This window comes from Impatiens glandulifera, chromosome 5 (assembly GCF_907164915.1).
Source record: "Impatiens glandulifera chromosome 5, dImpGla2.1, whole genome shotgun sequence".
Classification (NCBI taxonomy): Eukaryota; Viridiplantae; Streptophyta; class Magnoliopsida; order Ericales; family Balsaminaceae; genus Impatiens; species Impatiens glandulifera.
In genome coordinates, this window is record NC_061866.1 from 25,028,670 (window position 1) to 25,100,758 (window position 72,089).

General features: G+C 35.8%; 1 protein-coding gene across 3 annotated transcripts; it reads right to left on the reverse strand.

The window, feature by feature from the left end:
* Positions 1 to 9,861: 9,861 nt before the first annotated feature.
* On the reverse strand, positions 9,862 to 18,981 carry LOC124940642 (putative threonine aspartase). Of its 3 annotated transcripts, none has more exons than XM_047481166.1 (11): positions 18,810 to 18,981; positions 18,509 to 18,559; positions 17,352 to 17,472; positions 17,148 to 17,235; positions 15,717 to 15,798; positions 15,434 to 15,557; positions 12,827 to 12,987; positions 11,733 to 11,896; positions 10,525 to 10,648; positions 10,334 to 10,438; positions 9,862 to 10,133 (listed from the first exon to the last, which is right to left on the reverse strand). In XM_047481166.1, the coding sequence occupies exons 1-11, from the start codon at positions 18,945 to 18,947 to the stop codon at positions 10,068 to 10,070; spliced, it is 1,224 nt and encodes a 407-aa protein (XP_047337122.1). In that variant the 5' UTR covers positions 18,948 to 18,981; the 3' UTR covers positions 9,862 to 10,067. The 3 variants fall into 3 exon arrangements, with proteins under 3 accessions (XP_047337122.1, XP_047337123.1, XP_047337121.1); XM_047481167.1 differs by having other exon boundaries at positions 12,827 to 12,984; positions 17,148 to 17,238; XM_047481165.1 differs by having other exon boundaries at positions 17,148 to 17,238.
* Between the last annotated feature and the right edge of the window lie 53,108 nt (positions 18,982 to 72,089).

Sequence of the window (72,089 nt, forward strand, 5' to 3'; positions counted from 1 at the left end):
TTATGCGATCAATGACCCTACCATGTCCAAACCCCCCATGTGCAGACTCATACCCAACCCTGTCGTACATCTTCTAGTCATCCCAGCATCCCAAAATTGGGAAATTTCTTTAGATCTTACTGTTTACCTTGTACTTAACGACCCGGTCCAAGTAGTGCAACTGATACATTTACATTAATCAATATATTACGTTAAAGAAATAAAAATTATTAAACTACAACATGCTGCAAATAAATTTGTACACTCAGCAAAAGAAACGTAAGTGGTCCATGGAAATATGATGACTTATTTTTTTCCCAATTATAAGTACTTTCAACAAGTCCGTCTAAAGTAACTTCCACCAGTTGTAATCTTTAAGTTTAAATACATCCTGTAGAGATTTCAAGATTTTGAATCTGGATAAAAAAAAAGAAGTTCAAATCATTTTACATGACAGTCGAGTTTGCTTTATACCGAGATAAAATAATTTTACAAGAATGTCGAAATCAAATTACATAGAATTTTGCTAGGTAGTTTGGGTATACTTGCACTGTGGATTTTGCAAAGTCCACAAAAAACTGGATACAATAAACACAACAAAGTCTATCTTGAAGTTACTATCTCCGGCTGTATTATGTAGAATCTTCTTCGGCATGATATGGGTCGAAGGACCTCCACTGTTCTCAAATCACCATCTCCTTCTCCATGCTCTAAGATTTTCCTTGTACTCCTAGTCGTCCGTGCGGATTCCAACACACTCTATAATTTCTAATTCCCCTATAGGAATGTTCAATACACATTGAACATCCTCTTCATCAATCTGAATCTCCTCTCCAGTATTTAGGACAATGCTCCTCCTTTTGGGTTTGAAGAGACTCAAAATGCACCGGGTGAATTCCATTGGGCATTTCGATATGTCCAATAAAATAAGGGAACCAAATCCTATGTCCATTACATCATCCTTTTGTTCTTCGGATAATCTCTTCACCAGGTAGTGAAGGCCCAATGGAGAGGTTCGACTCTTAAAATCAACATCAGGTTCATGAGTCTTTCTTCTTTTCTTAACATGTTTCTCATTAAGTTCTTCATTAGCAATTGTTGCCAGTATGTCCAAGGGTGTCGATGGCGTACTTGATGCCTTGACTTTTCTTTTCTTTAGTTTAACCCTACATTAATATATGTGTAGCGTATATAAAACAATCAATGAACTACATTAATAGAAAGCAAGCAAATATGTACATTTTCTAACATTAGAATAATTACCTACTAGTTTTAAATTCCATTTCCGTCGTCGATTCAATATATGTAACTATTTGCTTCTCCGAATTCTAATCCTCAAATGATAGATTAACTTTTAGCTTCAAACAAATATAAATAAGCAAACGAGAAAGACCAGCACCGAAAAAAGAAACCCTTTTTACCATTATCGCAACAGTAGAAGATCGATACCGAAAGAGAACTAGCTTCAGGGGGGAACGAACGGAGAGAATCCGGAAAGCGGACGTCTAGAGAAGAGTAACCTTAGGGTCGAACGGCCAGAGTCGGGATTGATAAATTATATTTTAAAAATACTTTCTCATAGCTTCACTTGTAACTTCACTCGTTAACCGTGAATGGGTTTTCATGACGCCGTTAACATTTTTACATGAATGCCTTAGTGGTTTCACATGAACTTTGAAATGTTATATATAATTAGTTATTGCTAAAATATAATAATCTCGACTAAGTGAAGCAAGCTTCACTCGTTACCGCTTCACCAGTAGCTTTGCTCATGAAATATTATACATGACGTAGGGTATACATGAAGCCACGAATGGATTTTCATGACGCCGTTAACGTTTTTACATGAATGCCTTAGTGGTTTCACATGAACTTTGAAATTTTATATATAATTATTTATTGCTAAAATTTAAGAACCTCGATTAAGTGAAGTAGGCTTCACTCGTTACCGCTTCACCAGTAGCTTCGCTCATGAAATGTTATACATGAAGTAGGGTATACATAAAGTCGCGAATGAGTTTTCATGACGCCGTTAACGTTTTTAGATGAATGCCTTAGTGGTTTCACATGAAATTTGAAATGTTATATATAATTAGTTATTGCTAAAATATACGAACCTCGATTAAGTGAAGCACGCTTCACTCGTTATCGCTTCACCAGTAGCTTCGCTCATGAAATGTTATATATAATTAGTTATTGCTAAAATATAAGAACCTCGATTAAGTGAAGCAATTTTCACTCGTTACCGCTTCACCAGTAGCTTCGCTGATGAAATGTTATATATAATTGGTTATTGAATGTTATATATAATTAGTTATTGCTAAAATATAAGAACCTCGATTAAGTGAAGCAAGCTTAACTAGCTTGCGCTTGTTTAAAGTGTGAATAAAAAGTAATTGAAATATATAATAAATGAATTATTACGGATTGACCATTGATTGGATGGTAGGAGTTGGAAATAAGGTCGTATAAAGACTACGACCGTCCTACGAATTGAAATACATGACATGTGAATTGACATGACAAAAAATTTGGCGCTTCAAATAAATAGTGAAGAAAACTTCATTAGCTAGCGTTTGTTCCCTGTAACCTAAGTAGGGTTTACATGAAGCCTGGAATTGGTTTTCATGAACCCTTTAATGTTTTTACATGAATGCCTTAGTGGTTTTACATGAATATTTTTATGAATAAAAATTAAATTATACATATAATTAATTCATTAATGCAGATTGACCATTGATGGGATGGTAGCCATTGGAAAATAGATGAGTCTACAACAGACTCGTCCTCCGATGTGATATTTCATCACGATAGTGGTGGGAGTGACTAGTGAAGCAATCTCGACTCGCTATAAACTCTTTTCTATAAAGGAGGGGCTTAAATGAGATATTTTTCCCAACCTAAATGAAATTTTTTCAACATTAGCATTGTGAGTGTGTTGTTTAAGATCTTTTGTTTGGATATACTCTTTGGGAGATTCTATGTGGTAGAAAACATTTTCAATGAAGATGAAGAGTGTCCAGTTGTTGTGAAAAACATCTTCAATGACTACGAATTCTTCATACCTGAAATTGAAGTTACCGACCAAATGAAGATGATGCATGTCCACCACTGGTGGGAAGAGACAATTGTAGGAGATTCCCTGGGGTGGAAAACATCTGAAATAAGAGATATCTCACCAGGTGGGAATCATCAGTTGTGGGAATCTCCTTAAATGATTTGGAATGTCCGTCGGTTGGGATATCCGTTGTGGTTACTTCAATGCAGATGCAGATGAATATTGTTATAATGTAGAACTGTTTATCAAACGTTGTAATGTTGTAGATGCAGATGAATAATATAGAATTGTTTATAAAACTTTGTAATGGAATGGAATGTAGTTCATCCAATCCGATTGATAATAATAATAATAATGATTTTACAATAATATAAGAAGGATTGTGTTAATTTGAAAATATTAATTTGTCTTTTACGTTAACGTTATATCGAATCCTCATATAAATAAATTAATTGTTATATATATTTTAATTTCATATATAATTATGTCAATTATAAAATAATGAATTGAAATATATAATAAATTGATGGGATGGTAGCAGTTGGAAAAGAGATAATGCCGTACACTGTATTAGGGGTTTTACATGAAGCGGTGAGACGCTTTTCATGAACCCTTTTTTTTACATGAATGCCTTAGTGGTTTTACATTAACGTTTTAATGAATAAAAATTAACTTAAATATATAATAATTAACAAGTGAAGCAAGTTTCGTTCTCTATAAGCATTGTAAACTATAATTAACAAATGAAACAAGCTTCGTTTTCTAGTGCTTGTTTACCATTTTTTACATTGTAAGATGATTTCCATGAATGCATAATTGATTTTACATTATAGTTGTACATGAAAATGACAAACATATAGAAAGCATTCATAATGATAATGATTCATACTATTACAAATTTTGATTTGCATTTGGGTACACAAAACAGTTCAAATGAAGCAACCAAACAACACAATAGTTCACAAGCTCTAGTAATCAGATGTAAATAAATAAATTAAACAACCAAATTCGTATCATCCCTAATCTGTATCAGAGCTCGTCATACGGTCATGTCATAGCTACGACTTTTTGTTCGACGACAGGTGGAATGTATAGCTTAACTGCTACATTCACAACATTGATCCATCAATTGGGGAATTGAACTGTAAGAGCAAGCTCCAATCTTGATGGGTAAATGAGGTAAAGATCAGGAGAAATAGGCCTCGTGTCCGGAGAATGAATGATTGCATTCCAAGGAAGGGGGTTTCGCAGACAAATTTTCAAAATATGATTGCAGTACAGTAGGAGGTAGATCCCTCCAATCCCAATACAATGATGAATGGAGAACCCCCCATCTCGTACATCATATTATTAAAGAGATACCACGTAACAATGAATCAAATTGGGTGATCATCATAATTGAAATTGCCAGCCATGACTCCTACCATCCTTTGCAACTGAAGATTTGTAAAGGAAGAATAAGGAATTGACGGACGGGGCAACATATGTAATTTGTCCAACAACCAGAGGTATAGAACCAAAGGTGATCCTTTATGGGAATAGTTAGTTGGGTTTGGAACAAAGGCGTTGAGACCAATGAGTGTCCCGACGAGTACAAGTCCATCCAAACCTCGGACATTTCCCATCAGTGCAGGAACTACCTCCAGGAGCCTATCTGAAGGTTGTCATCCTTCAGTCGGAGACAAAAAAAATGAGAAAGAACCACAAGCATGATTAGTTTGCTTTGTGTGTGGTTGATGTTCATGTCCGCTCCCTGTACACGTCAAATATAATCGTCTAGGTGTGTCATATTGATAAATAAATGTTGAATGGTAAACAATGCAGCGTCAAACATTGTACAACCATAGAAGTTATAGAGAATTTCGAATGCAAATTGAGATTAATGATCGATAGACAGAACCATGATTACATTAGACCCACACATGAGAATTGAATTAAAGTCTTCAATCATCGGGCAGATGTGCATGTCCCCAATGATAAAAGAACGACTATTCGGACTCCATCTGCTCTGCATGTGGGCCATCAGCACTCTATCAATATTTATTCAGATAAGCGGTAGAATTTTATCTACATCATAGACACCAAAAGGGTTAGGGTCTTCGGTGATCAAACTTACGTATCGCTCCAACTGTTGCTGCGATAAAACAAGCATTTTTGACTCCTAAGTAATCTATGAGTGAATCACTAAATGAAGAGAATGAGGTAGTCAATGAACTTGTTTTGTTTGTTTTCCGGTAGAGACTTAGGAGGGAGAGAGTTAAAATAGAGAGAGAGAGACTAAATAGATGACAGATAGTGAGAGCTCTGAAGTTGAAGAGTCGAAAGAATTTCTTGTAGTGCCTGTTGATGAAGGAAGAAATGATTTTTCATTCATGGATTAATATTTTTATATTACTCCAGCAGTGGTGTTACATGAAAGGAATAAATGTTTTAACATTAATGTAGTGATGTTTTTACATTATTCCGGTAGTGGTGTTACATGAAAGGAATAAATGTTTTAAGATTAATGTAGTGATGTTTTTATATTATTCCGGTAATGGTGTTATATGAAATGTACACTCTTATATTATTATCATATAAGTGAATCATAAGAAAACAAATAACAACAATATGAAAAACTATTATAACCATTGTACAATAAGTGCATAATGCGAAATATAATCATTTAAAACTATTATTATCATTAAAGTTTATAAGTGCATAATGTGAAATTAAACTAATTAAAATTCATTTATACATACAACTATTTTCTTAATTTAAGTGAATTCTTTAAGTTAATCTTATTGTCATTAAGGTCTGATATAAGAATTATGTATAAATATGTAATCCTCGGTGTACTCAAAGCTTCTTCGACTTTCAAAACAACAAGAGAAAGTATAAGCAAATATAAAAAAAATGTCAATGAAGAACATATGTTTAACACTTACATTGTCGATAGTGATGTCAATGTCCCAGTTCGTTCGATCTCCTCTATATGTTTCCATATGCCTCATACAATATAAAGCACAACAGGTTTTGTTTTTTTTATCTTGCCACTTCAGTTTTACAGGTGTCCTCTTCATTTTTTCAATTTTTTCAGCTAATTCTAATAGGCCTAGTTCTTTCAAAAAAGAAACAAAATTTTGGTTGTGGTTTGTAAAATTGGTATACTTATTTAGAAATTTAACAGCACGCGGAATTCCGTTGTTATCTAGTATTTCGATTTTAGAAAGAGACATATTGGCACATACAACAAAGTAATGCCCTCTTTGGATGACCGGTAAGAATATCTGTAAAAAGAATACAAACAAGAATTATTGGATATCATTGCATATAAGCATAAACGAAATTCCTTACTTGTAATGATTATGTACATACCAGGTCAGCATTTTTTATGTGTTCTTCTGTTATTTTCTAGTTCTTCATCAGGTAGAGGCAAATAATGTGTGCATATTAACCTACAAATAAACTCTAAATTATCAATGTTATGAACATTGAGCAATACATAGCACAAAACCAAGTGAAGCACTTACATATGATGATGTTGAAAAACAAATTATTCAATTTTCATGTCTTGCAAACCTACTAAATTTGAAGTGCAAATTTAGGGCCCAAGCGTCCACCACTTCGTTCGCAACTTTTTCTTTCATTGATTGAAATTGGGCACGGGTTATATTATTGGGAAACCCTTCGTACAGTACCTCCATGCAAAGTAGATTAATTTAGAAGATAACTACTTTAATATTTTAAATTGAGAAAAACTTGTTTCACTTACGTTTTATCAAGGTCTTCAGTAAACACAAAATCGGCCAATCTCTTGGCAACGATTTTTATGTAGGGGGATTGAAGGTGCCCATGAATTTTGGTTTGGTTTTCTCGCCTGAATCATTCCTTTGAACAGAGTGTGCTAGACTATCTTCATTGTCTGCATTTGAATCCTCACAGGGGTCTTCAACTAGGGGACTATTCATTTTCAAGTCCGCACTATCTAAATTGTCCCCAACTGTCTCCTTTGGAGAATCTTCCCTATTTACACAACCCTATGCATTATACACTTTCAAGTGTTTCATGAAAACTTCTGACTCTGTTAGGTTCAGGAAACCGGTCTCAAAAATAGGCTTAGGATCAATGTTGCATTTCTCCACTCGGCTGATGGGTATAACAGATGTTGAGCCGTATCTTTAAAAGTTTGCGAGACTTTAGATGTTAACATCTGTATATTATAAAAAAACATATTTTATTAGTCTCAAAAACATGAAAGAAAAGACAAATGTGAGTCAATTTGTTCATTGAATATACATCTTCGTCGTCTTCAGGTAATTCCAATAAATTAACTTGAATCTCATGTTCTTTTTCTGGTAGGCGTGCCCTTGCCCTACCAAGTCCAAAATCACCTGCTCGAGATTCTAACATGGTAATCTCTGACAATGTGGTGTCATCCCAACAAGAGATGATTGGAAAAGACCTTTCATAAGGATGACGTACACCATTGACAAAAACATCATCTAGGTAGCATATCTGAAAAAAGGGAAACATGTTAGTGAATATTTTATATCTATAAATCATATACAAGAGAGTAATTATTAGTGAATAGAATATTTACCAATAAAAAGGTTAGAGGTCCATCAAAATTTGGATTTTTTTTCTTTATCTTTTTTGTCATCTTTCGACACTTTCAACCAATCATTTTAGTGTGAATATGCACCAGTTAAGGTTCTTTATGTTATCAGCATCCATTAAGAATTTGAGAATTTTGAACCTGAATTAATAATACATGTATAAGTATTCACAAATACAAACACATATATAATAGAATTTAAAAAAAAATGTTTACCTGGCTCGTGAATTTTTAACTGGACATAAAAAACTTGAGACAACAAAGTCGATTTTGAAATCATTGTCTACACTTGTGTTACTTAATATCTTGGGTATCATAAAACTTGTTTCAGGAGCTGAAGTTGATTCATTTACGCTCCATCTGACCTTCCAAGCCCTCAAGAAATTAAAATAGTCAGGTTCATTATTCTTGTCCGCCCTAGTGGACTCAACTATGTTGATTGGCCCTCTTGGGAGGTTCAGCACGGATTGGACAAGGTCTTCATCGATAAGGATCTCATCACCGTTTCCCAATACTAGAGAACTCTTCTTGAGGTCAAAACTTCTGACTACGTGTTTCAAAAAATGAACAGGGCAATTGGAGACACTCAATGTAAGAAAAGAATCAAACCCGATTTCCTTCACAACTTCCTTCTATTCTACACTAAATTTAGGAATCATGTTAAAAAGCCATGAGGGGATGATCTTGTTAGAAATACTACTTTCCTTTTATTGATGGTTTTGGTTTTGGGGAGGTGATAATTCATCATCGACATGCAGTATTAGTAGCTCCTACAACAACAATGGAAGCTGATTCATCAGTCGATGACTTCGTCTTCGTATTCCTCTTCCTTTTCCTTTCATATTGATTCGTAATAACCCTACAACACATAATTTTCAGTGAGAGAACAAAAATTAGTATTTTACAAAAGAAATGGAATAAACGGGTGTAATAGTAATAAAAAACTAAAAATACAATATGAATCAAAATAACATACCTCTCTGATTTATCGTCAGCTTTGTCGTTGAATACATGATTGGGGACGGTTTCGTTTATGCTGTTATAAACCGCCAATACGATCTCATGGGAGTTGGAAGTATCTACTAGCATGTTGTTGCCTTCGTTTTGTGACATTTTCACAAGAAATATTTATAGAATAAAAGAATACTTTAGGGTTTCAAAGTTCAAAGAAAGATGATCGCTGAGAGAGAGAGAATGTGAACAGTTTCCTCAAAAAATGAAAATCTATAATAGTGGGATTGCAGCGGAAAATTTTTGTTTTAATCCTTCATTAAGTGAATTTAACTTCACAAAAATTAAAACATAAATGAAGCTAGCTTCGCTAGGTTGCGTTTGTAAATTCATAATCGAAGACAGCTTCACAAGGTTGCGTTTGCAAAATCAGAAACGAAGACAGCTTCACTAACTAGGGACTTGCTTTAATTCTCCAAAGGGTTTACATACATGAATGAATAAATGTTTTTACATGACCGCTAAAATATCTTTACATGGATGTGTTGGAGGTTTTACATTAACCTCTAGGCATATAAAATAATTTAAACGAAGTAAGTTTCACGGAAAAACGTCTTTTTGATCAATTTCACATGGCACACGGAGCGAAGGAAGTTTCGCTCAATATTGTATCTCTACATTCGGTTTTACATGGCGCCTGGAGCGAAGTAAGCTTCACTGAAAATCGTATATCTTCCAATATTTCGTTTTGCATGGCCCCTAGAGCGAAGTAAGCTTTACTGAAAAGCGCATCTCATAAGTCATTTTGTAACCTTCACTGAATAGCGCATCTCTTCCAATATTCTGTTTTACATGGACCCTGGAGGGAAGTAAGTTTCATTGAAAAGCGCATTTCTTCAGTCATTTCGTTTTACATGGCGCCTGAAGCGAAGGAAACTCCGCTCAATAATAGAGTATCCTTACATTCTGTTAACGATGTTTGAGGTGAACCCGAAATGAAATCCGGGTTTCGAGTTCTCTCTTCCTTTCAACCGAATTTTGATTTATTAATATAATAATGCTTCTGAATTTTGATTGGTCCGCAACATATGAACACTCCATTCGATAGCAGAGGAACTGGATTGTTAAATAGAGATAATCTTTCCTCTTCTTCTTTTTGGCTTAAAACATAGAAATAATACAAAAGCTAATTGACATGAATTAAACCTATAAGAAGACATTGGCTAATAAATAGCAATTTTATTTGGCACTAAAAAGCCATAAGATTTATCTGAAAAAGGTCTAAAGTTAAGATAAATAAGGAATTAGTACTTTAAAAATGGCAAGTTCATTATAACAATAATAATATAGTCTACTAAAAAAAAGTGTGAATATATTTTAAGAAGAGAAAGTGCAATTATATGGTCAAAATACTTGTTTCCATTTGCAAACTGATAGAGAAGCCTCTTTCTTTCTTAGATCTCTAGAAACTATCATAATTCATCAGAGATTAATTCGGGCTGCAAACTGCTTTTGTTGTTCAGAACTACTCTTCCGAAGAATTGAAACCTGTAAAATCATTTCAAATAACTTGTCTCAGCGGTAAATCTTTCAATGTCAGCAGGTCAGGAAAACTGATGCTACAAAGCTATAGAAGAAAACAAATATGATGTTTTGATAATCACTATAATGGTTTCCAGGCAGACTTTATTTCTTAAATTGATTTTTAGACTGAATTCTCACTTCAAACAAAGCATTTTTTACATTACCTTGGGCCGATCCATTGAACTTCCAAAATAACCAAAACCAAAGGACAAGGAAGTGAAGGTGGCTGCGATTTCTGCAGCTTTCAGTCTTGGAAAACCGTCAGGTGCCTGAAATTTAAAATAAAATGAGAAGATAAATTTAATTTACTAATTTATAAACTACAAACTAGTAAAAGAAAATGAGAAAATCTCACATTTATAGGAGCATCAGCTTGAACAAGCAGAATTCCTGCACTTTGATCATTACTGGTCTGGCTGGAGTGACAGATAAGCGATTTTAGAACTTTTGTGCAGGCAGAGGCTGGACCTTCTTGTGACCTATATCATAATGTTAAATTGTTATTTTATACTACTACGCATATGGGCATGAATAAATTAATGAAAATAGTTCCAGTTTTAGGATATTAGTGGCAATTGTAGACTAATCATCAACTAGAATACCAAAATACCCTTATTTTATTTTTTTTATAACATTGTAAAATATAAAATAATACTAAGGATGTTTTGATAATTTTTCCAAATAATCCACAGATCATTCACATAACCCAAGATCAAACAAGGCCTAAAAGAGCAATTCTGGGATATAGGTTTTTCCCAAAGTAATTTTATTGTTGTTTTGAGAATGAACCTATATAAGGTTAACAATTTAACATTCATTGTACTACAATTTTGGACCTCAAGTAGTGTTCCTTTCAATATTGAATATTAACGTACGCCTTACCCTATTTATTTATTTCCATACAGTGTGTTTTGCTCCAATACCAACAACAGATCTATGATTTTTAAGATGTAATATGTACTGAATTTATGCTTGTTGAATTTCAGTTGTATCTAGGGTTCGACATGGAGATGGATCAATCAAGGGCCAGGATTGTTCCTAATTATGGGAATTCTGACCCTTGATTAATTGCAATCTTCACCATTGAACCCTAATTGGGTAACATATTCCACAAGCAAGTTAGAACGCATAGAGAGCTAGGATTTAATTGGTTGAGTTTAAAATTGATGGACAGATTAGACTTAGGTTGAATAGAATTTAAAATTGATGGGCGGACTAGATCTAAAGGTAGCTTTCAGAGGCCAGAGATAATTCAGGTCCAACTTTAAGAAAATACGACAAGCCAATCAAAGAAAAAATTTAATTCTGATTTGAGCAAATATTATTTTGCTTATTTCACTTCCTTGAGAATGTGTAAATCTTTATGTTAGGTGAAATGATACAATAGTATTGGAATGTATTCATTGACTGATAATATTTTGTAATGATGAACTTACTTCTCTAAATGAAATTTCTTCTCTTCTCAGCCTAGATTCTAGTTCATTTGTATCAGAACACACAAAAATACATTGAATATCTTATTCTTAATCAAATGAAAAAAGCATTAGAAAATTTCAAACCTACAATGACGAAGAGATGCAGCATTCTCTAGCTGTAAAACCTTTCATAAGATATTCACCCGCACCAGTAACACAGCCACCAACTATGAATGGAGCTCCAAAAGGATCTTTTGAAGAGGCCCAACAACCTGAACCGTATGTTGCTGCCAATCCCACACGCCCACTTACCTGTTCAAGATTCAGATCAAATATTTACATTAACTATGGAACATACAAAAATATGAAAAAAAAAACAAGTCTTTTTTGATAAACAAGAAAAACATCAATTCTTAGTAATAGGAATACCCACGTAAGCATTCATAATTTATTTTTTTGATTGTAAATGAAATGAAATGTAATGTAATGAAGGAAAATAATGATCTTCTTCACATCATAGAGTACTGTAAATCAAATTGTTCAACTACCACAGCCGTCTTAAGTTCTTAAACTTGGTGCTCCAAATAATTCATTTGATGTAAAATTCATAAGTTCCATGAAGAACCACTAAACCCGGTTAGTTAACAGACAATAGATCATTAATAATTGATATGCATGTGAAAGAAAATCATCCTCACAGAATTTGAACATAAAGGATATATGAAAGAGCAGAAGCAAATTACTTGAGAAGTAAATGATCATAAATGAGTAGTTAATAAACGATTCCTGTCTCCATTCAATAGCTGATCAACATTCATACATCATTATATTTCTTGTTTTATGCTAGAGGAAAACTTTCTTAGATATCCAACATGGTCAAACGAGGTTTGAACTAAGGGGCTTATTTCCGTTAGTTCTGAGGTTCGAAATATACATATTGAATTATGGAGTATCTTTTTCCAAATCACTTCAATTGATAGAACTGGACCCATTAGAAGAAACAATTTGGTGCTCAAGATGGATATTTTGGAGGTAAAAGAAATCTGTGTCATGTGTCATTTCTATAAATAAGTAACCAAAAAAATTTCTAAACTGTGATAATAAGTCACATTCCTATGAAAACATTCGAATTAGTAGTAAGTAGTAAGCAGTGAGAATAATAGATCATAAGAAAACGGCACAGATGATTACATACTCGATCACCATCCAATTTCACAAAAAGACTATGGTGTTGGTCATCACCTTCAATGCAATTCCACCGCTGGATGCTCCAGATGCAATATTTCCTTCATTATCAACACAAATAACTCCAACCGTATCCATCACCGTGTCATCTTTTGTTGCACTTGACCACATTTGACATTGATCCTTCTCTCCCACTGAATTATGACATGGTTGAACTTCTACACGGAAAATAAAAAGCTCATAACATGAAGGTTCTAATTTATGAGGGTGGAGGGAACACAAGGGTAACAAAAACCGATTTCTATCCTCAGGGGGAGTGTTAGTGTTTTTAAAGAATGCACTATCTACAATTCCAATTATTATGTCTTCACTCAAAGCTCTTATTTGTGTGTGGATAAGTTGTAAGCAATTCAAATAAAGTTCTTTTTGGTAAACAATGGCACATTTATAGACACTTCTTTATTTATTTTTTTAGTATCTAGATCCGCGTACATATACATTTGGAAACTAAACTTAGTCAAAAGACAATTTCATAAACTCATTGGTTGTTTCTCCTTTGCAACTAAATCTGGATACAAAAAACAAAAATTATAAGTGATTCCAAATAAGCACATGTGAATAAAGGAATTGGGTGCCTCGTTGCTCAGGATAAGGTTAAAAGGCCAATTGCAAGTGAAAGCCATAATGAGAAAGTGGCTTTGGGGATTTGGGGGAGACATCTTTTTGGAAGATAGACTAAAGAAAATTTTGGGTTGGATAGGGTAGATGGATTACAATTTACAAAGAAGATCCTGATCTATCAATCAGTGGATAAAAATTATCTGAGGATGGAAGGAATTTTCAAATTTCTATCAACTCAAACTTGGAGATAGGTTGTGAATTAGCTTTTAGATGGATAAATGGATTGGTCACGAGACACTTGGAATTCTATTTCAGGATCTGTTATTGGTGTAACAAGAGGGAAAAAGTAAGGGACGACTAGGAGGATGGCATCGGGAGGAATCTCTTTATAGGAGACAGCCTAGAGCACATTAATCTTGCTTAATTCTCTTCTTGAGCCCCGGGACGACGAAAAGAGTTTTTTGAAGTCGAGGAAATGTTGGAATGGAAGGGGTTAAGGGATTGAGCAGGAAAAGCTTTTATAATTGTTAATAAATGCACAATCAGATGAGTTTAAATGAGAAAGGCTTTGGAATCCACTCATTTCGTTCATGTTATCCCTTCATTCTTGGCTTGTTTTTTCATAAAGCTATTAATTTGGATAAGATGTTCCCAAAGACAAGTCTTTAGTTTGCAAGTCGATATCCTCTATGTCATAAGCAAGAACACGAATTGCATGTGTGTTTGTGGTGCCCGTTTTTGTTGGATGTGAGAAAGATGACAGCAACAAAGATGTGAGTTGGAAGTTTGCCTCCATCAACATCGGAAGACTTCTTCAAATGCAAAGAGGGAGAGAAGAATTCTGGGGGGATGGCGGGGGCACATTTTTGTGTGTAAATTTACAAAGAAGATCATGATCTATCAGCCAATGGATCAAAATTATTCGAGGATGGAAGGAATTTTCAAATGTCTATCAAGTCAAACTTGGAGATATGTTGTGAATTAGCTTTTAGTTGGATAAATGGATTGGTCATGTGACACTTGGAATTCTATTTCAGGATCTGTTGTTGGTGTTAACAAAAGGGAAAAAGTAAGGGACGACTAGGAGGATGGCATCGGGAGGAATCACTTTTTGGGAGACAGCCTAGAGAACATAAATCTTTCTTAATTCTCTTCTTGAGCTCCTAGGGACGAAAAGAGTTGTTTTGGTGTCGAGGAAATGTTGGCAATGGAAGGGGTTAAGGGATTGAGCATGAAAAGCTTTTATAATTGTTACAAATGCACAATCAGATGAGTTTAAATGAGGAAGGCTTTGGAATCTACTCATTTTGTTCAAGTTATCCCTTCCTTCTTGGCTTGTTTTTCATAAATCTATCAATTTGGATAAGATGTTCCAAAAGACAAGTCTTTAGTTAGAAAGTCGATGTCCTCTATGTCATAACACGAATTACATGTGTTTGTGGTGCCCATTTTTGTTGGATGTGAGGAAGATGACAGCATCAAAGATGTGAGTTGGAAGTTTGCCTCCATCAACATCGGAAGACTTCTTCAATATATGGTTTCCTTTTTCAAATGCGAAGAGGGAATTAAGAATTCTGGGGGACGGCGGGGGCACATTTTTATGTGTAAATTGTGGCACATTTTTATGTGTAAATTGTGGCACATTTGGTTTGAAAGAAACGAGAGTCTTCAACTGTATGGAAAAAGAGGCAGCTTGTGAAGAAAAAAGAAAAGGAAATTTTACGCCTCCTTGCAACTTAAGATCAAGTTTGTTGCTTTGAGTCAATGTAATGAGTCCCCTGTTTTCCCTTTTTATTTTTTGTTCCGGTTAGTCAATCTTGTATTTTATTTAAATCGCATTTCGAGATATTTCAATTTAAATAAGCATTAACTTATAAAATAAACATTATAAAAAATGACAAAAGATAAGAAAAGTTGGTTAGCTAGAATCATTCATACTACATATGCCCTTCCTTTTGAGGCATCAACTCCATAATTTACAAACCATTAACCTATTATATTAAAAAATGTTGGTATGAAACCGGTTCACAAGCTAGTTATTACCTGGCAAGGCCACACAAGGATTAGATGTATCTTCACTAGAATGATCTACAGTAATTGTTTTGGCTTCATGAAGCATTGCTCGGTACTTTCTCCACTGTCTTTTCGACTTTTCTGTAATGAGCCACTGAATTGACAAAACATAAAGGTCTTGTTGATCATTTCAAACCTAGGAAAACCAAAGTCTTGTCTCATATGGAGTCCATTATGTTGATGCACAAATTTAGCATCATGCATAAAAAACAGACCCACAGTAGAAAATACTTTTGAATTTTAGATGACTTACCTCATCGGCTTCTTGTATGCATGCTGGCAAGGAAATACCCTTTGACTGTGCCCATTTGCGTGCACCTTCGCCAACCAAGAACCTAGGAAAGAGTAGAAAAAATAATTTGAAAATCAAAACTTAAACCCAAAAAAAAAGACCTTCCCTAGAGGATACACATAAAAAACAATATGTGCCTTAAAAGATGCACAAAAACAAAGGCATGCCTAGAGGAATGCACAAAACCTTGTGAATTGCTTTACATAACAGGAAAGGAAAAAAAAAAATCCAGTAGATTTATAACAGAATCTTTAAGGTAACAGCAATGCTTGAAACCTACAAGTAATAAAAATACAGCCCTGATTTTATATAAATAACCTATATGATAGTCTGAGGGCAGACTTTCTTAGAGGTCTTCTCTCTGAAGTTACTATTCCTTGATCCACGACTCCTTAAATCTCATCTACTCTCCAAAATTCGAGGTTAGTTATAATTACTCTTCCCTCAACAACATCAGTCCATCTTCTTTTCCTTGGAAGGACTTATGGAAAACCAAGCTACCGTTGAGAATCACGTTCTTCGCATGGGAAGCCATTCACGGTGGCATCCTTACACAAGACAAACTCAAGAATAAGGGATTTCATTTGGAAAATAGATGTGTTCTTTGTGAGAGTTCCGAGGAGACAGTCAACCATCTTCTCTTGGATTGTCATATGGCAAAGAAAATTTGGTCCCTTATCCAAAATATCATTAATCTTCAATGGGAGATGCCATTAACTGTGGGGGAATGTTGGAAAAAATGAAATGACCGGAGCACTCCAAACAATATTGGTTCATGTTGGAAGCCAATCCTCCCAATTATGTGGTGATCTATTTGGAAAGAAAGAAATCGTAGAATCTCTCAATGGAAAAAGCATGGCATTGCTAAGATCAAACTTCATTCTTCTTACTCTCGCAACTATCAAGAAGAAAGGAATATGCAACGGATGGGACTTCTTTGAGCTTATTGGAATCTAATTCTGTAATTGTGTTCCATTTTTCTTTTCCAGTTCTTTTTGTTTCCTTAATGCTTCTCGCATTCACAACAATTTTCTCATTAATGAAAAGTTTACCCTTTAAATAAATAATAAGAAAAAATCAATAAAACATGTTTAGACAAAAGGTTTAATGTTCCTTGGAGATTTTACAACTAAACAGAGGGAAGACTTTCCACAAGCTTATTAATCTCATTTTGTAGTTATCTTGATAGTTGAAAAAAGAGAAAATCAATAAAACAATATTTCATTTAAACATTAAAAAAATTGCACATGTCAACATCATCATAAGACATCTTCATTAAACTACTCATCTCCAGTGACAAAATCTAATTTGCTTTGACCACTAAGTATACTAAACATAGAGTGGAAATGGGCAAATATGAGACACAAGGAAATAGAGAAAGAGTGACGGTACATTGGAGGAATTCGGCCTAAATGGGATGATGAACTGACCATTTGTTCCTTCACTAGCAAAGCAGCAATTTGAATGCAATTTCTAACACCTGCTAATATTTGCTTTATGAAAAATGTAAATCATCAATTGAAAATTAAACCCCAAGATATGATCAAGACACAGCAAGGAGATAAAGACTGTATGTCAACTACACATATACATTACCTGGCACTGCTCCAACAGCCCCAAATATTCCAGAATTACCATCCATTATACTGGCATCACCTTCCACATGACCATCTTCAGTCAAGTTTGAGCCACGTCCAGCATTTGTGCTAGGATCATCCTGTTCATAAACAAGGTTTCAGGAATTAACCTGGGTGGGAAGCTTATCCAAGAGATGTTTTTTTATTTGCACTCACCTTTAAAAGAGCTACTAAATTAAGTGCTAAATTGGTGAAGGAAGTATGACAGCTTTTTGTGGCTAGAAGTATACTCAGAATCATGAGTACTACTTGAATATTTCTACTAACTTGAAGCCCCAATTCTCAATGATACAACAAATTAAGTTAATTTTTTCCTAATAATAGATGCTCACTTCGACTTCACAAGCAATGTGAAATCCCAACAAGATCAGATACATTTAAGATATCAAGACAAAATCAAACTACAGATGCGAGCCAGCAAATTAAGTCAAGTAAGTCAATTAAGTCCTAAATTGGGTGAAGGAAGTAGAACCACTTTTTTGTGGCTGGAAGTATACTCAGAATCATGAGTACTACTTGAATATTTCTACTAACAATGAAGTCCCAATTCTCAATGACACAACAAAATAATTTAATCTTTTCCTAATAATAGATGCTCACTTCGACTTCAGAAGTAATGTGAAATCCCACAAAATCAGATAGATTTAAGCTATCAAGACAAAACCAAACTATGGATGCGAGCCAGCTTCTAGGCTTAATGATGGATTGTGTGAGTCATGTTCTCAACAAGTTTCTAGTTTAAGGATTGATGGTTTATCTAATGAACAAATTACTTTTGATCCTCAAAATCAAGGTTTTTGGGGATCATTAGTTGACCTAGATGATGACGACTGATATAGGTGAAGGTATGGTTGGGCGATGTGAAGTAGTTATGATTTGGTCGTTGGTTTGGAAAATATTTGCATTTGAGCTTTATTATGAAGGATGGCAAAATAATCGTTTTTTTTGGCTTAATGTTTGCACATTCTTCATTGTTATTGTGCCCGACTTCACTATGCTTTGTTGTTACAGATGACAGCTTATCTTGCTATATCTATAGTACCTTTTAATTTCAATCTATTTCCAAAAGGTAATATCTAATTGCACATGTACACAATTTATAAGAATCCAACGCACCTCCAAAAGGTGAATTGCAGCTAAAACAGCATCTACACACCTACCAGGTCCCTGAATCCAAGCAGAATAAAGAAGCACATTAAAAAAGTCATATAACAATAAACTAATACTGTTAAGATGGAACCATCTACGAATTTCTGTTGACAAGTAAACACAGTAAAAATAAAGGGAGCAAAATGAAAAGGCAACAAAAATCAGCATTTCTACATAGGATAGTGGATTAGACTACAGAAGACTTTGCTCATTGATGAAATGTGCACAGAGATAAATTAAAAAAAAAAGAATAAGGATGGAAGAATACATTGCTGAGAACGGAAGCAGCGACGAGGCAGGCTCGTCTCATGATGGACCTGAGAGCTGTCTCACTCGACGGCGCGTGGAACCCCGCGCCCACATGAATTGCCACGAAGAACCTAGGTTTTGGATCGTCTGCCGTCATGGATGCCTGGAATTGCAGAGCCCAGTTTCGACTAATTTCGCCGGCCGGCCGGCCAATTTTATGTTATATCATGGTTTTGAAAACGTTTTGATTATAAACCCGGTTTTTTTCTTACAACTTTGATAACATTGGTTGAACCAGATTTTATTTTAATTTTATATAAATTTAAATTTATTAGTATATAAATAGTATATATAATTATATAGATATATGAAAAATAATTAAATAAATATTAATTAAACACAATAATTTGTTAATTAAATTAATATATAACATAATTTTCTTAAATCAAAATAACAAATATTCATAATTCCTTACAATCAAATTAACAATTCCAACAATTATCTATCACCTATTAACAATTAAACAAACAAATTAATAATTAATTAATAAATATTAAAGATTTAAAAAACTATTAAAAAAAATTACTAAATTAAACAAATATTTAATACCTTATATCATTTATACCAAGGTTTTGAAAACGTTTCGGTGATCAAACCGGTTTTTTGGACGAATTCCGGTTCAACAGGTTCAACCGTATCAACCACCGGTTAAACCGGGCAACATTATCACATTTTTTTTCTCTTTCTCTCTCTTTCTCTTTCTCTATCAATCTCTTCCATCACATCCCTTCTTCTTTTTCCGTCTTGTCCCATCATTTCTTCTCTTTCTCTCTCTCCCGTCCCATCCCTTCTTCTCTTTCTCTCTCCCGTCCCATCCCTTCTTCTCTTTCTCTCTCCCGTCCCATCCCTTCTTCCATCACAGCCCTTTCTTCCATCACATCCCTTCTTCTCTTTCTCTCTCTCCCGTCCCATTCCTTCTTCTCTTCTCTTCTCTTCTCTTCTCTTCTCTTCTCTTCTCTTCCATTTTCTTCCCTATCCAGTCTCATCCTAATCTTTCTTCTCTTGCATTCTTCTACAAATATACATTGTTATTATTTAAACAGTGGACAAAGATTACAAGAAGTAACGCCAACAACAAAATGCAGAAACAAACACCATTATCGCAGGTCAGAAACAAGGATTGTTGGTAGAAATTTTGGTGTTTGGAGAGAGAAAACCTTTCCAACCGGAAATTTCGGGATCACTTTTCCGTCCGAATCGTCCGGTCCAACCGGATCTTAACCGGTTCGTAAGGTTCACGTATTGAAGCTAATAACCGGTACGGTTAATCACCCGTTTCACGGTCCGACCGGTTAGACCGGCGGTCGGACCGCGTATTTTAAAACCTTGATTTATACCGATACCGGTTTGTAATTAATAACTCATACCCTTCTTCATCCTCACTCATTAGTCATTACTTTCCAAATTTCATCATTTCTACACTTATAATCAATCCAATTTTTTCTTCTTTTTTCTTTAAATCAAGAGTTAAAATGATAGAATATAGATTTGAGCTTCTACCGATCTAAGCAGAAGCAAAAATTATTTATATCTCTTTATTTTTGCTGATAACTGAATATGCGGTGTATTTGACATCTATGTTTGTCTCTTACTTTCTTCCTTACTCTTCCTTACGCCATGCAGATATTAAGTTCAAAAGGATATTGTTACAAAAGAAGTAGAAATATCCCACAAACACAGTGGAACCGTATATCCGAATTTACCAAGATCTGATCAGTTGAGTAACCTCTCGAACCGGGAAGATGCGGTTTGATTTTTCGGTTGAATCGTCTAATTGGACCAGATTTTGTCCGGTTCGAAAGGTAACCGTATTAAAGTCAAAATCCGAACCGCTCAATCAACCGTTTTACGGTCGGACCGGTTGGACCGCCGGTTCGACCACATATTTTAAAACCTTGGTTATATCTACTAATCAATATGGTTCAAATTTTCATTTCAATTAATTAAACTAGGAAATCCCACATTGATAAAAAAAAATATTTTTACAACGTCCCACGTTCATCAAATTTGGTGTTGAATTTAAAAAATAAAGTGTTATTAGCCTAGTTGGTTAAAGAGTTGTATTTATTTTATTAGGTTGCGAGTTCGAAACATACCTATAATATTTTTAATTTTATTTTTAACCGTTTTAAGTTTATGGGCGGGTCAACCCAGAATCCGGCCCAAATATCAATTTACTCTCACATATATATCTAAATTAAACACAACTCTCGACCCGTTTTAAGTTTATGGGCGGGTCAACCAAGAATCCGACCCAAATATCAATTACTCTCATATATATATCCAAATTAACCACAACTTTCGACCCGGCAACCCGGACACTTTCAAAATTAAGCATCATTATATATATATATATATATATATTAATTTAAATAAACGGATAAAAATATATATATATTATTATTTATCAATAAATATTTTAGATAAAATTAATATTATTTAAATTTAATTAATTTAAAATTAGTTTTAGTTTGCAAAATTAAGTTTAATCTTAAATTTAATAATAACATATATTTTAACCACTCAGCACCCACTTAACCTTTCAATTTACCGTCATATTGTGACTCACACTTTTTCATATACATTTTTTATCTCTTCGGAAACCACCCACCAATCTTAGTCGATCTCAATTGATGACACACCTCTTATATCTCGTTAAACTCAACTACTAACCCTCCAATTGACCATCATCTTGTGACTCACACTTTTTCATATACCTCTTTATCCTTTCGGCAAATTACCCACATGTCCTAAACTTGTGACTCACACTTTTTCATATGCCTCTATCCCTCGACAAACCACTCACCAATCCTAGTCAACTTCTCTTTTACTCCCACTTCAACAACCAATCTCAATTGATCACAGATCTCTTATCCAACGTCAAACCAACCATTAACCACCACCCGACATTCATCTCGTGACCTCACAATTTAAAATATTCGTCAAACCAACCATTAATTTTAACCTCACACTCCACAAACCACCCACCACCCGACCTCGATCTCGTGATCTCATACTTTCAAATGATCGTCAAACCAACCACTAATTCTGATCTCACACTTGACAAATCACCCACCACCCGACCTCCATCTCGTGACCTCACACTTTCAAATGCTCGTCAAACTAACCACTACTTTCGACCTCCCACTCGACAAGCCACCCACCACCCGATTTCCATCTCGTGACCTCACAATTTCAAATGCTCGTCATAATATATATATAATATTATTTATCTACAAATATTTTAGATAAAATTAATATTATTCAAATCTAATTATGCATCTATTAAGTTGTCTTAGGACAACTCTAGATCAGAGAGAGATGGGATAAATTATTCGTGCATTGATTAATGCCTTTGGGGCATTTGAAGGAATTTAAGTCAATGTGAAGATTTGTTAAGTTGTCTTGAATTAGTGATGTAAGGAAAAAGAATATTGAACACAAGGAAAGTATATCTTTTTGGTGTATAATATTGATTTAAGGAAATAAGATTAACACAAAAGGAAATCTGATATTTTGTTATGGTAATATAACTAGGAAAGTATTGTGATAATACTTTGGAGATTATTTGCCAAAATATTAGTGTTGACCTAGTTGAAGCTTATTTAAAGATGCAGTCAAACACTTTAGAAAGATGAAGTCTTTGCCTTGAGAACATTGTTTCCTATCTCAGTTATGTATCTGTTAAGTTTTAAGAGACCGAGTGTTATATAAACTCATTTCATAACCCTATACTATCTTAATGTAATCTCTATTCTGATCTCCTAATAAGATTCTCTCTTTCTAGTGGACGTAGTCAAGTTTTATCTTGGTTAACCATGTTAAATATGTGTCTTTTTTTATTGCTTACATCATCTCTCGTATTTCCGTCACAACATGAAATTAGATATTTCATATTCGTTTTGTTTCACACATCGAGACCAACTCAAAATCACAACATAAAATATTTAGAAACAAACTATATCACCAAATTTGACAAATGGATAACATGATGTTCTCCTTTAATATATTTCTTTAAAGATTTACAACATTATATAAAGAATGCAACATATTTGAAGTCTTACACAACTTATGAACGGATTCAGGGTTGATCTCTTAATCGACGTTACATCAAATGTAGGTCTCTACCCTTTTGATTGAAAACATGCACTAGCTTCAAGAACGTCCATCACACCCTTTGCTGAAAAATCTCTTCCCCAAGGCCTCTCAATCTTCATGCCTCAAAGGTTGCTTGGTTGTTTGATTTTATTATTGAATATATATTACCTATTTATTATATATTATAGATTTTTGTATATATGTAAACAAATAATAATTTAAACTAAAACGGAAAAAATGCATTATTAATCTATAAAATTGACACCCACATCTAACATCAAACATTCTCTTTCAATGATGCACATTATTGACCTTCACCATTCTCAATTTCCACCATACATTATCTTCAAAGATGACATTATGAAACATTCAATTATGTCTTTTGTCATGATTTTATGCTCTGACTCACCCTTAGTGGACGAATCTTGCAATCTTCAAGTATATATTCTTAAACATTCGACTATGCTTTTTGACATAATCTTAGGCCATAACTCACCCTCCTAGATGAATCCTTCACCATTCTCAATTTCCACCATACATTATCTTCAAGGATGGTATTTTAAACATTCGATTCCACTTTTAGACATGATCTTAGGCCCCAACTCACTCTTTGTGGATGAACCTTACGGTCTTCAAGGATACATTCTTAAACATTTGACTACTCATTTCTGAATGATCTTATGCCTTAACTCACCCTCCGTGGATGAACCTTACATTCTCAAACATTTGACTACAATTTTCAACATTATTTTAGGCCCTAGACTACAATTTTCAACATTATTTTAGGCCCTAACTCACCCTCTGTGAATATACCTTCACATTCTCAATTCCCATCAAACATTATTAAGGATGACATTCTTAAACGATTACCATTTTGACATGATTTTAGGCTCTAACTCACCCTCCGTGGACGATCCTTGCGGTCTTCAAGGTCTTAAACATTCAACTATGTATTTCAACATGATGTTAGGCCCTAACTCGCCTTCCATGGATGAACCCTTAGGTTTTCATACCAATGTTTGTGTTACTTAAGCCGACATTCTTGCTTCCACTTCATCAACCATTTCTAGCACGAGTGCTTCCCACATATACTATTTTACATTCTTACTTCCGCTTTATCTATCATTACTAGCGCGAGTGCTTCCCACCTATACTATTTTACATTATACTTCAAGCCAAATTTGCAACCACATATAATACTTACTTTTAAAGAGATTTGAACCTTGTCTTAAGTATGAAAAATATAACATTTTAACTATTAGAACACTTAAATGCTAAAATAATTTTATAATCTATATGAATATATATATTGTAATTAAAATTTTGAATAATTATGTATTATATAAATTATTAATACATATATAAAATAATATTATATATATAAATTATATATAATACAAATATTATTTCTCCAAATAATAATAATAATATATATAACATTTTATATATAATAAAATAATTATCTCTTATTTAAAAAATTCTCAATACATATAAATATTTATTAGTAAAAATAATTTATTTTTTCATTTTATTTTATAAATTATTAATACCCATACAAAATAATATTATACATATTTATAAATCTTAATATATAATATAAATATTCTTTGTCCAAATATATATATATATATATATATATATATATATATATATATATATATATATATATATATATAACATTTTATATATAATAAAAATAATTAAAACTCTTATCCTAAATTTTTAAAATATATTATATAATTTATTAATAAAAATAATTTATCCTTTTTATTTTTTTCAGTATATAATATATTATATCGAAACAATGCTAATTTTGTCTTTATTATTATTATTATTATTATTATTATTATTATTATATATATATATATATCATTTCATATATAATAAAAATAATTAAATTTCTTATCCAAAGTTTGTTCAATATGTTATATAATATTTTTAATATATATATGTATATATATATTATTCCATTAAAAAAATATTTCTTAATTTATTTGATAATATATAATTATTATATAATGTTACCTATTTATTTATTTTTATATATAAATATTTATATAATTTTTTTATCATAATTTTTTTAACTAAAAGAAATTAAGAAAACTCTAAATAAATGTTTATCTTTATATATATATATATATATATATATATATATATATATATATATATATATATATATATATATATATATATATATATATTCTTATATTTAATATGGTAAATACTAAAAATTTGCCTACCGCAATTTATAAATTTAAAAAATAATTATTTTAATTATTTTTGATGAAATAAAATCAAAATAATTAACTCAAGGCAAAAATTTAATTAAACAATTAATTGGATTAATTATTGTGATAATTAAATCTTAATTAATGAAGAATAATTGTCAAGGGAAATAAATAAAGTAATTGGGAAAATGTTATATTCATTTTATCTCAAATAAATTTTAGAAAAATCAAAAAGATTAAAATAAATAATTTAAGATGAATATTGTATTCATTTCATCCCAAATAAATTATTTAGTTAACCCTAAAATATACAGAAATAAAATAAATTCGCAAAATATGTGTTATATTTATTTTAAATATTTTTTATATTTTTAAAGAATTAAAAATAAAGGCAAAAGGATGAAAGAAAAATTAATTTCAAATAAACCCTTAAGGATTTAAATAAAAAATAAATTTGTAATCGTGTGTAGCCGAAATATAGAAGGATTACTACAACCAAAACTATGACATTTAGAAAGCCATTAGATTCTCATCCAACGGTCCCCTCCATCGTGTACGGAACGCCCTAACGTTGATGGAACGCCATCGGTGCATCCCACATTTGTCAAATTTGCCAAAAACAACATCATTTCCTCTTAGATTGTCGTCTTCATCGTGACGCTAGATGGATAAACATCTGCAACCTTCTTTGAGAAAGATGGAGTTTTGTCGTTTCTTGATCATTTGACTTGATTCAAAAAGTGAAATGATCACCTTACTTCGGTGATCATTTCCCCTAAGTCTAAGATCGCCATGATGGCCTACACCAGCAACTAACCGGAAGAATAGCCAAAATATTATGAATGAATTTTGACTAATTGAAGCCACTTGACTGATCAACCGACTTCGGGAGGCTATAAATAACCTCCCTTGATGAATCCAAAAGTAAGAGATCACCTCTCAATCCCTCAATCGGAAAATTTTAAAAATCTGCTAATGAAGCTCAAGCTTTCTAAATTTTTTGAATTATGTGTATGATCTTAAAGCCTGGATCCAAACATCCCATAAGCTTCCCCAAGGTCTAAAGAGTGATCTCCAATACTTTGTAAACTTCTAATGACCCTCTAATTTAATCTTCAAGTTTAAAATTAATTTTTTTATATTCCAGTTTTCATAAGTTTGTATACTATTGTAACCCCTAGAAAAATCCTTAGATTTGGTTCCACGGAAAAGCTCGAGGTTTGAGAATTTCAATCTTAATTTGCATGTCAAAATCCTTTTTAAAATAAAACGTTATTTTAAAATATTTTGATAATTCCTGGTAGCTTTTTGAAATTAATTATGAAAATAATTAATTTTTGTTCAAATTTGAATATTCCGGGAATTTGCATTTAATCAAATGACAATTTGATTTTTTTAAAATCCGTTGTTTAAATTAATTAAAAAATAATTAATTTAAAGAAGAATATTTATTTGAAAACAAAGTCTCTAATTAATTTTTGAAAAATAATAAAAGTGGCATACATGTACAAACGTATTGACTAGAGTTTTTATTAGGATCGGTGTCAACTATAGAGAGGGGGTTCTGAAAATAGTTGACAAATTTTGACTTTTAATTCGATTTTAACTCTGTTAGAAGTTAAAACTTGTTTATATTCTTCACAAATCTTCACAAGCGTTAGATGAAAGAATGCAATGAACTGAAAATAAATAACATAAGGAGTTTTATGGATATTCGGAGATAAAAAATCTTATGACACCCATTCTTCTGTTTCCTGAAGGATATTCACTAGAAGACTTTGATTAGTACATCAGCTACACAAACCCAGTAAGAAAAATAGGACTTAATAACCGCCTATTTCTAAACTTTTATCTAACTCTCTATTGAACATAACAACCTCTGTTTAACTTACAACACTGAAATTTCACACAAAAAGAACAATAGATGAATTACATAATGTTCACAATGTGAGCACTTCGCACTTGAGCTTTAAAGTGAGAGATTTAGAATCAGATGATCAGACAACAAGAGCGAGTGTAGAAAAAGTAATCAAGTGTGTAGTTAAATAGAGAGATTCGCCCGTTGTCCTTGAATAACTATTTATACTTGAAATCGCACCAACGGTCGAATCTTCTTCGTGGACACGTGTCCTCTTTCCGTTGGATGTACGCTAGATGTACAGATAGTACACAAGAATGTGTTTGCTAGAATCATGGCCGTACCAGACTGATAGTGCGTCGAATATTCTCTAAGATCGTGTTGTACTGGAATAGTACAGCACGGGCAATTTGAATAATAATAACGTACATGGCAGTTGTTCATTTGTTGTTTGAGTTGACTTGTCAGACTGTTGATAACGGTCACTACAGATAAGCTGAATAGAAAATCAGATTCTTCTTCAGACGACTGCTAAAGCCTAGAATTAGACGCTTCTTCAGACGTCTGATGATGTCGGACGACGTCCGACTACACATTTCTTCAGATCGCGTCTAAGAAGTTCAGACGACGTCTGACTACACGTTTCTTCTTTAGACTAGCTCGTCTAAGAAGATTAGACGACGTCTAACTGCGCTCTTCTTTAGACTAGCATGTCTAAGAAGATTAAAAAATGTCTAACTATGCTCTTCTTTAGACTAGCACGTCTAAGAAGATTAGACGACGTCTAACTGTGCTCTTCTTTAGACCACCATGTCTAAGAAGATTAAACGACATCTAACTGCGCTATTTTTCAGACTACCACGTCTAAGAAGATTAGACGATGCCTAACTACGCTCTTCTTCAAACTAGCACGTAAGAAGATTAGACGACGTCTAACTGCGCTCTTCTTCAGACTACCACATCTAAGAAAATTAGATGACGTCTGTTAGGATCTAGGTAGCCGCAGGAGGACCGGGGTTGAACCGGTTAGCGGTTCTCACTCAAAGGGTGGTGGTTAATCCTGTTAGAGATTAACATCGGGGTTTCAATACTACACAAACTGTCACAAACCCTTGAACTAGGTTCAAGCGCGGAAGAGGTTTGTTTCAGGGTGAAGCAGCACACTTGTATGATAGGCAGAACCGGTTTAGGATGATGAAGGTTAAAGAAAATGATGGGTCGGTTTCGGTAACCTGGTGATTCGGCTTGTATAGAGTTAAGTAGGTTAGAGCGGTACGGATCAGTTAGATAATAGAACCGAGAGAAAGTAAATGACAAGACAGATTTTATGGATGTTAGGAGATAAGGCTCCTACGTCACCCCTTCCTCTCGAAACCGCGAGAAGGATATTCACTAAGGAATACAAGTACAATCCGATCAAGACTTATTTCCTGCTTGATAACCACCCCTTCCTCTCGAAACCGCGAGAAGGATATTCACTAAGGATTACAAGTACAATCCGATCAAGACTTATTTCCTGCTTGATAACACTCTTACAATTTACACCGAAATTGTAAAACACACACTTCAACTTTAGCACTTAGGCTTTCTCTAGAGATAGAACACACTGTTTTTCCCTTGTAAATTAAATGCTCTTTAGAATCTCTTGTTGTCCCACTTGTCCCGCTTTTACTCTTCTTCAACTGCCCCTTTTATAGATGAAATATGCCAACGGTCATATTTCACTTCCTTGAATCTGATTGGCTGAGCATATGTGCAGAGGTTCAGTGATTCAGTGATTCAGACCCTACGGTCATCTTTTCAGACCTGACGGTCAACCTCAGACCTGGCGGTCAATCTTTCAGACTTGGCAGTCTGTTCTTCCGGTGTGTAAGACAAACCTGCTACATTTGTCTTTTACTCAATGTGGACACTGTCTATTAGACAGTTGTCTGTACTTGGAAGATCTCCTTTCTGACTTATCCCGAAGTGGAAAGATTCTGTAGGACTGTCATCTGCAGTCTGCAGACTTTCCTCAGACTTGTATAGATATGGAAATGTTCAGTCTGTTCCTTTGGTATCATACTCAACAGATACCCAAATTGTCTTCTTGTACTTGTCGGTTATTTTACTTAACCGGATGGCTTCCGGTGTGAGTGGTTTAACCGGACATCTTCCGGTTATTCTTCTGCCTTGTGGCTGATCGACTGTCTGATGTTTCCGGTTTTAAGCTTTGGCCGATCCTTTCTTTGTGCGGTCATTTTCCAAGTATTCTTGGTCGGTTTAGTAGCTTGACCGGCTAGTCTTCTTAACCGGTTTATTTGTTTGACCGGTCCGGTTCCTTGTTCCTGCATGAAGGGTTTATTTAAGTTAGGTTATGTGAACCGGTCTAATTTTATCTAACAATTTCTCCCTTTTTGATTATTTTATTTAAAATTATCAAAACCATGTAAGTTTGCAAACATAGTCCGGTTCTTTCTTTGACCGGATTTTTGAAACTGACTTGGGAGAATTTTTCGAAAAAATTGGAAAAAATTTTGAGAAAAATTTTGGAAAAGTCTTATCTTTTATCTTATCAATTTCTCCCTTTTTGATTATTTTATTTAAAATTATCAAAACCATGAAGAAGTGCAATTGTAGGCCAGTTTCAAAAATAACTTTATATATATAGAAAGATAACCGAAAATAGAAAGTGTTATATAGAAATACTAAGATAAACATAGTTAAAAGAAAGGGAGCCCCTATTCTGAGTCTGAGAAGTCGTAGCCGACCATTAAGTTCTTGTTCCGTTTTCTCTTAACCGGTTGCGGTCGACTGGCTGATTCGGAGACTCGTTGTCTTGTAGACCGCCGCTGTAGGTGCTCTTCATCCTCTTCTTCGACGTGAGTAGCCTGATCTGGTAGACTCTCAATAACCGTGTCATTGACCTCATTCAGCAGCTCGGCCACTTAAGCCTTCGTTGAGGATTCCCTTTTCCGCTTTGCCGGAGCCGAAACGGAAGAGGCCGCCTTTTTCTTCTCGTTAGCTTTTGCAAAGTTTGCGAGTCTTTGTCTTTCATTGTTTAACCGCTCTGCATCCTCTTGTTGCTGAGCGGCTACCGTTTCTGCAAGTCCCGGAAACTTAGCCATTGCCCTTCATTCGCGCTTGGCTACTTCCTCTTTGGTGAGTTGCGGTGGCTCCTTTGCTTTTCTTGCTTCGTTGTCCAGCGCATCCTGGACTTCCTAAGCCGCTCGGGCATTTGCCTCCACAACTGCTGCATCCGCATTCATCTTAGCCTTGAGTAGTTCATCAACTTGTGCGGTCAGCGCCTTGAAGTCGGCCTCGAGACCCGCATTCTTCTTTTCAAGTTCGGAGACCCTGTCAAGTGTTGTGCCGACCAGATCCTCAGTAACCTCTATCAATCTTTGTTCGGTCTCTCTTTCAAGCCGGTCAAAGTTCTCTTCTATCTCGGAGGTCTTATCTTCCAAAATCACAGTTCGCCGAAGGTGGTTGCTGCGCAGAACCGCATCTTCCCGGTGATCAGCTTCCATTTCTGATATCCGGTCATCTGCCATTAACAGAGTATTTCTTGTATTGTTGGCGAACCGGAGTGCCAGGCTTACGGTTTTATTGAATTTCTCCTCCAATGGGTGAACCGCGGAATCTGCAAACTCTTGAAAAAGGATCTTGACCCTTTCTTCTGTGATGCCCGGTCCTGAAGCCCCGGTTTGTTCAGTTTGTTGTTGCGCTGTAAGAGGGGTCTCCGTCCCTTCATCGGTTTCATTTGTTGCCGGATTCGCCCTTGGAGGTGTTGGACCGTGAGTTTTACTCTTATCGATCCATGGAGCTGTATAGTGCAGTATTTCTCTTTGTCTGTACATCACCTCCATCCGCTCTATTTCTTTAACGAGTTCTCCTCTCGCTTTCTCAAGCCTTTGTAACACCAAAGGCGTTAAGGTATCCTCCGATGTTACCTCTTCGTACCGTTCCTTAATCTTCCGGATCCGTACGGTTAGCTTTTGTAGTTGAGCTCGCGGTCGTAAGACGAAGGTTCGGCCTAGGGCTTCGTGAATGGTTTCGGAGTTTGTGAGGTTCATGACTATGTCCTCTATTTCCTTCAGCCTTTGGAAACACTCTTCGTCGGTGAAGCCTGGTAAGATATGTTTATAACGTTTGCTGAACCGGTGCTCGTGCCATTCCCGGTATATCTCGCCAACCTTATCAGCTCGCCGTTCAATGACCTCTAGGATTTGGCGCGCTATGGTATCGGCCTTTGTCTGTTCGTCCTCCTCCTCTTCTTCTTCACTGCTTTCTTCACCGCCCTCGGCGGTCTCAGGATTTGCACCCGTACCGGCATTATCGGGACTTGGGCCCGAATGCTCTTCATCATCCGGTCTTTCTTCATCGGTCTTCTCTGATTCGGTTCTTTCAGATGTGGAAGCCGACTCTTCCTCCTCTGTTTGTTGGGGCGGTTCTGAGAATACTATCTTCTCTTTCCCCTTGCTTCCGGCTTTTTCTTTCGCCGGGGCTGATTTCTTGGTGGATGTCTTCTTTCGGCCACCCGTGGAACCGGGGGCCGGCTGCTTCCTTTCCAGGAATTGTTTGGATCTAATTAACCTTCCGGATGAGATAATGACACCGGGACCGGTGTTGATGTTGTGGTGAAGAAAGATTTTACCAAGAGGGATGGCGTATCCCAATGACCGGGTTGAGTCCGGATTCACCATTTCCTTCAAGTTGTGGAACACTTCCTTCGCCCAGTTCACTTTTGTGCCTTCTATCAGGCCGACTAGCATCCTGATTTTGTCCTTAGTGAGGGAGTTGTAGTTTCCCCCTCTTGCCTGAACCGCCTTTGTGAAGATATCACAAATCGGTATGTACTCCGGTCGCAATGTCGCTTTGTTGCCGTATACTTTTATTGGCTCCTTAGTCGCTGAGAGTATCTGGCAAGCTGCTTCGAACGTTCTTAGCTCTATATCCGCCGTTGCATCTTGGCCGGCTGTTGGAAGGCGCAGGCTCTCCGCAATCGATTCCTCGGTTAGCTCGAATTCAGTACCGCCTACAGTTGCGGTGATCTTGTCGTCAGAGAGAGTTACGGTGTTGAAAAATTCTTCAACCGCATCTCTATATAGAATATGGGGACCGCCGAGAAAGTATTCTAGTCCGGCCTCGGCTACCCGGTTAATAACTCCTATTGCTGCAAGCGTTCCCTTCTGTCGGATTTCCTCGAAATTCACCTGAGTCATATGTTTGAACAGTTCCGAGTTGCGCCCCATCTTAGAGAATTTAGAGAATTTGAAAAATACAAGAGCAGATAACCGCTTGAGAGAGTTTGAGAGCTTAGAGAGAGAAAGCTGTTTCGCGTGAGAATGAAATAAAGTGGCCGAGAGCCCCTTTTATAGGTGCGGTTTGGAAACCCAACCGTCCCATCAACATTTGGCGGGAGTTTTCCCTCCAAGCCGAATGGGCGGCAAACCATGGGCGGGAAACCAAAGGCGGTAAACGAATAGGCGCCAATCCGTGGGCGGTAATCCAGGAGGCGGGAGTTTTGGGCGGGAAATTTCCCTCCAAAATTTTTGCTTTCGATTTTGATGACGCAATCTTCTTTTGAGACCGATTGATGTTGCGGTTTTCTAAAGTTAACCGGTTATTTTGACTAAGCAGAATTTTGCAATCTTTTGAGTTTAAGCGGTTTTTCTTTGACACCAGATAGGGGCGCGGTTATTTTGACAATGTTAACCGGTTACTTAGATAGATATTCAAGATGTTAAGATGACCCGGTCATTTAAACTGAAATGGAATTGTATTCAAGAAACATTGCAGAAAGGAAACCGAAAGATAGATCATGTGAAAACAGACATACATAAAAATGGAAAACTACAACTTATGTAATAACCATTTTGGAGATCTTTTCTTCCACCGCATCCTTGTCAAGAATGTTTGAAGAAGATGTTGGTGTGCCCGGTCCAAATTCTGGCCGGTATTTGAGAATCAGCTTACTGATGTGAGGTGCATAACCGAGACCTTTCTTGGTTATCACCATGGATTTCAGGTGTTGAAAGAGGACCGTTGACCAGTTGATGACCGTTTTGCTAATGATATGGGTCATCATGTTGTAGGTGTTCATTGAGTACCGCTGATTTGGAGATTGACAAAGGATAGACCGAGTCACAATCTCAAGAAGGAGTTGAGCGTGACTACCGAGGCGGGTTTTTAACCCATAGTTTTCCACCAGATCAATGGTGCCAGAGAAGAATAGTGCGTGATAAAATGCCTCACTTCCCTCCAGAGTTGGAAAGTCAGAAAACCCTTCTGTGGGCAGGTTGAGTAGGGAGGCAAATTCGGCTTCATCAAGCCAGAAGATGTGGTCTCTTACCGTAGAGACGATGTAATTGCCCCTGATGCAGGCGCTTCGAAAGAAGGTCTTAACATCCTCAATCAGTATGGGACCGGATTCTTCGAGGAAGGTTCGAAGGCCGGTGTCTATAAGGGATTCAAACATGATATTCTTTGCATGATTTCCGTCCCATTCTTCCATACACGATTTGAAATCAACGCTCAAGAAGTTTCCCAAGGTTCGGCTCGGCATGATTACGGTTTTGCTGAGAGATAGAGTTCAAGAGATTTCAAGAATGTTTTATGCTTTAAGATGTGTTGAGTTGAGTAGAGGATGGCCCTTTATATAGGGTCGGTTTTGGAGGGAAAATATGAGCATTGAATGTCAGTTTTGTTTTATTAGGAAAGAGAATCTTTATGTTTCCAAGGTTTATTGGGAAGAGGCTGATTGCGGAGCCCGAGGTAGGTGTTAGTTGAGAAGTAACCAAGTTAGTTGGATATTGATTACTTATATTAGGTGGGAGTTACCTCATTAATTAAAGATTCCTTTTTCATTAATGCACCAACACAATGGAAAGTAATCAAGGGAGACCGAAAGAGACATGGATAAATCCGAAGAGAACGTAAATAAAGCCGAAGAGAACATTGATAAAACCGAAGCGATCATAGGTAGGTTGAGTGAAGATACACCTGGTACGTGCAGCAAAATGACCGGATGCAGGAAGGAGTAACCTAGTGTTCGTGGGAGTTGACGACACCGTTGGGGTTGTTGCGGCGGTTCCTCCTCCTCCAAGCCCTTTCGAACCGCTCATAGAAGGAGTCAGTTATCTCTTTTGTCAGCACTTGAGACTGGTTTAGACCTTCGCCCGGACAGGTCGGTACTCCAAGTTCAACTAGTAGACAGCTTAGTTGTGGAACTAGGCCGACTGTTCGCACCCTAATCATCCAGATCAGGACATCGAACGGGACTCTTGACCAGTTCACCGGTGTACCGGTGGTGATGGCTGCCATCATGTTGAAGGTCGCTGAGCAGTAAGTGTTTGTTACATCTCTTCCCAAGATACTTCTACCTATCACATCATTGAGGAGATGATATTTAGTTTTCAATAGTGATTTAGTTCCATGATCATCGACAGGTTCTTTAGAACGTGCAAAGGCGAGGGAAATCTCGGCCTTCAGATCAGCCGGAACATTTAGATCTGTTAACCCTTGCTTTGGCAGGCTAAAACACCCGGCAAAGTCATGTTCTGTGAAGTCAAAGACTATACCTCCCACTTTCGATTGGATATGAGTATCGAAATGAGGAGTTCCTCTGAACACCCTGGCATTGTACAGAAATTCCAGGACTGATTCAGAGTATATAGTCTGCTTGTCATCTAGGAAGTACCGAAGACCAGTATCTTCCAGGGATTTGATCACTTTGTACACCTCATAGTGTTCGGTGCTCAAGGCAGATTGGAAATCAACTTGAAAGATGTTAGGAAACTGAGACATTTTTGCCTTAGTGAGAGAATGATCTTTTGTCTTGTGAGTGTTTTGATTAATGTTTGTTTTCCTTAAATACTAGTTGGGGGAGTATCCTAATGTCCAGGTATTACATGTGATGATATCAATTAACTGCAGGATAAAAGGTATTGCATGAAATAGGTATGTTTGCAGTCTAGGGTGTTGGTCATAGACCTGGACCATGAAATATATTATCAGATCTTCACGTCTTTTTAGGTGCGACCATTTTACTTTGAAAAGGCAATGTTTCAGAACATATATCTTTAAACACTGATAGTTATTCCATTTTTGTTTGAATTTCAAATAATCGAAGATAGCCTATTTCCGAACCGGTCAGCTATCAGTTGTTCATCCCGATGCGGTTATTTGGTGCATGCACCAAGTGACCGGTCGGTTTACTCTATTTGATAAGCTGGGCGGTTCTTCCATAGATACCAAGAAAATTTGAAGTCCAACAGGTTAGGAAGAACTACCGGTTTTGTCTGTCCGAACCGGTTTCCCTTTTTTAAGCATCCTTAGGAAGGTTTTGACTAATATCGGTTAAGCCGAGAGTAAGTCTGAATTGAGAGAACTTAGCTTCCTGTAGAGGCTTGGTGAAGATATCGGCTACTTGTTGATCAGTCGGTACATATTCTAGCCGGATATGCTTCAGCATGACATGTTCCCTGATGAAGTGATGCCTTATGTCGATATGCTTGGTTCTGGAATGGAGAACCGGATTGTAGGTGATTGCGATGACACTCGTATTGTCACAGAAGATCGGAGACTCTTCGGCTATTACGCCGAAATCCGTTAGTTGTTGTTGGATCCAAAGGAGTTGTGAACAACAACTTCCGGCCGCCAGGTATTCAGCTTCTGCGGTTGACGTGGCCACCGATGTCTGTTTCTTGCTATGCCATGAAACAAGCCGGTCACCTAGGAACTGACATGTTCCGCTGGTTCTTTTTCTGTCAATCTTACAACCTGCATAGTCTGCATCTGAATAACTCGTTAGGTTAAAGGACGAATCCTTTGGATACCACAGGCCGACATCAGGTGTTCCTTTTAGGTACTTTAATATCCTCTTTGCGGCTGTGTAGTGGGATTGTTTTGGATTTGCTTGGAATCTCCCACACACACCGACTGCAAATAGGATGTCCGGTCTACTCGCTGTTAGGTATAGGAGAGAACCGATGATGCCCCGGTAAGCTATCTGATCTACCGATTGGCCCTCATCATCCTTGTCCAATTTGACCGATGAGCTCATTGGAGTAGCCGCTGAAGAGCATGTGTCCATCCCAAACTTCTTTAGAAGCTCCTTGGTGTACTTAGGTTGGCTTATAAACGTTCCTTCTTCGAGTTGTTTAACCTGAAGACCTAGGAAGAAGCTTAATTCTCCCATCATACTCATTTCAAACTTGTTAGTCATCAGTTTTGAAAATTTATCACACAATTTAGGATCGGTTGAACCGAAAATGATATCATCTACATAGATTTGAACAAGGAGGATATGTTCCTTCTTTTTCAAATTTGAACAACGTTTTATCCACCGAACCGATGGTGAAGTCATGTTGTAACAAAAATGCGGTTAGTGTATCATACCAAGCTCTATGTGCTTGTTTTAGACCGTATAAAGCTTTGTTTAACCGGTATACATGGTTTGGAAATTCAGCACTTTTGAAACTGGGTGGTTGTTCAATATATACCTCCTCACGTAGGTCACCGTTCAAAAATGCACTTTTAACATCCATTTGAAAAACCTTAAAGTTTTTGAAAGCAGCAAAGGCTAGAAAAATCCTAATGGCTTCAATCCTAGCTACAGGGGCAAATGATTCTTCAAAATCAATGCCTTCTTCCTGTTTGTAACCTTGTGCCACTAATCTGGATTTGTTCCTCGTGACCAAACCGTCCTCATTGAGTTTGTTTTTTTAAATACCCATCTTGTTCATATGACCGGTTGATCTTTCGGTCTAGGGACTAGGTACCAGACTTTATTACTCTCGAACTGGTTTATCTCTTCTTGCATTACCAAGATCCAATCCGGATCGGACAATGCTTTATCTATTCTTTTCGGCTCAATCTGGGATATAAAGGCGGAATTAAGGTATTCCTCCATTAGTTGACCCCTAGTCCGAACAGGTTCTGAAGGATCACCTATAACTTGCTCAGGAGGATATTTAGTGTTTCCTTTGAAATTCGGTTCAGGGATGTCTACCAGATTACCGTTTGTATGATCAAGGCTAGACATATCGGTAGGCTGAACAAGATTGTCAGACCGACCGACTTCTTCGGATTGAACCGAAGTGTCAGCTTCCTGTCGTGGGACAGCTTGATCCGGCTGGGTTCCAATATTACCCATCTGGTCATGGACAAACCGCCTGAAAACCGGGATTTCATCTTCACTATCAGAGTGGATATTGTTGTTTTCCAATCTGTTGTGTAGATCAAAGCATGATGCAGTATTACTTTCAACCGATTCATCGAAAACAACGTGAAGTGTTTCCTCCATGGTTAAAGTTCTATTGTTGTACACTCTATATGCCTTACTTACTGCTGAGTATCCTAGCATGATCCCAATATCGATTTTTGCATCAAAGGCAGAAAGATATGTTTTACCATTTATATGAATATAGCACTTACAGCCAAAAATCTTGAGGTACTTAAGATTAGGAACCCTGTTAAAATAAACCTCATACGGTGTTTTGTTATGAAACTTGTTAATTAGAGACCGGTTTTGTGTATAACATGCAGTGTTGATAGCCTCAGCCCAGAATTTCTTAGCAATACCCGAATCGGCTATCATGGACCATGCGGCTTCCTTGAGAGTCCGGTTTCTTCTCTCGGCCAGGCCATTTTGTTGAGGAGTCCTAGCACTAGACAACTCGTGTCTAATGCTGGATTTATCAAGAAATGCGGTTAAAGTACTATTGGTAAATTCGGTACCTCGATCACTTCTAATGCTATTAATGCGAGTTGATTTTTCATTTTGCAAACGTTTAAAAAGTGTGATCAGGTTTGATGCGGTTTCACTTTTGGATGGTAAAAATATTACCCATGTAAACCTAGAGTAATCATCAATAACTACCATGGTGTACAACATACCTCCTAGGCTAACGACCTGAATTGGTCCAAATAAATCCATGTGTAATAGATCTAAGAATCGGCTAGATTGGATATTTCCTTTACTCTTAAAGGTTGACTTAGTCTGTTTAACCATTTGACATGCTGAACAAACCTTATCCTTGTTAAATACTATGTCAGGGATACCTTCTACTAGCTTTTTACCGCGAATGTAGTTCAATGTCTTCATGTTTAGATGATTTAGTCTTTTATGCCATAACCAGGTTTGATCAGTTTTAGCTATCATGCATATAGGGTGTTCTACCTTAGTTTTCCAGTCTACCTTGTAGATATTTCCTAGCCTATTTCCGGTTAGTAGTATAACACCTTGAAAGTTCTTAACTAAGCATGCATGTTTAAGAAATTCTACAGTGTATCCAGCATCACACATCTGACTAATGTTTAGCAAGTTAAAACGTAGGTTTTCAACTAAAAGTACGTTATCAATAGTTAAGTTACCATGGACAATCTTACCCTTGCCCACAGTTCTACCTTTTGAGTTGTCACCGAAGGTGATTAGAGCACCGGTTTCTATTCTGATGTCGGTTAGCAGATTGTTGTTCCCGGTCATATGCCTGGAGCAACCGCTATCCAAGTACCATTCAGAATTTCCTAGCCGTTTCATTATATCCTGCAAAATGTACATATTTACAACTATTTGGTACCCACATTCACTTGGGTCCACATGCGATTAGTCCCTTAGGTATCCAAACCTTGACAAACCGGACAACCTTCTTTGCTAGAGTTTTAACCGTCCTTTTGGCACTCGGTTTTGGGTGTCTCGGTTTTTCAAAGGTCTTAAATGAGGGTGATCTTTGGTTTGACCTATGCGGTTGACGATTGGCTTTCCTATTTTTGAGAATGTGGGCTTTTCTTTTCTCAGGGTCAAGCCATTTCTCAGAGTCGGTTGGACCAACATAGTTGTATTTTAGCTTTTCTTCCCTATAGTATGCGGTCAGCTCTTCTTCAGCGGTCATGGAGCTTTTAATGAATCTTATGAGAGGAAGGTTACTCCTTGTAAATCTTACTTTCTCTACGGGTTTTTGGTCTTTGGAGCTATCCTTTGTGTATCCTAAGTCGAACATGAAAAAAGGGTGTCTGTAATAACTACACATTTTCTTTACCATGTCACTAGATCTCTTATATGCGGCCATTTTATACTGGAGTCGGGCATTTTCTTCTTCGGTTAGTTCTCTAGCTGGTTCACTAGACTGTTCGATTCTAATTGGTGGTTCAGGTTCTAATTCGGTTTCTATGCTAGGGATTTCATCAGGTTCTATGACCTCTGGTTCGGTTATAATGGATACCTCTTGTTCTATCGGAATGGGTACTATAGGATCGGTTCTAAGTTTGGTTGCTTAGGTAACATGGCTAGCAGGTTCTTATACTCTTCTACCATATCATTTAATGCATTGTATAACTCATCTTTAGTAAATTCTTCACAAGGAGAGTCAAATACCTGTTCCTCGTTTGCCATGAGACATGTGAGTTCATCATCACTGTCACTGTGAGCCCATAGACTTCCTCCATCATCGGCTATCAGTGCTTTCTAAACCTCACTTCCTTCACCGGTTTGTTGATAATTGTTTCGGTTATTTTGGTAATCCGGTTTCCGGTCATCCCTCATCGGTTTTCTGCATTCCCACTTGAAGTGTCCCAAACAGTTGCAGTTATAACACCTTACATTGGATTTATCACCATAGTTGTAGTTTGTCGGTTGGCTTCTTTTCATGAACCTCCCGAACTTCTGTGCAAGCATAGCCATGGCATCCTCGGTGAACTGTTCGGCGGTTCTGATAGGTGCAGGTTCCGGTGCAAGTGCAGGTGCAGCCGGTTCTGTAGAGGTGATTAGTGCTCTGGTTGATGTTGAGGCCGAGACTTCTTCTTCAATCCTAGATCTCATTTCGAACTCATATGCCTTAAGATCTTCGAATACATCGTGTAGTTTCATCTTACGTAGGCTTTTTGATTCCCTCATTACCATTGTCTTTATGTCCCATGCACTTGGAAGAGATCTCAAAGCTTTCATGATGACCTCTTTGTTGTCATACCTCTTGTCAAGAGTTGCTAGCTCATCTAACACACCAGTGAACCGGTCACTGTACTCCTTCATTGTTTCTTCCGGTTTCATTTTGATGCTTTCAAACTTCTGAGTAGCTACCATTACCTTGTTTTCCTTTGTTCTTTCATTTCCCTCAAAGATCTGAATAACCGTGTTCCATATCTCCTTCGCGGTTTTGCAGTCTCTGATCTTGCAGTATGTGTTTCTATCCACACTGTTGGAGATCCGGTTTCTAGCATGGTTATCCAGGTTGTTTCTTGTCCTATCTTTAGTTGTCCATTCCTTTCTGTCCTTATCAATGAATATCGGTCCTTCGGTCAGAATGGACTCCATCTCATCATCCAAGGTGATTAAGTGTAGGTGCATGCGTGCCTTCCAGTTGGCAAAGTCATCACCTTCTAGCATTGGAGGCCTATCGAAAGACATGCTTGCTTGAGTATTGAAACTAACTGCTCTGATACCAATTGTTAGGATCTAGGTAGCCGCTGGAGGACCGGGGTTGAACCGGTTAGCGGTTCTCACTCAAAGGGTGGTGGTTAATCCTGTTAGAGATTAACACCGGGGTTTTAATACTACACAAACTGTCACAAACCCTTGAACTAGGTTCAAGCGCGGAAGAGGTTTGTTTTAGGGTGAAGCAGCACACTTGTATGATAGGCAGAACCGGTTTAGGATGATGAAGGTTAAAGAAAATGATGGGTCGGTTTCGGTAACCTGGTGATTCGGCTTGGATAGAGTTAAGTAGGTTAGAGCGGTACAGATCGGTTAGATAATGGAACCGACAGAAAGTAAATGACAAGACAGATTTTATGGATGTTCGGAGATAAGGCTCCTACGTCACCCCTTCCTCTCGAAACCGCAAGAAGGATATTCACTAAGGAATACAAGTACAATCCGATCAAGACTTATTTCCTACTTGATAACCACCCCTTCCTCTCGAAACCGCGAGAAGGATATTCACTAAGGAATACAAGTACAATCCGATCAAGACTTATTTCCTGCTTGATAACACTCTTACAATTTACACCGAAATTGTAAAACACACACTTCAACTTTAGCACTTAGGCTTTCTCTAGAGATAGAACACACTGTTTTTCCCTTGTAAATTAAATGCTCTTTAGAATCTCTTGTTGTCCCACTTGTCCCGCTTTTACTCTTCTTCAACTGCCCCTTTTATAGATGAAATATGCCAACGGTCATATTTCACTTCCTTGAATCTGATTGGCTGAGCATATGTGCAGAGGTTCAGTGATTTAGACCCTGCGGTCATCTTTTTAGACCTGACGGTCAACCTCAGACCTGGCGGTCAATCTTTCAGACTTGGCAGTCTGTTCTTCCGGTGTGTAAGACAAACCTGCTACATTTGTCTTTTACTCAATGTGGACACTGTCTATTAGACAGTTGTCTGTACTTGGAAGATCTCCTTTCTGACTTATCCCGAAGTAGAAAGATCCTGTAGGACTGTCTTCTGCAGTCTGCAGACTTTCCTCAGACTTGTATAGATATGGAAATGTTCAGTCTGTTCCTTTGGTATCATACTCAACAGATACCCAAATTGTCTTCTTGTACTTGTCGGTTATTTTACTTAACCGGATGGCTTCCGGTGTGAGTGGTTTAACCGGACATCTTCCGGTTATTCCTCTGCCTTGTGGCTGATCGGCTGTCTGATGTTTCCGGTTTTAAGCTTTGGCCGATCCTTTCTTTGTGCGGTCATGTTCCAAGTATTCTCGGTCGGTTTAGTAGCTTGACCGGCTAGTCTTCTTAACCGGTTTATTTGTTTGACCGGTCCGGTTCCTTGTTCCTGCATGAAGGGTTTATTTAAGTTAGGTTATGTGAACCGGTCTAATTTTATCTAACAACGTCTAACTACGCTCTTCTTCAAACTACTACGTCTAAGAAGATTAGACGATGTCTAACTAAGCTCGTCTTAAGACTACTACATCTAAGAAGATTAGACGACGTCTAACTGGGCTCTTCTTCAGACTACCACGTTTAAGAAGATTAGACAACTTCTAACTGCGCTTGCTTCAGACCGCATCCGAAGAGACATACTTCTTTAGATTTGTACATGCACAAAGATAAATTACCCAACTTAGTTTTGTACAGACCACATCATTAAAATTATGTCGTATTGATTTAAACTTATTCTCTTAAGTTTATTAATTTATTTTTCCTTAATTAATTATTTCTCATTTAATTAATTTTTCCTTTTCTTTATTTAACTTAATCTAACTGTTTCTTTTAGTTTGTAGTTTGGTGACTCTATACCTATTTTAAAAACAGTCTCTACTTATAAATTTGACTTTTTGAAAATCGGTTGTATAACGTTTTATTTTAACAAATTATTCTTCCGGTCCTAAGCATGTATAAGGTTTGTGTATTATTTAAAAAATTGTAAAAACAATTATTTAAATGTTGGTACTTGTAACCCCCGGAAAAACAATTAGCTTTCCAAGTGAATGGAGGGGTATTAAGGAAGTGGTTATTCTTAAGGCTAGGGACGATCCTGGGTAAGACAACCTTTGTAGTTGCATTGCCCCCATCTTTCTAGGGCCTCCAAATTTTGGTTATATAATAGTATTATTAATTATATATTATATTATTAATCATATTTTTTCCTTTTTTTCTTTCTCTTTTCATATTAAATATAAATTATACAATATATATAACTTTTTTATCCCCCTTTTTATCTCTTTATATCTCATTTTATATTATTATAATTTTAAAAAAATTATTTACAACTTTAGTGGCCACAAAATTTAAATTTGCATTGCCCCCCAATTCTTAGGGCCGACCCTACTTAAGGAAACCAGTGATATATTTTATTCTATTGTGTTCAAGTGTGGATTTGGTTCTATTGTATATCATATTTGGAAAGAAAGGAATGCTAGAGTGTTTTCAAGTGTGAGTATAAGTATTGATTAAGTTTGGGAAGGCATTGTGTTTTATAGCGCCTCTCTTATGCGAACTTGGAGGTGTGTTCCCGCAAGTGAGCAAGCTTTGAGTATATGCCAAAGTTGAAAGATTCCTTATAATGTAGTCGCTCAAGTGAGAAATTCAAAGGCGAGATAAAACTTTAAAATGTGTTTGTAATAATTCATTAGCTTGTAATTTTGATGTATGTTTTTTTAGTTGTCTTTATAAATCATGTCTTGGTTTTGTCTAGCATGATACAAACAATTATTGTCGATTTTTTCCCATTTTTGCATTTTTAATAAAATGACGATAAGTCGTTTTCCAAAAAAAAAAACATTCGTTGGTTTTCGTGACAAACACGAGGTTCGAGAATTTCAACCTCGGTTTGCGTGTTAAAATTTTTTTTTTTAAAATAAAACATTATTTAAAAGATTTTATTAATTCACGACATCGTTTGAAATTAATTAAAAATAATTAATTTCGACGTTCAATTTTAAATAATCTGGAGATACGGTAATCATATCACAATTTGAATTTATTATTTAGTTTAAATTAATTAAACATAATTAATTTAAAAGATTATTGATTTTAAAACAGAGTTGTCAATTGATTTTTAAAAATCAATAAAAGTTGGCATACGTATACAAACGTATTGACCAAAGTTTTCTTTTTGTTCGTATTTTGGTGATAATCCGGAAAGGAATTCGCGCTTTATCCTCCGTACCCATTTTAAAAATGGTATTTACTTATAAAGTTTGGCTTTTGAAAATCAGTTGTATAAGGTTTGAGTTTTAACCGATTATTCTTCTAGTCAAAGTCATTTTCTAGGTTTTAGCATTATTTAAAATATTGAAACAACAATATTTAAAATGATGGTACCTATTTCTGTTGATAACTAGGGAGGATTATACATGAAGAACAACTGTCATTTTAAGGATGTTAGGGTTTAGGAATAAACACAAAACATGCCTTAGTCAAAATAATTTTTTTCGTAGAAATATCCCAAAAATATTTTGAAATCATTTTCTAATTTTTTGGGATTTTTAGAAAAGTGGAACCAAACAGGCATTAGGACCGGAGTTCTAAGCTTGGAGTTCGTTTTTGGGACGGGGTCCGGAGACCCTTAGTCTAGGTGCTATGGACTCTAAGTTGAGATTATCGGTCTAGGTATATAAACCCATCAGTCTTAGGTTAGCATGGACTAAGTCTCTCGATCGAGGTGTATAAACCTCATGGTCCTAGGTTAGCTCTAGGCTAAGTACCTCGGTCGATGTGTATAAACCTCACGGTCCTGGGCTAGCTCGAGGCTAAGTGCCTCAGTCCTGGGTTTAGGGATTCTCAGTCTTGAATTGAGATTCATCGGTCCTAGGTTTGGACCTCTCGGTCCTAAGTTCTAGAATCCTCAGTCCTAGGTTCAAACCTTTCGGTCCTAGGTCGGACCTCTCGATCCTAGGTTAGATCTCTCGGTCTTAAGTGAAAATCCTCGATCGGATTTCTCGATCCTAGCTCAAGAACATCGGTCAGACCCTCAGTCCTAGTTCAAGAATATCGATTGGACCTCTCGGTACTGTTAAAATTATTGGTCCTAGGTTTGAATTTCTCGATCCTGGGGTTCGGGCTAGACCGAGAATCTTCGGTCGGATCTCTCGGTCCTACACTAACAAGCTCGGTCATCAATAACACCTAAATTAATTTTTTTTAATTAGTTTTTTTAGAACGAATTCTTTGATCCAAGTGTTTGGGTAGCTTCACAAAGCTTACAAGAACATGTTGATCATCATCTCATGGTATCAATCAACTTGGATGATGATCAAATCGTTCAAAATAATTTTTGATCAAAATTTGAGTTTTTGATTGTAAAACTGTTTTGAGTGGAAATGAGATACCCAATAGCTTTCTTATATCTCATATACTTGATTGTTACTAAAACAAGAACACTGGTTTTTCGTTTTGACCAAATCAAGAACAAAAAAAAATTATTTTTTTTTGAAAATTTTGATTTTGATCAAACATTATCGGGATGGATCAAACATGATCCAAATATTTGTCCAACATCATTACAATCATGTTGAGATGCTTTCTAGGTTATGATTCAACATAATTAATAGCCCAAGAACAACAAACCCGATTTTTGGATTTTAAAAATTCAAATTTGGATTTTTGTTCTTAAGATCAATTTATCCTATCCAAATAGTTATAAATGATCCTTAGATATATATCCAACCATAAAACACCATAAACAACAAGGATACAAGCTTATACAATTTGAAATATAAAAAAGTCAAATTCAAACTCTAAATATGAATTAGAGGGTGATTGGATATTTACTAGGATTGAAGAACACTTCTTAAACCTTAATAAATGTATTTGGATGCTCAGATCCAAGGTTTAAGGCCTTATCCAAAGTTTTCAAAAAATCTGAAAGCTTGAAGCTTTAAAGGTATATTTATGAAAATCGACGATTGGAAGGTGAATAATGGATCTATTACCTTCGGATCGACTCAAGGAGCTATTTATAGCTGCCCAAGGTCGGTTGATCCATCTAAGTGGACTGAATTAGCCAAAATCCATTTATGGTATTTTGGTTGTGCTTCCTCAAGTTGGCTAGAATAGGGTTGAATCATCCTAATTCTTGTAGGAGAAATGATCACCATCATAAGGTAATCATTTCAGGATTTAAATCAGGCGAAATGGTTGACTAACGAAGGAGTTCCAAAAAGAGAAGATCAAAGACGGGTCTTTGATCTTATCTCTTCGGCGTCGCATTGGAGATGAATGTGGCGCTAAAAACGACGTCGTTTTGAGCGCGTTTGGACATTATGTTGGCGTTCCGTCCAAGCACCGTTGCGTCTAGGCATTTCATTAGCGGTCTGACTAACGGGCATTAGCCAATCTGGTGCCTCGTGAGCGCGCGCTCCTTCCACTACAGTGGGCTATGTGGGCGCGCCTAGAGCATGGGATGGAGATTCGATGCTCATTCGATGGCTTTAGTTGCGAAAGTGGCTTTAATTCCCGATTTCAGCTACACCAGATTACGATTTTATTATTTATTTAAAACCTTAAGGGTTTCTTTGAAATTTATTTTTCTTTCACCCTTTTGGCTTTATTTTTGATATTTTTAAATAAACAAAATTTTAAAATAAATATGAAAAATAAATTACCAATATATATATATATATATATATATATATATATTATGTTAAATAAATAATTGTTTTAGATGAAATGGATACAACAATTCATTCTAAATTATTTATTTGTGTCCCTTTAATTTTTCTAAAATTATCTTATAATAAAATTGGTACGGACCTTGAGTTAAATTGATCGTGTCATGTGCAACGTCCATCTAAAAAGACTAAATACCTAAAGGGCAGCATTTATCCCAAATAATTTTATTTTTTTTATTTTGGCATTAACCCTTAATTAATTTGATTAATTAATTATTTTAATTGGGTTTTTAGCAGTGGGATTAATTATTTTGATTTTATTTATTTAAAAATAAATCAAAATATTATTTTAATATTATAAATTGTAGTGTAGATTTTTAGTGTTTATAGTGTGCTCCTCTCGAATCGAGTTTGAATACAACAAAATAGTTTTTGAAAACATTGATTGAGTTTGACATCTAACACTAGGTTATCTAGTCCAATTTATAATGAGAGAGTTTAAAAAGATGGAACATGTAGCGTGCTGAATATTGGAGTGACCTAGTGATGCTATGTATATCAATTCGTCAAGGTTCTTTCAAGCGTTGATGTATGGATTTTTCTTTGATGCTTATCCTAATAAAGATAATTCTTTTGTGGAATCATGTTTTACAGAACTTAACAAAGTACCCGTAAAATTCATAGGGTAAAGATAATCTTAGGTAGTGAAACATCATTTCGTGTATAGTCTAGTATGATTATCAACCGATTATTCATATTTTAGTCATGTATAAATGGCTCAAGGATATTATTATGAGATATGATGGGAAAATGAAAGTTTTAGTAATGTTTCATGTGGGTTACTAACAAGTAACATCTTTAGGGTGATCATAAATATATGATCATTAGACTATCAACAATAAGTCTTGGTGAGGAAGTCAACAAACTTTCCTATAGGTTTTGTTATCGTGTGATCATGAATATATGATCATGGTATCGCTAATGGATATCGCGAGAGATAACAAAATTTCCGTAAAGATCACCAACATGTGAGGTTGAGAACGATCGTGTATAAATGATCGTGGTTCTATCAACAGATAGACTTTCATATCATTGTGAATTGGGAATAGAACATTTATCGAACAACGAAACTTTATTGGAGAATAAGACTTTATCAAAGAACGAGACTTCATTAGAGTACCTATCGCGGAATAGAATTTTAACAAGATCATGTACAAACGATCGTTGTGCTTGTTGACAAACAAGGCTTGAATACCTATGGAGCGATAGGGTTTGGATACCTACTCGGACGATAGGGTTTGAATACCTATTCAGACGATAGGGTTTGGATACCTATTCAGACGATAGATTTGGATACCTATTTGGACGATAGGGTTTGGATTCCTATCCGGACGATAGGTTTTTTTTGTTAGAGTACCTATTACGAGATAGGGTTTTCTTGGGGTACATTATCAAGAGATGAGATTTGGTTATCTATTGGGAGATATGATTATGAGGTACCTGTTCAGATGACAGGGTTTGGATACCTATCGAGCGATAGGGTTTGATCAAGATCATGTATAAATCATCATTTTGCTCGTTGACAAACAAAACTTGGATACCTAGGAGTGATAGGTTTTTGTTTTGAGATATTTGGTTTTAGTGATTTTAGGAGAGGTGATACCTATCAAGAGATAGGGTTTTCGTATAATCCTAAATAAACGTTGTATTGACCTATTGACAAATAGGGTTTAGTCATGAAGTCGTGTGCGAATGACGTCTAGACCTATTAATAAATATGATTTAGTCACGGATTCGTGTACGAAAGATGTCTTGACCTATTAACAAATAGGATTTAGTCATAGAGTCGTGTACGAAAGACGTCTCGACCTATTAACAAATATGATTTAGTCATGGAGTCATGTATGAACGCCGTCTGAACCTATTAACAAATAACATTTAGTCATAGAGTCGTGTACAAACGACATCTCGACCTATTAACATATAAGATTTAGTCACGGTGTCGTGTACGAACGACGTCCCGACCTATTAACAAATAGAATTTAATCACGAAGTTATGTACGAACGATGTCTCGACTTATTAACAAATAAGATTTAAACTGGATCATATACGTATGATCTCAGGTCCTTGTTAACATACAAAATTATTAACGAATCATCTTACAAATGATCTCCATGTTTGTTAAGAAACAAAGCTTTCAATGGAATTGCATACGAACAATTTCTCATACCTATCAATAGATAGGGTTTAGATACCTAACTACAATCAGGGTTTAACTGGGATTAGGTATGAAGAATCTCACATACCTATCAACAAATTTGATCTAGATACCTAACTGCAATCAATGTTTTTAGCAAAATCGTATAAAAACGATATATCGCACCTATCAACAGATAGGGTTTGGGATACCTAAATACAATTAGGGTTTATCCGGGATTGTGTATGAACAATCTCATTTACCTATCAATAGATAGGATTTAGATACCTAAATACAATCAGAATTTTTAGCGGAATCGTATAAAAACGATCTATCGCACCTATCAACAGATAGGGATTAGGATACCTAACTATAATTAGGTTTTTATCGGAATCGTAGATTAACGATCTATCACACTGTTACGGTCTGCTCATCAAAAACATCGGTCCTAAAATATTTTATGCACCCGTCTCTCGGCCCAAGTGTCCATATGGGCCAGTTTATGTTTTTATGGAATAATTCTGTTTTGTTTCCTTTCTCTCTTATTTCTCTTGAAACCGAATTCTGTTATGTTAGAAGTAGTTGTAACCGAATACTTTTTGGGTAAACCAGCCTCTTTAAATGTTGATGCCCACCCCACTTTTTGGGGCTATGAATTGAATATTTTGGAACTTGGTGCTCTAAGTTATCTCTCGGCCCTCCTCCCCCTTCTTGGACTACTAGGTGTAATCTAGTGGCATTTCTCTTCTCCCCTTTGGCTCTTCTCTCCTTAACCTCAAATTCTCATCTCATTTTATGTCTGCTGCGCTTGAGTGTTGAATTCCACCTTCGGCCCGATCATCAAGAACCCGTTTCTTGAATTAAAGAACTTGAAAGGCCCGGTTATAGTTTAAAGCCGAACAATTGGTATCAGAGTTGGCCGATTCTCAACATGGTAGAAACTCGCCAGCAATCAGAAATGGATGCGCTCAAGGCCCTCATTGAAAACCTGTCCCAACAAACAGCTGCGATGCAAACTGCCATAGACCGAAGATTTGATGCGGCTGAAGAAAGAATGACAGCCTTTGAGAGCGGGGCATCTGGAAATGTGCAAGAACCCCGCCACATGCCCTATGATGATAATTCTTGCCACGGTCCTTCACCATTTAGGCCCCCGCACCCTGACCAGAATCGTGACCAACACTATGCTCCTCCTACTCGGCTAACCAATGTCGATTTTCCTCGGTTTGATGGGTCGGATGTCGAGGGCTGGCTAATATCTGCCAAGCAATTTTTCAGGGTGGACAAAACTAAGGATGCCACTAAATTAGAAATCTCCTCCATTCATTTTTCTGGAGAAGCAAGAATGTGGTACGGGTCATATCTTCAAAACCGAAATCATATGGAAGCCTTATCTTGGGACGTGTTCAAGAGAGACCTTATGACTCAATTCGGGCCCTCTATACATGACACACCAATGAGACAGTTGATGAATTTAAAACAGGTTGGGTCGATTCAAGAATATAATCTACGATACATATCGATCTATCAAAAACTCTATAGCATGCCAAGGGAGTACGTCAAAGATTGCTACTTGTCCGGTCTAAGGGAGGAAATTGCAAACTACATTAGGCTGCGATTCCCAGATTTTTTAAACGAAGCCATGGCCATTACTAAAGTCCAAGAAGCAACATATCGGTCCTTAATGAGCAGTGGTAACTTGTACAGCGCTGAAGCATCGTTGCTGCCCACGCCATCCAATGTCAACACAGCCGGGCCGAGCACCAATACTGACTTCAAGAATTCATCATATGGGTCCTCTTCAAATGCAATCCAGGGCCATGTTAAGCAATTAGACCCAGCATCAATGGATGAAAAGAAAAAGAAGGGCCTATGCTACTCTTGCAATGAAAAATGGCAACCAAACCATAGGTGTAAATCAAAGTTATTCATGGTCTCGGCCAATCAAGAAGATCAAGAACCTGACCAAGAACCTGTTTTGGATGATCTACCTTCATTGCTCGGCCCAAGGGATGAACCAGCCATATCCTTATACATGCCTTGACCGGGTCTAAAGCTTTCCAAACGCTCCAGATTCTTGGCAAAGTTAGGAACCTACCGGTGGTGATCCTGATTGATACAGGCAACACCCACAATTTTATCAATAGCATGATTTTGGAGAAAATAGAACACAAAAGCATAGCAACCAGGGTGCAATCGGTTAGAGTGGTCGATGGGTCTAATGTGTTATGCTCTAGTGTTTGCAAGGACTTGAAGTGGTCGATGGAAGGCAATGAATACCAAACAGAAATGAAGGTAATTTCCATGGATGGATATGATATTGTGCTGGGAATTGAATGGTTGATTACTCTAGGCCCGTCTTCTTGGGACTTTGAAAAGCTGACCCAATCCTATGAGAAGCAAGACAGAACCACGGTCCTAAAGGGGATTCCTCTGTCGCAGGCCAGTCTGATGCATGAAAACCAGCTGTAAAAGACCTTAGATGAATATATTGTTGCTGCCAAAATGCAAGTAAAGAGTAAGCCCGAAGGCCAAACTGTTTCACTCGCGGCATTGACATTGGAAGATATTCCTAACGATCTAATTAGAAGATATGGCTCCTTCGATGCTGCTGTTATGCTAGTTCGGGAAAAAGACTTGGCCTGAATTTTTGAGCCAAGTATGGAGTTTAATCGAAGTTGGAAGAAATTATTTTTACACCAGGCGCTGGGGACATTGCAGCAACCAAGGCCAGCTCTAAACACTGAAAAACTCGACCTTAGGTGCACATAAATTCCTCACATGGGCGGAGTGAGTGGCAAGCGACCCGACAACGCAAAAGATCGCAAGGACCCGGCCAGTTCCACTACTGAAGCGATTCTACCAAAAGTTTTTTGAGAAAATACGGTCTTATGCTACGACCCTTGCTGAATGTGCCGAAGCCCGACCGAAGCAATAGTTTTGAAGTTAAAGATGCGTATTAGAGGCTGACCAGTCCATGTTCTTTTCGTCGAGGACGACGAACCTCGAAGGGGGAGATTATGTTACGGTCTACTCATCAAAAACATCGGTCCTAAAATATTTTATGCACCCGTCTCTCGGCCCAAGTGTCCATATGGGCCAGTTTATGTTTTTATGGAATAATTCTGTTTTGTTTTCTTTCTCTCTTAATTCTCTTGAAACCGAATTCTGTTATGTTAAAAGTAGTTGTAACAAAATACTTTTTGGGTAAACCAGTCTCTTTAAATGCTGATGCCCACCCCACTTTTTGGGGCTATGAATTGCATATTTTGGAACTTGGTGCTCTAAGTTATCTATCGGCCTTCCTCCCCCTTCTTGGACTACTAGGTGTAATCTAGTGGTATTTCTCTTCTCCCCTTTGGCTCTTCTCCCCTTAACCTCGAATTCTCATCTAATTCTATGTCGGCTGCGCTTGAGTGTTGAATTCCACCATCGGCCCGATCATCAAGAACCCGTTTCTTGAATTAAAGAACTTGAAAGGCCCGGTTATAGTTTAAAGCCTAACAATTCGTAAGGTGTGTTTTGGGTTCAAGAATAAAGTTCTTGATCACTAAGACCGGTGGAAATTCTACAATCAAAGGGCAGCGAAAGGTTTTCGATAGAGAATTGGGGGGGGGAGGGGATAGAAGAATCAAAGGTGCGAAGAGAATTACTGTTGGTCTATACCAAACAGTCCATAGTAAATAATAATAGATGAATAGGGACGAAGTTCATATCTTCATTATTCCATTCATGGGTCCTTGGGGAAGAAAGACCAGCCTTATATAGGTGATGTCTTGCCCCATAATATTCGGTTACAACAAATACTAGAAAATAACAAAATTCGGTTTGTAAAATAGAAAAGGAAAGCAAAACAAAATATTAATACAACAAAACAGAAATCTAGCCCATGTGCACACTAGGACCGAGATCGGGTGCCGAGAAAGGTTGCTGGAATTATTCTACGACCGAGGCCTTGATTCTTAGGGTCTAGCATTATCTCCCCCTTCAAAATTCGTCGCCCTCGACGAAAAAGACCGTGGTCTGCCGAGTCTGTCGAGCCTCTAATGCGCATGCTCAATATTTCAAAATTCGGTCGGACTTCAGTAAGTCCAGCAAGTGTCGGAGTTTTAGGACCGCATTTCTTAGAAGCCTTCGGTCTTCATGCTCCATAGCCAGTCATTCCTTCGGCCCAACACGCCCGGTGCGGCAAAATGGCCATTTTTCTTCCGGGCATATTCTAGAATGTCTTCAAACAACCAAGCCCAGTCCTTTATCCAGACCAGCAACACATGCGCAACAATATAGCCATGTCTTCCGACTACCTTTCTGGCTGGTATTCGGTTGTTGGGTTGCTGGGTGAGCCCTTTGATTATTTTTTGGAAATTTTTAGGAGCGTCTTCCAAAACAAGTGAAACACTTTGGCATTCGTTCTTGTTGATTATTTGTACCGTGGCAGCAACATTATGATTTTCCAAGGCCTTTTCTAGCTGACTGCCTTGTATTATGTTGACCCGCGACCGAGGGGAACCTTGCTGGACCGAGAAAGTGTGCAAGATAATGACACGTTCGTCCCTTGTCTCAAGCACCAAAGGTTGGTCATAAAAATCTTATTCTTGGACGGGTTCTTGAACGAGTTCTTGAACTTCTTGCTGATTAGTCGGGGCCATGAACAATCTGGATTTGCACCTATGATTGGGCTCCCATTTTTCATTGCAAGTATAACGTCGGTCTTCCTTGGGATCGTTCGTCCGATTTGTGCTCGGCCAGACCGTGTTAACAATGCATGGTTTGGGCAGCAGCGGCGGCTTGGCGCTGTACAAGGGCCTACGACCGAATGGCAGCAAAAGATCGCTCTTGAATGCATCCCACGTCAAAGCTACCTTTTGGTTGCGATTCTGCAAATATGATTCATGCCACGTTCTTACCTCTTTTGAGACGTGAGTGCGGACAATGTCTAGCTTTGTGGCATAATTCGTCTTGCTCTCTCTAAAGATTTGCTCGGCAAATAAGAGCCATCCCTCCAAATCAGTCCCATCAAATTCAGGAATATTAACATTTGTGAGCCGGGTTGGGGGACGGTAGCAAGAAGCAATAATATAGGATCGGGTGCGGGGATTTTGGCCATTATTAAACACACCTTTTTCAATGACTGTCAAGATTTTTCCAGCAGCATCCATTCTGTTCATATTTTGCAGAAAAGCATTGTGCAAGACAGCATGTTCGGTCATATGTTGTCGCAAGGCAGTATTCATGGAGGCATATTGTTGGGTCAGCCCTTCGAGTAGGGTCTTAAGATCATCCATCTTTGCTGCTATCAGGTTTCTTTTATTTGAGAATCGTCTTGCTCTGATACCAAGAATGTTACGACTTGTTTCGTAAGGTGTGTTTTGGGTTCAAGAATCAAGTTCTTGATCTCTAAGACCGGTGGAAATTCTACAATCAAAGGACAGTAGAAGGTTTTCGATAGAGAATTTGGGGGGGAGGGGATAGAAGAATCAAAGGTGCGAAGAGAATTACTGTTGGTCTATACCAAACAGTCCATAGTAAATAATAATAGATGAATAGGGCCGAAGTTCATATCTTCATTATTCCATTCATGGGTCCTTAGGGAAGAATGACCAGCCTTATATAGGTGATGTCTTGCCCCATAATATTCGGTTACAACAAATACTAGAAAATAACATAATTCAGTTTGTAAAATAGAAAAGGAAAGCAAAACAAAATATTAATACAACAAAACAGAAATCTGGCCCATGTGCACACTAGGACCGAGACCGGGTGCCGAGAAAGGTTGTTGGAATTATTCTACGACCGAGGCCTTGATTCTTAGGGTCTAGCATTAACAATTTTTATCGGAATCGTAGATTAACGATCTATCACACATATCCACATATAGGGTTTGGATATTTAACTACAATTAGGGTTTAAATTGTACGAACAATATCATGTACCTATCAAAAGATAGGGTTTAGGAGACTCGATTTTTTTTGCTTATTTTGCTTTTGTAGTATCGGTCGCGGCTCTATGACTTTTAAGAGAATATTTAAATAGAATACATGTTTCCCCTTTCTTTTCAAAATGTCCTTCGTAGCTAGTTGAAATCCATATGTCGATGGTTTCGAGCCTTTTCTTTATAGACAAATGACTCATGTTTTTGGATAAAGAAACATTTTTTGTTTCTCTAGTTCCTATTATTGTTTATCTCTTTTCTTTTTTTTGAGATTGGAATGAACCTTGATCCTTTGGAATGAATCATGCCGTTTTTAGATTTGAAACGTATTCGGGGCTAGACTTCGAACATCTTTTCTATTCTTTGTGATGATTGTTTTCATTACGGAATAAGATTTCCTTTTCCCCCCAAGTTTCGAGATATCGGCTATAAATTTTATCTCGTCCACAAATGATTATCCACAATCATAACCCTCAAGGAAGTTGGTCAACACCTTCATGTTTTGATAAAAGAGTGCAACTTATTTTTGGTTGCTCGGCCTTGAACCTCATTTCTTGAAAGTTCAACTCATCACAAAAACATTTGGGAGATGTTTTTATCAACTTTCTTCTTTGAGTTTTCATATGCCATTTGTACAAGTTTTTTTCGTTCGATTCCTCCTAAGAAAAATACCCTGTCTTTAAGGGCGGTTTGTGCGATCCAGAAATGATCAACACCATGTCTTACCTTCCTCACGTGCTCCCGTGGTAGTAGATGAGGGATTTTTATGGTAGGTTTGACCCGTACACTATTTTTTAAGAGAAAACGTTTTTTCGTGAGTTAAGGCGAGCTATGTTAAAGAACCCCTTGACTTACCTTCCTCTACATCCTGTAAAAAGGTGGAAAGGGACGAGGAACCGAAAATAGTGTTATTTAGAATATGCCTTTTGAATTGGCCCGTACAGTTTTTAAATTGATACACTCGTGGATGTATCGATTTAATTGACTTAGGAGTCTTCACTTTAGTTTTCTTCCTAAAGAAACTAAATAAAAGAAAATCAGAGATTCATTTTAAGAGTTCAGTGTTTGTTACGTATTAAGAAATGGCCTACGACGCTATGTCATATACGTCTGTCTTTATAGACAATCTACTCTTAAGTAATTGACTAGTTAATGTTTGAAGGATTATTACGTTTTCGTTCTGAGTTCATAACTCTTTTGCTTGTGTGAGAAATATTAACCACTTTTGCAAAGGGGCTAATCATATTCACAAGGTACTTGACGAGGATAAAGCAATGAAAATCTTAGAGCACAACTCCAAGGGAAGAAAGGGTTCATGATTCCCGAGGGAGAATAAATGAGTGTAAACGAATAGGATGAGGATTCAGATCAAAGATTAGAAATTTATTCATTTAAAAAGAAGAAAAGAGAACAAATTAATCCAAAGTCCTGAGTGTTTTCCTTTTGAAATTTTCGGCGTTGTGAAAAAACTCCGAATACAACACCTTAAAACAAGTTATTTTCAAAAATGATTTCCAAAATTCTCTAAACTTCGCATGATAGTCAAAAATATTTTTAGAAACTCATAGGAATTGAGTTTCGAATTTTTGAAGTTATAAAACTCTAGATATGACACCGTAAAGACAGATGTTTTTTCAAACGGATCTAAAAATTTCTAAAAATAATTATGGGCATTGAAAGTATTTTTAAGAAGCTACATATTTAATTTCATGATTTTTGGACTCATGAAATTCAAGTTATAGCTTTTTACAGTTCCGGATTTTGCCAAACAAGCTCTATAAATTCCAAAAAATTATTTTTGAAGAAAATAATAATTTTGAATTTTTGAAATTTTTTTGAAATTTTGTGAAAATTTGGGAGTGATTTAAATGTTTGAATCATCGTTATAAAGTTGTTTGTTAAACTTGGGAAACAAATAGGGCTTAAGAGTTTATTTTATTTTTAATTTTTTAAAGTTTGAAATCAAAATAAAAGGAAAAGAAAATCAAGGGTTCAATTAAAAAGAAAGGAAGAGTTCAAGGCCTTTTTAATTTTAATTTAAATAATTAATTCCAAATTAAAATCTTTAGGCATATTTAAAAATTAAAAAGGCCCAAGGGCCTCTTTGCAACTTCCTGAGAAGTTGGGGAATTCAAAAATGAAATATTTCCTCCGATCTCCGTCCGCTTTCCGTCCACAGGTCACTACATGTCGGAGTGTCGAAATCCAAGAAGAGGCGACAGAAATCCAACTGATCATAACCAAAGGGAAGATCATCAGTCAAACAATCAAAATAAGGAGATCCAAAAAGAATTGTTAGCGGATGACAGCGGAAGAAAGTGAGTTCAAAGTGATTCGGACAGTGACGATAAAGGAATCAGATGCCTCATGGTAAATGAGGAAGAGGTATTCGACTTTGCCTCTAAGGAATTTACCCGGGAAGATCTGATTACTGCACTCAATGACATGATCATTGAGTACATGAATCTGTTTAATCTCGTACCAACCCAGTTAAATAACCAAGCTGGTGGAACAATTGAACTATCCTCTAAGAATGAGAAACTCAAGGAGACAATTCAATTGTTGACTGAAGAAAACGAAAGAACAAAATATTTGATCGCTGCATGGACGAAATCTAGAGATGTTGTGAGCTAGATGACGAGTCATCATAGACCTCCTAATTGCAAGTTCGGTCTAGTCTATGACAATAACAGTCTAAATAAGTCATGCAAAAAGTTGAAACTCACTAAATACAAGCTTCCATTTATAATCTTTGTCAAGGGCACATCAACTAACAATGAAACACGTCATGATTCAAATAAACCGATAAAAGAACTGACATATATAGGGCCAACCTATAAGTCACGGTGGCTTAGTCTTGAGAGAAGGAAAGCCAGCTGGCCGGTTAAACAAGAACATGACAAAAGGTCAAAAAAGGTTCATCCAAAGTCATCATCACTATACAATGAGGCATTCAAAGGCAGACAGAGAGATGTCAAGCCTAAGGCCATCTCCAACCCAAATACCTATTCTCAAACCCAAAATGCAATAAACATTCCATCAAACAGTAATTCATCTCCAACCCAAAAACCCAAACTCAAACTCAAAAGAATATTCTCAGAATATTCTTTTTTATAATAATTTTTAATTTTTTCAATATTATCTATATATTTATCTAAAATTATAAATTGAACCCATAACTTTACAACAACTTATTAATTACTTTTAAATTCTAATTATAAATCAACTATTTATACAATATTGTTTATTATTATAAATTTATAATACTTAAAAAATATAAAATATAAATGTAAACAAATTTAAATATAAATTAATCATATAAACAAATTAAAATTATCATGAATTAAACATATAAATAAAGTAAAATATAAATAAATTAAAATATAAATAAATAAAATAGATAAACAAATTAAAATATAAATAAGTTATGTAAATTAATTAAAAACAAACTAAAAGGACTAAAATGAAAGTTTTGAAAAGTTTTGAGTATGTGAATAGTGTCTCTGCAAATTTGAGTATGGAGGAGAGAGAATTTGCAGAAAAACTCAAAATGCAGTTGAATTTGTAGGTGGGTTGGAGGGCTCAAACCTATTATGGATATGGGTTTGCAGGTGGGTTGGAGATGATCTAATGCGAGTAGAATCATTACGACTAACACCGTGAGGTTCATTTGAATAATTCGAGTATAGATCCCCAAGGGAATAATTAACCGTGGACCCAATTAAATGTGAGTAACAAAAGGTGTAAATAGTTAAATTTTGCAAGATAAATAGAATAAACAATTAGAGGACTCGGAATGATACTTGGACAACGGATGCTCAAGGCACATGACAGGAAACAACAAACTATTAACCGATATTGTGAAAGAGTCTGGTTCAAAGATTATCTTCGGTGACAACTTTAAGGGTAAAACTGTGGGCAAGGGTAAGATTGTCCATGGCAACTTAACAATAAATAATGTGTTACTTGTCGAAAATTTATGCTTTAACCTTCTCATCATAAGTCAGATGTGCGATATAGGATATACTGTGGAATTCTATAAACAAGCATGCTTAGTTAAGAATCAACAAGGAAGTAATTTGTTGACAAGACATAGGGTAAGAAACATCTATAAAGTAAATTGGAAAAACAAATGTCCTAATTCTGTTTGCATGATTGCTAAAAATGACCAAAACTGGTTGTGGCATAAAAGATAGAATCATTTGAACTTTAAAACAATCGACTATATTTGTACTAGGGAATTAGTTCAAGGAATTCCTAATATGAAGTTTTCAAAAGACAAGGTTTTCTCTTCTTGACAAATGGGTAAACAAATTAAATCAACCTTCAAAAGTAAAGGAAATATTCAATCTAATAGATGCTTAGAGTTTTTACACATGGATTTGTTTGGACCAATTAGTGTAACCAGCTTAGGAGGAATGAATTGCACTCTAGTAATTATTGATGATTACTCTAGCTTCACTTGGGTTATTTTCTTAGTCTCCAAAGATCAAGCTACCCCAAACTTAATTAAGATGCTTTAAAAAGTGCAAAATGAAAAATCTACACGTATTCATAAAATCAGAAGTGATAGAGGCACTGAATTTACTAATAGAGTGTTAAAATCTTATCTTGAGGAATCTGGAATTAAACATGAGTTGTCTAGTGCTATAACTCCTCAACAAAATGGCTTAGCTGAGAGGAGAAATAAAACCCTTAAGGAAGTTGCCAGATCCATGATAACAGATTCGGGTGTTGCTAAACTTTGGGCAGAAGCTTTAAACACAACATGTCATACTCAAAACCGGTCCATGATAAACAAACGTTTTAATAAAACTCCTTTTAAGGTTAACAATGACAAAGTTCCTAATATCCGGTATTTTAGGATATTTGGCTGTAAGCGTTATATCCACAATAATGGCAAGAACTATTTGACCGCTTTTGATGCCAAATCTGATGTTGGTATTATGTTAAGATATTCTGCAGTTAGTAAAGTATATAGAGTTTATAATAATAGGACACTTACTGTTGAAGAATCATCTCATATTGTATTTGATGAATATGTTGAAAGTAATACAACAATAGCCATTGATTTGTCTAACAGATTGGAAAATATTAATATCCAATCTGATAGTGAAGATGAAGTACAAGTCTACCAAAGATTTTTTTATGATCAACCGGTTAATAACGCTGAAGTTTATCATGATCAAGTTGTTCCGCAACAAGTAGTTGACACTTCGGATAATGACAAGGAAACTGGTCGGTCTGATACTATTCAACCTATCGGTCAATCAAATATTGATAAAATAACTGGTCGATCAGAAAGCATTTCAGGACCAAACTTCAAATGGAATAAAGATCATCCTCCTAAGCTAATTATAGGTAAACCCTCTACATCCATTAGAATTAGGCATCAATTGTTAGAAGAATATGCAAATTCTGCATTCATTTCACAGATTGAACCTAAAAAGGTGGATGAGGCATTACTTGATCCGGATTGGATTTTAGTAATGCAAGAGGAACTAAACAAGTTTGAGAGAAATAAAGTATGGCATCTAGTTCTAAGACCAGCTAATCAATCTGTCATTGGAACTAGATGGGTCTTTCGAAATAAACTCGATGAAAACGGTTTAGTTACGAGGAACAAGACTAGACTAGTGGCCCAAGGATACAAACAGGAAGAAGACAATGATTTTGAAGAATCATTTGCTCCTGTCGCCAGACTCGAGACTATTAGAATATTTTTAACATTTGCTGTTTTTAAAATTTTTAATGTTTTCTAAATGGATGTTAAGAGTTCTTTTCTAAATGGTATAATCAATAAAGAAGTTTATGTTGAATAACCGCCCGGTTTTAAAAATACTGCATTAATTAGTCATGTTTATAGATTAGATAAGGCACTCTACGGTCTTAAACAAGCCCCTAGAGCTTGGTATGACACACTCACAAAATTCTTGTTTGATCACGATTTTACCATAGGATCTGTAGATTAAACTTTATTCAAATTTGAGAAAGATGAACATATTCTACTTGTACAAATTTATGTGGATGATATTATTTTTGGTTCAACTAACTCCAAATTATGTGACAAATTCTCTAAGATGATGACTGACAAATTTGAAATGAGTATGATGGGGGAGTTGAGCTTTTTCCTAGGTCTTCAAGTTCGACAAATTGAAGGAGGCACTTTCATCAATTAGGCCAAGTATACCAATGAACTACTAAAGAAATTTGGTATGAAAAGTTGTTCGGCTGACTCAACCCCAATGAGCTCCTCGATCAAGTTATACAAATATGAAGATGGTCAAAGCGTTACATCATTGCATATCATGGAATCATTGGTTCTCTACTTTACTTAACAACAAGTCGACCGAACATATTGTTTATAGTTGGAGTATGCAGGAGGTTTCAGGCTAATTCCAAACAATCTCACTATATTGCTGCAAAAAGAATACTAAAATATCTTAAGTTAACTCAAAATGTGGGACTGTGGTATCCAAAGGATTCCAGTTTCAATTTGACAAGTTATTCTGATGCAGACTATGAAGGTTGTAAAGTCGATAGGACTTTCCAGTTCTTAGGTGACCGACTTGTCTCATGGTACAACAAGAAACAAACCTCAATAGAGACCTCAACGGCAGAAGAAGAGTACCTTGTAGTTGGAAGTTGTTGTGCTCAACTACTCTGGATCCAACAACAATTAATAGATTTCGGTATCGAGGCTGTGGAGTCCCCGATATTCTGTGATAACACAAGCACCATTGCCATAACATATAATCTAGTATTGCACTCGAGGCCCAAGCATATCGATATTCGACATCACTTTATTTGGAAACATGTGGCGCAAAAGCATATTCGACTAGAATATGTGAAAAACGAACATCAAGTGGCAGACATCTTTACCAAGCCACTCCAAGAGACTAAGTTTTCTTACTATAGAAATATCTTAGGACTTGCTGATATTAATTAAAATTTTCTAAAATACCGGCATGCATTCATGGAGAACTCTCATTCTTTTTCTTAAAGAAATCATCTCATATGTTTTTATGAAAAACCGGGCACACATTGAGGGAGGAGCCTTTGCTTCTCCACATAAATTTTATGAAAAACCGAGCATGTGTTCAGGGAGAAGCCTTCGCTTCTCAAATTATTCAAAATTGCATAAAACGTTTCTCAAAACATTCATATGCATGAAAAATAGAAGGAAAAACAATATCAAACAGATAAAACCGGACAACTTTCTTCTTCTGAAAATGGTAAAATTATTCTACCGAAATAAGTGTAAACAAAACTGAACGGCTCAAGAGAAATGGAGATAAAAACGATCGGTTATTTAACTGAACAACTACCGCCCGGTAAATTCTCTGTTTCAAAACGGAAGTAGTTTTTCCTCAGGCCTAAATAACCGATCCTCTGAATACCAATTTTGCAGATAGCCGACCAATTATTTACATGATAAATTTTGGTAGCTTCATTTTCCAATCAAAATGGGATAGTTGGCTAGTATTTAGTATGTCTTGTTTAAATCAATCCTTCTTAAACAACAAACAATCATTCCTCAAATAACGTGAAGACCTATGTCTATCATCGTTCAAATTGGAAGACTGACATTCCAACAAAAACTTACTTTCTTGGAAATGAAACGATTATACTCTTTTGTCCAGTAGAATCTATGATGAATTCCCAATCATAACCTCATCTATTTAATGATGCCCTCACGAATAGGAAAAATTTACACCTGAAAAATCTTCAAACCATGTCATCTCTTTCAAAAGACAAAGACATGAATCCAACCCTCTCTAACAACACCCTTCTCATCGACTTCGATTCCATTTTATCATGTAAAAAAGAAGAAATCGTTTCCATGTTCAAATCCTTAGAGGACACAGGTCTGAGATCATTCTTAGAAGATCGTCATGTTATATATGATGATGTAGTAGTTGAGTTTTTCAAAAATGCTAAAATAATCCGTGAAAATCTCATCATGTCTAAGGTTCAAGGGAAGGAATTCATCTTCGATGAAGAAGACTTCGCACGCAGCTGCGAACTTCCAACCGAAGAATTCACTAACTTCTCTTTTTCAAATGAAATAATCGATGATATGTCCTACTACTTCTCTTGTTCTTTCGATCCTGTCGAAAATCATGGAGCCAAATCTCTTCTACAAACTTAATATCAAATCCTTAGCGAGGTCGTTGGTAAATCTATTCTAGACAAAAAAAATCCGTCAATCTATACTCTAAGAAAGACTTCGAAATGATGATATCCATCACAAAAGTCATTTCCATAAATTAGTCGAAGGTCATATTCGACAATCTAAAAAAATGATCTCTTCCGACAAAAGGCTGACCGGCTATGCACCTCAACTAAGTTGTCTCTTCTTTGATCTCGACATCTACCTTGGTCCAGGAGTTGGACTTAATCCATCCCAACTTCAAACAAAAGAAAGGGTTCAGATGTATATTGATAGGGTGGAAAGAGCTAGAATCAAGAAAGAAATAACTATAGGATCTCATAGTTATCAATCTTAGGATCACATCCTTTTATCATTTTATTCGGATGGGAAATTAGTCATTTTGTATCATGAGTCGGCTACCATATACGTTAAATCGACTTATTGATTAAAATCCTAACAAAAACAAGGTTTATTAAAAATTAAGTTGCATCGGTTATCTATCTTAGGGAGAAACATTAGCTTCTCAAAAATATCTCAAACTTCTAAAGCACTTAAAATTAAGTAATGTGTCTAAAAACCGCTTGGTTTTTAAGTAGAAACCGATCAGTTGACCGATCACTTTGGGAAAGAACATGTCCGGCTACACATTTGAACCTTTCGGAGTATCTTTGAAAAGGTGCCTTAAACAATTAAATTTGATTCCAATTTTCAAAAAGTCATTCCTCGAGTAACGTGAAAAGTTATATTTCTTAATATTCACATTTATGACTAACATAACGGCTATATTATCTTGCCCAATGGACTTTAGGAAGACTCTTGAGCGGTCTCATATGCCTATTTAAGAATGATCTTTCTAAGAATAACTCACAAAAAATTTATCATAAATCTCTTCCTTAGTTTCTTCTTTCCAAAATGAATCTAGCTTTTTCTCGCAACACTCTTCTTATCGACTTTAACTCAGTTCTATCTCTTGAAGATATTGAGACTCTCGAAATGGTGTTCCAACCCTTAGAAAATACTGGGTTAAGAAAATTTCTTGAAGGAATTCACGTGGTGTATGAAGAAGAGGTTTTTGAGTTTTTAAAAAATGCAAGAGTTATTGACAGTTTTATCTTATCAAAAGTGGGAGGAGAATCACTTATGATTGAAGAGGAAGACTTCACTCAACTCTTTGATCTTCCCACCGAGGGGTTCTCCTAATTTTTAAATGAAATGGATACAACAATTCATCAAAATTATTTATTTTGTCCTTTAATTTTTCTAAAATTTTGAGACAATATGAGTACAACTTTTATGCCAATTAATTTTATTTTTTATTTTCCCTTAACTCATTATTAATTTGATTAATTAACACATTAAATAATCATAATTAATTGTCTTAAATAGGTTTTGGCCATGAGGTTAATTATTTTGATTTTATTTATTTAAAAATAATTCAAAATAATTAGTTTAATATTATAAATTGGAGTGTAGATTTTTAGTGTTTACAGGTAGAATTAGTACATTTTACTCTTGCGACAACAATCAAGACTAGAGTCTAAGTGAGCACGAATGAAGATTTTAATAGCTTTAAAGGAGCGGCGAAATTCGTGATCGGCACGATCGACACAATCGGCACGGCTGACATGATCGACACGTTAGTCAAGTGAACTTCGGTCAGTTGATTTGGTAGTCGGTTACGGGAATCGTGGTTGGAGTCACGATCATCAGCACGTCTGTTACGTTCGGCACATCAAGGAATTTCGTCTAGGGTTATAAATTGTGAAATCAAGAAACATCGGTTAGGGTTTGAACAAGGTCCGGAAAAGGGTCGCGAAGTCTTTGCCTACGATTGTTTGAGGTTGGTCGCGGTTCAGTTCCTAGTTTGTTGCACAGGGTATTTAAGTATTCTGTATTATTCTATTATGTATTTGCTCTATTTGCTGCATAATTATGTTCTTCTACAATAATGGGAAGAAAAAAAGCAACAAGGCAAATGAAGTTCAAGAATTTGATTTGGAGGTACAAAGGATGCTGCTGAATCTAAAATCCGTAGGAAATCAAAGGAAAATGTACAGGAAATTATACAATAAGACAATAAAGGTAAACAACCCGTTAATGTTCAAAATTCTGGTGAAACTGAAGTAGGAAAACATGGGAGAAATGAGAGAATATGGAGGGTTGGGTATAAAAAAAGAACAAATCTCTTCGGACTTAAAAATTTAATCACAAAGTTATTGATGCATGCATAGAAAGGAAAGATTGTTCTAAACAAAGATAAATTCCACCAAACAAATATTCAATTGAATGTAAACTACCTCAAGGATTGGAATTTACTAAAGAAGGAAGAATATGAAAAAATAGTTAACTGGTCTGTGGAAATAATGAGGGAGCTGATGAAGTCCCAAAAATTAAAGATATATACTATCATAAGAAATTCCAGCTAGATGGTAATGAAGTCTGAAAAAAAAATGTAGAAAAGAAAGCAGATGATCATGCATACAAAGGTCAAATCTACTTGTGTGAATTTAAAACAAAAGTCGAGATTTTCAACTCTCCTTGTGAATTTAAATTACCCAGTGAAGTGGATGAGAAATGCGTCAAAGAATTGGAAAATGTAGTTGTTAAGAACTATATAGGGAAAAAAACCATGTATCTTTTCCAGTTACCAAGGAGGCACTAATGAAACAATGGGAGCAGAAATGACTGGAGAAGGTTTCTACAAACATCAATGATTTCTATTTTATGCAATTCAAAAAGGGAACAAATTTGGATGATATTCTGAAAATTGGACATAATTATATTGGATCGAACTGTATGAAGTTGGAGATATGGTCTAAAGAATCGAGTCTTCTAAGCAAACCAAAAGAAATAGTCCAAATATGGTTCAAGCTTAAGAACATCCCATCACACATGTATAATGCATAAACTCTAAGTCACTTTGCTAGTCTATTAGGGAAACCATTATATATAGATAAAATTGTAGAGGGAGGAAAGCACATTACTTTTGCTAGAATAAGCATTGAAGTGCTTTCTCAAAATACACTGCCAAAGAACATGATAGTTGTTGATAAGACGGGAAAGCCAACAGTCATAGAAATCTCATATGAATGGAGGCCAAACAAGTTTGCTTTGTGTAATACTTTCTAACATGTTAGTACTAAATGTGCAAAAACAATTGAGGAAGAGTAGAAAATCCTGAAAGCCTAGGAAGCGAAAAAGTAGGAAAATGAAACGGAAGAGATAATCTCGTCCTCAGTTTCTAAGGAGTGTTTAGTTTTGAAATCCAAGTCAGAGTAAAAGGAAAATCATTTTTGGGTTAAATAAATAATTTTTGGGGATGAAAATCATTTAATCCTAAATTTTTTATTTTGATCCTTAATTTTCTAAAATTACTTTAAGATAAAATAAGTATAGTATTTATCTCAAATAATTTTTTTTTATTTGGTTATTTTCCTTAATTGATTAGATTTTAATAATTATAATAATTAATCTGATTAATTGTTTAATTAGGTTTTGGTATTGGGGTTAATTATTTTGACTTTATTTTTTTAAAAATAAATTAAAATAATAATTTTAATATTATAAATTGGGTATGTAGATTTTTAGTGTTTACAATTATATATAAAATGTTATAAATATAATTATGAGGAGAAAGAATATTTATATATTAGATATATTATATAAAATTATATATATATATATATAAATTAATGAAGATAATTTATATATTCTATATTTTTATGATGTAAAATATGATAAAAATATGAAATAATTTATAATGTTTCATAATTATATATATATATATATTTATTTATATAAAGAAATTAAAAAATATATAAATATTTATTTTATTATATTTAGTGTTTCTTGTGAATAAACAAGAATAGCATGACACCCCATAATCATAACCAACTCGTAACATATTAGTCTATTGCGTCAATTATTATCACTAGGCTACTTTAATGAAGTTATATATAGTGTTATATATAATTATGAGGACTATATATATATATATATATATATATATATATATATATATTATATAAAATGATACATTGAGAAATAAATTAAGAGATAATAATTCTTAATTTTTTATAATTATAATACAATTATTATTATTATTATTATATACGTTTTATATATCATTAAATATATTATTAAAATTAATAAATTATAATTTTTTTATTTTTCTTTTGAAAAAAGGTTAATGTATAATAAAAATGATAAAAATTATTTAGGTCTGTCATATTAGCCGCATCAATCCAAATTTCTTAACAACTACCCATAGACTCGGGCATCACCCAATTAATCCTAGTGATACTCCACAAAAGACTCCAGATACTAGTCACCTCTCGACAATGCAAAAGTAAGTAAGTTGCTGATTCAACTTCTTCGCGACACATGCGACTAACCATAATACAACCTATTTTTATGCACATATTATCTGTAAGAATTTCATCGTGAATAACAATTTATCCAAAGAACGAGACCATGGAGGGAATATTTGACTCCCAAAGTTTTTTTCCAACAAAAATTATATGAACTCAACTTAGCAAACAACTTGTAACAATGCCCCACATTAAAATTATTCATGTCTAGCTAGCGCATAACATCTTGTTCAGACGGGCGTACTACCAAAAGTAAAATTCTATTATGAGACAAACTCTCCATAATGTTTAATCTACTTCTATATCTAATTTGGCTAGCAAAACCACTAGTTCAAGGATCAAACATGTCATTAACTGTGTCACTTTTACATATAGCAATGGAAGCAAGCTTAGGATTCGTCATGCTACATTTTTGACACTACACCAACTATTGTCCTAAAAATTGATCGAAGAACCATCCCCACAATGAATCTAGATTTCTCACGAAAACTTTTCCACATAGAATAAATGTCCCTCCAAATAATACACCCCGCTGGATAATTAGACATTTTGTGAACCAACCAGTCAAATCATAATCATACTTACATTTGATCATCGATGCTCAAAGACTATTTGGTTCTGTTGCAAATCTATAGCACCATTTGATAGAAGAGAGTTATTAAAGTAAATAAGATCTTGAATATCCAAACCTCCTTCATCTTTAAAATATTTAACTATATCCCAACTAACTAAATGACAAAACGATGAGATAGAGGATCCCATAAAAATTTATATATTATTCTCTCTATTTTCACCGCTACACTCTTGGGAATAATGAATAACGGCGTCATATATGTGGGTATAAATGACAACACATTCCTAATGAGTATTAACCGACCCTCTTTCAAGATTAATTTACTTTTCCATATAGACAGTTTACATTCTATTTTAGTGATAATCGGGTCCCAAGAGACCTTGGATCGTAATTTAGCAACCAATGGCATACCAAGGTATGTTGATGGAAGATCACCAATTCTAAACCCAAAATATTTTCCAACATCATCCTTCTTCTTTTCAAAACAGGATCCGAGAAAAAGATATTTGACTTATTAAGATTCACTCGAAGACCAGAACATGCACCGTATATCCATAAAATATCCCAAAAGTGTTTAAAATTCATGTAGGTAGCTAGAACCATGCATAGAGTGTCATCAACGAAAAAAATTTGATATAGTAAGATGATATATTCTTGACCCACAACTCACTCGACGGATGAGTCCCGAGTTTTTTGCGAACGATATCATTTTGAGAGAGCTTCCAATAACGAACAAGAAAGGAGAGAGTGGATCACCATGTTTAATCCCTCAAGAACTCTCGAAAATCAACTACCATTAAAAATTACTGAAAACTTAGCCGTCAAAAGATCTAATCCACCCAATCCATTTCACACCCATTACCATTATTCCCATTACATCAAACAAAATCTCTCAATTAATATGATCATAAGCTTTTTCGATGTCTAACTTAACTAAAGCACATTTTCACCTCTTGAATTAACTTAGTCAATGCACTTATTGACTAATAGTACATCATATATTTGACAACCTTTAATAACGCCATTAGATTACTAGGTATGACCGTCTTTAATACCTTTCTTAATTTGTTGGTCAAACATTTTATGACAATCTTATAGAAAGATGAAACGAGACTAATAGGACTAAAGTTCTTCACATCAATAGACCCTAGAGTTTTACGAATAAGATATGTCAAAGTAGAGTTCCAACTCTTATCAAATGATCAACAACGATAAAAATGATCAAAATTTTCCATAATTCCCGTCATAAGAAAAGGCTTAGCCTTATTCACATCCCTTAATGGCCTTATCAACCTCTTCCAACGAAAAATCGAGTCTCCAACATATCTTTTTGTGCTAAATTAATTGAATAAAAAATAATACCATTCAATTTAGGTCTAACCTTAAATCTCTTAAACACATCCTTAAAAAGTTTTACAATACTCATAAAAATTTCTAGTTCATTATCATGAACTTCCCCCTCGATCGAGATCAAATTAATCACATTATTCATTGCTTGCGTGTTAGAGATCCAATGGAAAAATTTGGTATTTATATCTGACTTTCAACCATGTAGCTCTACTTCGCTAGCGTGTCCCAATTTCTTCCTCCTTACACATATTGAGAAACTTACTAACAATGTGAAACCGAGAAGTAACGTCCTTAGTGGAGAGTTCACGAATCTCCTCAGCCCTATCAATTCCATTAATTTTATTACACAAGTCATTGATTTTAACACAATAAAGGACGATCTCCCATTAACCAAATTTTGAGAAGCTTACGTAGATTTCTTAAGTTCATAAAGAGTTTACTCGACGGAGAACCAACTGATGTCTGACACACCCACCATGATTGCACAAGAGGTATAAAGTCTTCCATGATCAACCATTTATTTTCGAATCTACATGGTCGATATGTTCTCTCCATCATACTGCGTTCCATCAAAATCGGTCGGTAATTTGAACAACTCCATTGAAGGACCTTTTGAAATATATTAGAAAACCCTTGAAAAATAGATTCACTAATTAGAAATCTATCAATACGAGAATGAACTTGTCCCTCATTTCCATTACCTCTCAGAAAGGTGAATCGATCGCCTTCCAAAGGTAAGTCGATAAGTACAAGATCTTAATTTGTCTATGAGAACTCGTGCATTAGGCTACTAAGCCTATTGACCCCTTACATTTCAGACGGGGATCTAATTTCATTCATGTCGCCCGCAAAAACAATTGGTAAGTCTCAAAGACTCATCACGTTCTTCATTTCATTAAAGAACTCTATTTTAAATTGTGATAGAATCGGTCCATAAACCGTAGAAATTACCCATAGAAAATTATCCTCTCGATTTCTTAATTGAACGTTAACCGAGTATCTACCGAAATTAACATATATTTTCTCATACATGTCTTCATTCCATGCCACAAGAATTCCACATGACGCCCATATAGAATCAAGAGCCTCCCAACCACACAACTGCTAATTACATAGATCCTTAATGATCCATTGATCCATATTCTGAAATTTTGTTTCACTAAAACAATATATGCCACAATTAAGGGTTCCATTAATGACTTAATGATACCTCTCTTCACACAATCATTTAACCCATAAATGTTCCAAGAAATATTTTTTTTTAATCATTGATAAAATCTAATTAGAATAACCCTATCTTGGCTTCAAGACACGCTTTCTTTCTTGCATATAACCCTACGGTAGATCATTTAGCCTTTTTAGATGACAATGTTGATAGTTTTTCGATGAAGAATTATTTAGATGAAAAGTATACGGTAGAGGTGGAATCTTGTGCACAATGGGCCACACTTCAGTCTCTAATTCAAGTACCTCCTTTATAGGGGATTTGTTTTCATTAATCGTCATATTATGTGTCGAGAATTCTATTTGGATATTCTCGTTGACATCATAATTTGGCTTAGAAACCACATATTTCTCATCAGACACATAATGAATGAAAACTGGTGATTCAAGAATATTAATCTCAGGATAAAGAGTTCTAATAGGATTGACCTGTATTATATCTTCTACAGGTGACCAAAACTTATTTTCTACCTCGTCAATAGTTTCTTTCTCGGACAACAAATCTGAAATAGGACGATAAGTTAATGAACTCGTCTTTTCATGATATATCACCATCTGCATACTCTCCCTTTTTTCGCCATATATGGAGACATCACAACTCGAGGGGTGTGAAGACATATACTCTATCTCATCCTCGCGGGAGTCTATTGGATCATTTAATCCGGCCTCGTCTTGTTCAATCACTCTCCCGACCATATCAAATCCCCTAAAATTGGTCATCTCAACAACAAATCTTTCAACATCTGCAACGCTATCCATACGAATCCAATCGACGTAAAATGGGGTGAGCATTGACTCTCTCGTTAGTCTGAATGAAGTCGATGCCTCTAACACATGCATATTTGATCCTGGTGAAAGAGACATGACAAAAGGACATTCATGCCACAACATCACTTTATATACTTGTATCCCGTTATCAACACAAATAGATTCAGGGTAAGGTCTATGTGAATCAGATTGACACACCCTAATTTTAACCCCAATCATTCTCTTGTCAAGTTTAATAAATCCCCTAAGATCATTACCGACCTGACTAAGAAGATCATGATTCCACATATTCGTTGTCATTCCAAACAATCGAATCCATGTACCTTCCCTATCTAAGGGCGGTCTTATGAAATAACATGTTGGTTTTCAATATTAATTAATCGACTATCAACAAGTCGTCGGATTCCTTCATCGACTAAGGGTCTAATACGTTTATCAATTGGCTTGATAAATATTGTTTTAAATTCTTTCCATAAGCAACATATCTTCCATGATAATTGAATCCATATCAAAAGACGTCATCATTAGGTCCGAGCCCCAAACACCCTCGGTTCCAAGTCAACGTATGAAGAGCCCAAAGTAACAACTTTAATTGAAACAAATTAACCGCAATTTCTCTTTCTTCCAATTCTTAATTTCCGAAATATCCACAACTCCAGGGCGCGCCTCCAACGTTTGAAATTCAAACGATTTAGTTTCAACATGAATCGTCTTTCGACCAGTTGACCCAAACAGTTTGTTTCTTCGCGCCTACCACTACTGCATAGGTCTGAACTTCATCCTTACGAGGATCTGGTTGTATCGCTCCAAACCTAGTTTGCTGCATATGTTGATATTCTAACTAGAGACATTTCCTTCCTTTTATTGTGAACTCAGAGTCTAGTCGATTGTCGACTCCTTTCTAGAACCCTCCCTCTACCACATGTGTCATTCATGTTACGTTACAACATATAGCCTCTCTAGACCTAAATGCCTACGACATCTTTAAAGGTTGTTGAGAAAGCGAATTGAAGACCGATGTCCGATTTGACCTTTCGATTTCTCCTGACCCTCTCACCATGTTCTGTGTCGATTTAACTTGAACACTCACCTGAGGTTGATCGTCCACCAAACGGACCGCACAACCACGCCTACTAACCAAGAACTATTCTTCCTAAGGGGCTTGAGGCACATCAGGCATAGGCTTCCAATGACTATGGTTTTTCATAATAATTTTTTTATTCTATAAAGAGAAAGATAAAAAGAACTCCAAAAATTCAGATATCAAGCGCTTTACCACCATCCCACCGTTTCAGATATTCGATCTCAATCTATACTTCGTCCTAATATCTCTGGGCACTTGTAGTGCATCTGTTGAATTATATATTATTCAACTAATATCCAAGCTCTCTTTTTGATTGCCTCCAAATTGAAAAGGAACGATGTAACCATATGTAACCA

What these genes read in the sequence shown, in the direction of transcription:
- LOC124940642 (XM_047481165.1), bottom strand. Translation starts at nt 18,947, where the DNA reads ATGACGGCAGACGATCCAAAACCTAGGTTCTTCGTGGCAATTCATGTG. An exon ending in TCCTTGTGTGGCCTTGCCAG is followed by an intron (nt 12,988 to 15,433) that starts GTAATAACTAGC and finishes TTTTCCGTGTAG; the next exon opens with AAGTTCAACCATGTCATAAT. An exon ending in GTTCAATGGATCGGCCCAAG is followed by an intron (nt 10,134 to 10,333) that starts GTAATGTAAAAA and finishes ATGATTTTACAG; the next exon opens with GTTTCAATTCTTCGGAAGAG.